Source organism: Aristolochia californica, unplaced genomic scaffold (genome assembly GCF_029961685.1).
Source record: "Aristolochia californica isolate CCGP_79_NKW_82.1479 unplaced genomic scaffold, dmAriCali1.0.hap1 SCAF_5, whole genome shotgun sequence".
Lineage (NCBI taxonomy): Eukaryota > Viridiplantae > Streptophyta > Magnoliopsida > Piperales > Aristolochiaceae > Aristolochia > Aristolochia californica.
The window spans coordinates 37073914-37146002 of NW_027182214.1; the positions used below are offsets into that span (position 1 = coordinate 37073914).

Consider the following 72089-nt stretch of genomic DNA (forward strand, 5'->3'; position numbering starts at 1 on the left):
AAGCAGCTACATAATCAGCAATTGTGCTCTTCATGCACTTCCAGTAAAAGTCCCGACTGATTCGGAAATATATTTTTTGTCGACCCTCATGTGTGCTATCGAGGACAGGATGGTGTGAAGAAGTGGGCACATATGATGCATAAAAATCATGTTTTTGTAGAGTATGAGACGATCCTGAATCGTCCAATGAGGAGCTGTTGTCCCTTGTTGAATATCCTGATATAATGACATGAGATCCGGATATTAATGTACTTCCTCACGAATATAATCTAGCACCAGTGAACGTGGGTGACTGATAGCATAAACTTGTGTGGCTGAAATATCCCGACGTGATAAAGCATCAGCCCCCAAATTCGAACTACCTGGCTTATAGTGAACCGTAAAATCGAAGCCCATGAGTTTAGTTAACCAATGCTGCAGTGGGGATGTGGTGAGGCACTGTTCAAGAAGATACTTGAGGCTGTAATGATCTGTACGAATGAGAAATGGTCGTCCCCAGAGATAAGGTCGCCAATGTTGGACAACCTTGGCTAACCCAATCAATTCCCTCTCATATGCAGCTAACTTATGGTGGTGTTGTCCCAACTGGCGGCTGAAATAAGCAATGGAGTGTCCCAATTGTTATAACACTGCCCCTATACCTCCCCCAGATGCATCACATTCCACCACAAAGTCTCCCTCAAAATTTGGTAATTGTAGGACTGGCGCTGAGGCTAAGGCCTCCTTTAACAGGTGAAACGCTTGTTCCGCTGAAGAAGACCAGTGGAAGGCATGTTTTTTGAGAAGAATGTTGAGTGGTGCTGCTATCTGGCCATAAGATTGGATAAATTTTCTGTAATATCCCGCTAGGCCCAAAAATCCCCTTAATGCTGTGATGGATGTGGGAATCGGCCAATTTGTTACTGCTTGTATCTTGCTCTGGTCAACTTTCACGCCCATAGCTAATATGACGTGGCCCAAATATGCCACCTCAGATGTACCCATAGAACATTTGGATTTATTCAAAACCAAATGATGAGAGCGTAGAATGGTAAATACCTGATGGAGGTGTTGGAGATGTTCTTCCCAATTTTTGTTGTAGACCAGAATGTCATCAAAAAATACTAACACATAGTTGCGGAGAAGCGATGAAAAGACCTCATTCATGAGGGCCTGAAAGGTGGAGGGTGCATTGGAGAGACCGAAGGGCATGACGAGGAACTAGAAATGATTGTGATGTGTGCGAAACGCAGTCTTCTCCACATCAGCTGGGTGAACTCTTATTTGATGATAGCCCTATTTCAAATCTAACTTGGTAAAAATTGTATCACCATGTAACTCATCCAGCAACTCATCCACGACTGGAATGGGGAACTTGTCTTTAATTGTCTGCAAGTTGAGTTGCCTATAGTCGACACAAAACCGCCATGATTTATCCTTTTTATGTACTAGTAACACTGGTGAGGAAAAAGGAGATCGACTGGGCTGGATCACTCCCTGAGCGAGCATATGCATGCACTGTCGTTCTATTTCATCTTTCTGTTTATGCGGGTAACGATAAGGCCGCACCACTACTGGACCAGTTCCCAACTTTAAATGAATGAGATGATCGCAGTGACGCACTGGTGGTAGACCCGTAGGGTCATGAAATAAATCCACAAATACTGTAAGTAAAGGAGCTAACTGACCATCACCATTGTGCTGAAGCTGTATAGTGTGAAGTGCGTTAGGGACCTGTGCCACAATACCTTGTAATGTAATCTAGCCCTGTGGTGTTGTAAATGTCATAGTCCAAGCCTAAAAGTCCCATAATATAGGTCTAATAACTGAAGCCATTTGACCCCGAGCACCAAATCAAATCCAGCCAAGGGAATGACTAGTAAGTCTGCCTGAAAGGAATGTCCCTCAATGGTGAAAGGGGTGTTTTCACATAACCCCACACTTGCAATTTTAGCCCCATTGGCCACTGAAACCGAGAGATCCCTTTGCTATTGAATTTCCAATCCCAATTGTTGCGCTGCTGGTTCACTGATAAAATTATGTGTGCTGCCCAAATCAACTAAAGCAAGTAGCATGAGATGGTGTAACCTGGCCTTTACCTGCATGGTATTAGAACTACGCAGGCCATGCATGGGATGGAGGGAGAGCTCTGGTTCTTGTTGTACCTCTTCAACAAATTCATTTTCAGGAAGCACTTCTGAATCTTCTTCCAACAGTTTAATACTGAATAAGCGTTTACAGGTATGTCCTGGAAGGAATTGTTCATCACAATTAAAACATAGGCCCTTGGCCTTTCTAGCTTCCATTTCCTGTTTAGTCAAAAATTTACGTGGCATAGTGTGTGGAGGCACACTGGTAGACTGATCTGCTCGGTTAGGGGCAGAGGACCCAAAACGTGGACCAGGTAATTCCCTGTATTCTGTTGTTCCAAAATGGTTTTCGGTATAAAGATTCTTTTAGAACTCTCTATTTGTGTTCCATAGCTCTGGCATAATTCATTGCTGAGTCCAAATCTGTCGGACCAAGTAATTCCACTTCCAATCTAACCGCCTCTGTCAATTCAACATTAAAAATCTGAACATGTAGGTGAGGAGGAACAAATTCATTGGCTCGGGCCAGCCTTTCTTGGAACATTTTTTGGTACACTTCTAAGGTGCCTGTCTGTTTATAGTTGATCAATTCCCCCACTGGGTTGCTGCTAGTTGGAGGTACAAACCTCAACTGGCAAGCATGTTTAAAGTGCAGCCAATCCTGAGTGGAATGGACATTTCATTAGTGATGGAACCACATGAGCGCTTCATCGAGCAAGTGGTAGGCGGCCAATGTAACCTTGTCCATTTCCACTGTTTGTTGATGATAGAAGAATTGTTCACATTTCGTGAACCATAGTAAAGGATCTTTAGAGCCATCATAAGTAGGAAAGTTAAGTTTAAAGTACCTTGGAACCGTGGTTGCTCCTTGTGCGTGAGTAGCCATGGGAATAGGTGGTTGGAGCAGTGGTGGATTTGGTGGTGGCGTGAATTGTGGGTAATGTACTGGTTGTGGTTGAAAATTGGTGGCTGGTGGTGGCGTTGGTGCTTGAATTGTAGCAAGTTGTCGGATGACTGTTTGGAGAGATGATTCCAACGTATGTAATGTATTATGGATGTGAGAAATTTTAGTACCTTGAAGAGTGGATCGTTGTTGAAGTTTTGAAAGTACTTGACGTATGTCCTCTAGAGAAGAGGAATCACCGAGCACGAGCCATGGATCTTGTCACCCTCCTCTCTTCTCTTCCTTCCATTACCTTGCTTGACGTTGAGATAGAATGATGGGATGATGAAGATTGAATTTCGGAAAAGAGAATTTCGGAAAGGAATTGGGGAAAAATGGGAGAGAGCTCGAAGGAGCTCTCGACCTGTTTATCTAATTTACTCTAGCTAAAGTAGATTCAATCGCTACCTTCTCATTACCCTAGCCGTCCCCTTAAATAGGGTTGAGGACGCCCAAAAGACTATAGACCCCTTGGGTCAATGGTTCAAACCAATAAATGCTAAACCAACCCAAACCAAAGACAAAACCAAATAAAAAACAATTACATGGAAATTGAAAAACACATTAATTAATTCCTACACCTGTTGGTAACTCGTGATACTATAGAGTCCATAAAAATGGAGGAACTGGTTTATAATCAAAAAGAGGTGGAAACTTACGCTTAGGTACATCACCATCAATAGGAAAGTTCCTATTTTCAACGACATTTTTCTCCTTTTCTTACTCCAACGATGCAGGGGCTGCCTTTACTAGAATCTCAACTTCTTTACCACTTCTTAAAATAATTGCACTTGCATTTTCACTTGGATTTACTACCATTTGAGAGGGTAATTTCCCCGAACTTTGCACCTCTAGCCTACTTATTACGGTTGCCATCTGGCCCATTTGATTGTCCAAACTTTGAATACTGGCTCTTGCCTCTTGTGGAAATTGTTTCGTCTCCTGTTGAAATCGTAAAGTATTAGTGGCAAGAGACTTAACAATATCTTCTAAAGACATACCAGTATTGGAAGTTTGGCCCGGTTGTTGTCTAGGAGGATATGGCTGCTTATATTGCTCGTAACCTGGGTGATTTTGAGTCGCAGACTGATTAACTTGTGAATTCCCATAGCTAAGGTTGGAATGATCCCTCCATCCCATGTTATACGTGATTGAATAGGGATCATACTTCCTTTGCGGTTGACCAGGAAAACCACCCGCTGCATTCACTTGCTCAGTGGACTCCTCTTGAAGAGTTGGGCACATATCGGTTGGATGCCCTACTATTGAACAAATCCCACAAGCCTTTGCCGTTTGCGTATTACCTAAAACCATTTGATGAACAAGAGAAGTTAAACTCGTAATTTTTTGTTCAAGGGAGGAAATATTTACCTCATTAACATTCTTAGATGGAAGGTCAAGCCAAGTGGCAAATTTTTGAGAATTGGCCGCAATATTTGCAATCAAGTTTCTCGCAGCCTCGGGAGTTTTATCCACCAAAGATCCTCCAGTAGCAGCATCAATCATGCTCCTATCAGTGGATAAAAGACCCTCATAGAAATATTGAATAAGAAGTTGCTCGCTAATCTGATGATGGGGGCAGCTTGCACATAATTTCTTGAAACGTTCCCAGTATTCGTATAGGGACTCTCTATTATGCTGCCTTACACCGCAAATTTCTTTTCGAATGTTGGTCGCCCTTGAAGTTGGGAAATATTTCTCTAAAAATAATCTCTTCATGTCGTCCCATGTGGAAATACTCTCGAAGGGTAGATAATAGAGCCAATCCTTAGCAGAATCCTTCAAAGAAAACGGAAAGGCTCATAATTTAATTTGCTCTTCAGTCACCCACGTGGGTTTCATATTCGCGCATACCACATGAAACTCCTTTAGATGTTGTTATGATCCTGGGTTGAGTGTTTGGTTTCCGCTACCTACCAGGCCGGTTTTTTGGGTATTATTGGCTAGGTGTTTAACATTTGGTATCAGATCCACTACTTACGTTGCGAGTTCGAATCCCGGAGGGGGCGACCTAGCGGTGTCGCTAGAGTGGGCTGCCATGGACATTGGCTCGTAATGGAGGAGCTTGTTGAGCGTCGGCTCATAAGAGCTTGAGGGCAAGCACTTTCTCCAAGGGGTATCTGATGTTATATTCCTGGGCTAAGTGCTTGGCTTTCCGTTACCTACCAGATCGGTCTTTTGGGTAGTATTGGCTAGGTGCTTAAGAAATGCTTATGACGATCTTCACCTAAAAGACCATGAAAAGTGGGCAAAAGATGTATTAGTCCAAATTTTAATTCAAATGTAGTAGTAGCATCTAAAGTAGGGAACACTATGCATAAGGGTTGTTGATTCAAATCATGGGCTGCAAGCTCTTTCAAAGTTTGATTTCCAGCCATGACTTCCTCCTCCTCTAAACCAGATTTGCTAACAAATGGGGAATCAAGAGCTGGATTGTTCACAACCAAAAATAAAACCTATGTTCCAAAAAATATATGTAGCAATGTGAGTAAGGATCTTTCCCACTAAGAATGATTAGCCTAATCTTATGCTTCATGAACAAGGATGTAGGGGGGGGGGGGGGGGGGGGGGGGAAGGTGTTGCGGGGAGTTGTGTTTAATGAAAACACTTTTAATAAAAACAACTAAGAAACAATTCAAATTAATGGATTGAAATCAATCAAAAGAACAAACCTTGGTCTAAGTCAACATCCACCATCAGAATTTCACAACTGATCATCAATGCAAGTATATATCAATTCGCACTTGAGTATTAACCGTTGGAATTATCTTCCTATCTCTCCTTAGTCATAGTTAATTAGAAAATAAATGATCCAGTTAACCCTAAGTACTAAATAACCCAAGACCAAGCGCTAAAGGTTTAATCTAGCAGCATCCTTAAGAATTAGAGAGATCGATGAAACTAAACAACACAAGCACAAGTAGCTGCATTTAATTTAGTCCAGAGTTCTTCTTAAGATCTAATAATTCCTTATGCAGAAAATCATCAAATCTCAATTGCTTCACAAGTTAGAGGGATCAAACAATTACGGATTTGACTCAGCAGCAGATTGCAATGAGTAATAAACTAGTAGACCCAACTGGCATTGCTCTATACTCCAGTCATAACCCATGCTGGATGTAGGGCACACTCCTATCTTATGTCAGTACTGGGTCTATACACAATGCTCAGAAGTATAATAAAACTCCTCCTTCACCGTGTCTAAACCCTAGACATTGATTCTCAACTGGTAGGAGTAATCAATGTCGGGTAACATAGATGTAGTAATAAGCTCCTCCATCACGGTGTCCCAACCCGAGACACCGACTCTCAAAGGTAGATGTTGAATTTATAAAAAAGAGAAATACTTCATTGACTTATTATAATTAGAGTACATGTACCTCTATTATATAGAGGAAGGTAGTAGAGTGCAATTTCAATTAAACTAGCATTGTCCCAATTACACCCAAACTCTAACAGTTAAAGATAAGTCTTACCATAATTAAATAATTCAATATAAATAGAAGACAAACGTAACTCAAACTAGAACTTTTCTATGATGACGTGACCATAAGATAAAGATGTCCGCTCATGGCTATCTTTGTGGGTCCTTATTGAAATTTTAACTAGCTTGTGGTTATCTTTGTGAGTTCCACTTGATCTTCCAACTTACGTGATAAGGATGCCAACTCGTGGCAATCATGGTGTGTCCTAATTCTTATGGAATTGGGACCATCTTACAATACTCTTAAATAAGTGGGCCTTCCTTGGTTGTGTGGGCTTGAGCCCATCTTCCAACACTCCTCCTCAAGCTGGAGGTGAGAGAACATCATGAACTCCCAGTTTGCTGCAAATGATGTATAGGATTTTTTTGTATAAAATGGCAAACCTCCGACCCATCGTACAATACTCTTAGATATGTGGGCCTCATAAGATCTTTTTGAATAAAATGTCAGTCCTCTGGTCTATCTTACAATACTCTTAGATATGAGGGCCTTCCTTCCAAAACTCCCCCTCATGCTAGTGGCTCTTCCATGAGGCCCATCTGGCATAAGAAAAGTGAGAGTAAAATCACTGCAAGTTGTATGACTTTGCTCCATACTGCAGTATGGCACACTCCTATCTTCTGTAGGTAGTGGGTCCATACACTCAGAACTGTAATAAAACTCCTCTATCACTGTGTCCCTCCACAGGACAACAAATCTCAAGTGGTAGGAGTAATAAATTCCAATCTAGGGGGGAATAATATAGATGTAGTAATAAGCTCTTCCATCACGGTGATGTAACATAGATGTAGTATTAAGCTCATTCATCACGGTGTCCCAACTTGGGCACCGACTCTCATAGGTAAAAATTAACAGGTAGTAGATGTAGTAATAAGCTCATCTATCACGGTGTCTCAACCGTTGCAACACTCATAAGGTTACAATAAGGGTTGGCCCAAAGATATTTGTGAAAGTCAAATAAAGGATGATATGATAAAGGATACTGAGGCCACCTCTTCTTCAATAATAATGTCTCATCCAAAGAGACACAATAGCAACAGGTGAAAATGGGCTTGGGCCCTTATAACACGAACCAAAATAATAAACTTTGCAAAAGGACCCATGAAATAATCCGATGCAAAAATTTCTTCTTAGATGCAAAAACTTTATCTTTTGTGCTCCCCCTTTCTTGAATATTTTGGTCACATACAACTTACCACGACACCCCATCGCTTATTTCAGCTGCCATTTGGGACAACACCACCACAAGTTAGCCGCATATGAGAGGGAACTGATTGGGTTAGCCAAGGTTGTCCAACATTGGCGGCCTTATCTCTGGGGACGACCATTTCTCATTCGTACAGATCATTGCAGCCTCAAGTATCATCTTGAACAACGCCTCACCACATCACCACAGCAGCATTGGTTGACTAAACTCATGGGCTTCAATTTTACAGTACAATATAAGCCAGGCAGTTTGAATTTGGGAGCTGATGCCTTGTCTCGTCGGGACATTCCAGAACCACACGTTTATGCTATCAGCAACCCACGTTCACTTTTTTTGGATTCTATTCTAGAGGAGACACATCAATATCCAGAACTTATTTCATTATATCAGGATATTCAGCAAGGGACAACAGCTCATCATTGGACGATTCAGGATCGTCTTATCCTGTACAAAAACAAGATTTTTATGCATCACACGTCCCCACTTCTTCACACCATTCTGTCTTCTATCCATGATAGCACACATGAGGGTCGACAAAAAACATATTTCCTAATCAGTCGGGAATTTTATTGGAGGGGTATGAAGAGCACGATTGTTGATTATGTAGCTGCTTGTCAGATTTGTCAATGAAACAAAGCCAAATCTTTAAGTCCTGCCGGCCTACTACAACCACTGCAGCTACCATCTCAAATCTGGTCCGACATTTCAACGGACTTCATTGATGGCCTTCCCACTTCATCAGGTAAATCAGTGATATTAGTTGTGGTTGACCGTTTTTCAAAATATGGTCACTTCATTGCTTTGGCGCATCCATATACTGCTGCTCAGGTAGCTCACTTATTTATGGACCACATTGTCTGATTACACGAGATTCCAGCATCCATTATCAATGACAGGGATGTCATTTTTACCAGTACCTTTTGGAAAGAATTATTCAAGTTACAGGGCACCCAATTGGCATTCTCTTCTGCATATCACCCACAGACTGACGAAAAATTGAGGTCGTCAATCGCATGATTGAAATGTACCTTCGCGGTTTTGTGGGGGACTCACCTAAATGGTGGGTTAAGTGGCTTTCCCGGGCAGAATTTTGCTATAACACCTCTTACCATAGCGCACTGGGAACTACTCCTTTCAGGGTAGTTTATGGTAGAGATCCACCTCGTTTGTTATCCTATGAACCAGGGGCATCCAAAGTTTTCACTTTGGACCAAGCGTTAGCTGAAAGAGACACTATGCTCACTGAGGTACGTACTTACCTCCAGGAGGCCCAACACTCTATGAAGTTCTATTATGATAAGAAGCACCGCGAGGTCTATTATTCCCCAGAAGATTGTGTGGTTAAAGCTCCAACACTACCGCCAGCTGTCACTGATTGCCTCCAAGTACCACAAGCTTTCTCCGAAATATTATGGTCCATTTCAGGTGTTGGACCACATTGGCACCGTGGCCTATCGCTTGCAGCTACCACCCGAGGCAAAGATACATAATGTATTTCACGTCTCCCAACTGAAGGCGTTCCAGGGCGACTCTCCCCTGCTGCACACCCCTCTGCCACCACTCTTTGAGGGTCATGTCCTTTCTACTCCAGCTCAGGTATTGCAGGCACGCCACATACAGGGCGATTGGGAAATTCTCGTCCAGTGGGCAGATGCAGACCCCAACGATACTACATGGGAGCCATTATCAACATTTCGGCTTCTCTACCCTTCCTTCGAGCTTGAGGACAAGCTCTTTCTCCAGGAGGGGGGTGATGTTATGGACTCAATAGCATCACGTGTTACCAGCAGGCATAGGAATTAATTAATGTGATTTTCAATTTTCATGTAATTGATTTGGTTTGATTTTTGGTTTGGTTTGGTTTACAATTTATTTGGCTTGAACCAGTGACACAGGGTCTAAAGTGTATTTGGCGTCCTCAACCCTATTTAAGGGGACGACTAGGTTAATAAAGGTAGCGATTGAGTTAGTAAATTAGTCTAGAGTAATTTAGATAGCAGGTCGAGAGCTCCTTCAAGCTCTCCCCCATTTTTCCCCAATTCCCCTTTCCAAAATTCTTTCTTCATCACTCCATCAATCTACCTTTATGTCAAGAAAGGCAATGGAAGGAAGAGAAGAGAGGAGGGTGACAAGATCCATGGCACATGAGGATCCTAACAGGAAGACAGAGACAGAAACACCAAAGGAGACAACTACGAAGATAAACTTCCAACCAGCTAAGTACTTCCAAAGATAAATGGATGGACGAGAATGGCGGATGACCAATAATAGCAGTAAGTTACCAAAGCTTGTAATCAGGATGGTTTCCGAATGAAGATGCCAATGAAACAATGGCTGTTGCAAACCAAATGGAATTCAGTAATCTTCATTGGCTTGGATGCAACTTTCCGAAAGTGTTAACCAGAGAGATCAGCAACATCTAAAATAGAGAAGCCATATTTCTGGATTGAAAGCATAACATGATATCCCATCAATATTCTTCGAGTACTTATGTAGCAACCTTGTTGATAATCAACAATAATAACGTAGAATCACTTCCTGGATTCTACAAAGAGCAGTGCGCCAACATTGAGTCCGAGCAACGGCAACAATAGCAACAAGCAGAAGGCAGAGTAATGCTGTGCAGCAGGAGAAGAGAAAAGTTGAAGAAGTTGATTATCATATTTGCAGTAGTTGTCTCTTTCACAAGATTCTTCTTTATATAAACCTCAGGGAAAAACCTCTTTCAAGAAAGTGTCCATGCCCATCACACCTCCTAAAATCCCAATATCATAATGAAAACATCAAACCTTTTGTCGATGAGATGAGACCACACATAAGGATCCGCCATGTAAGTTTGGCAGTGAACTCCTTTCTACCAGTGCCAATGGAAGAAATGATTACTGACGACATGTCGACTCTCTTCTTTTTTGGGAAAAGAAGAAGATCCAATAGTGAAGGAAAGAAGACAGAATCACTACTAAGAAAAGAGCAAGAAGAGTGAATCAGTGCAACTGCTCATCACCCAAGAGTTCTCAACAAATTTTTCCCGAGTCTCTATACAAAAACTCAGACGATCACACAATTCACAACATTCTGGACTGGATCATTATGCTCGAGTCAATCTCAAAGCATGGTCAACACTAGAAGGGAGTCAAATACCTGATCTTCAACACCATAGGACTCCATAAAATTATTCTTAGAGTCTACTTGATAGTAGGCAGCAACAATAATCTTTATAGCAACAAAATTTCAGAACTCATAGATTCAGAAGGACAACAGAAATAATCCGAGCATATAGCAAGATTGGAATTCTAAAAACTCATGGCTACGAGTCCTGCAAATTAATGACTACTCTGATACAATGTTGACTTTCAGGACTGTGTGGATTACATCATGGAGAAAGAAGAAGAACACATGTTGGGGAAAAAAGAGGAGGAAGAATGGGATTCTTGATATAGTCCAAACCCTCCCCTTAAGCTCTATTTATAATTGATAAAATTATAATATTATAATTATACCCTTCACCCTAGTAAGAGTGAAGAAGAAATAGAAAACATAAACTATTTACATCAATGACACCCTAATTACATCATATCTTCCAACAAGAAAAAAAACTTATATTGGTGACAAGGTCCTTGACCAAGGTAGTGGAAAGAAGAGAGGAAGAAAAATGAGGAGAAGAAAGGAGAAGCGAGAAAGAAAAGAAAACTCGGCTAGAAAGATGGAGAGGAAGCTTGGGAGAGGAGACAATTCTAAGGGTGAATTTGAGAGAGAAGAGGGGAGACTTAATGATCTACCCTTTGCCTTGAGCCTCTATTTATAGTTTATGAAAGAATGCTACAATGACTATAATGCCCTTAGGACTACAAGGTTTCAAAAGAAAAAAGACATAAGTGGACATACATCATCTTCTTTAATTACACCCTTGTGCCATCCTTATGAGAAGACCTTCAAATTACCTCTTTTACCTCCTCCTTGACGTGGGGGAGATATTTACTTTGATGCCACTTCGAGATGTCTTCCAACATCTAACATGTTTGAAATTTTGTATATGATAATTTAAAACATGTGTAAATGCAATATATGCCATAAAGCTTCAGTTTATCATTGTACCTTAAGAGAAGGAATTTAGAACGCTCTCTTACTTAGTGATTGAGTTTTGATATACATCAATGACTCCTAAACTCTAGTTTTCATATTGTTTTCTTCTTCAAGAGTGCTTCTTCAAGAGTTGTCTTTCAATGATGCTCGAGGTCTTGAGTAGGCTTGTTTGTTTTGAGGCTTTAAAACTTGAAATGCATGTCTCTTGAAGGTAAAGTATCTAAAATACTTAGTTTAAAAATTGCTAGCTCTATTAAATTTTTTTATCATGAAAATCATTAAGGGAGTCAACCTATGGTCAACAATATGATGCAACAACAATTTTTTTTGGAAGAGAACCATACCTAATGTGGTTGTGCAATTACAAGGCTTGAAGTTGGAATTTGAAAAGACTAGGAGGACATCAAAGGAAGCATACAACAAAACATTAACTGATCAATAGCCTTTATGAATTTTTTCCAACACCTTGCTTCTTTCAGTGGTTGAAAGTGACGCCTCCCTTGCAAGCTAACTTTTTTTTTTAGAACAGTTTGATAGAAACCCTAGAATCCCTTGACGTGGGGGGATTAGTCAACAAACTGGAAATTTGATCTTCATCTTCATCTTCATCTCATGCATCTACATGATCTTCATCTTCAAAATGGGTGTTAGTGTAGACAAGTTCCTGTTCGAAATCTTCGAAATAGGGTGTTAGTGTGGACAAGATCATCTTCATCTTCATCTTCATCTTTGAAATTTTATTAATTATAAAAATAAGTTAATTAAACCAATATTTTAATTACCACTATTAAATCACTAATATAATAGAGTAAATAAAAAATAAATATGATTAATGAATAAAAAAGTATTATATTAATAACATAAGATAGATTTTTTTCATGGTATTAATTAATAATATATTTTCACAAAATTAAAAGTAATTAATTAATAAAATACATACTTTAATTATATTTTATTTACCAGAGACTTAAATATGAAGTTTAATATAGTAATAAAATTGATATAGTGTTGGGTTTAGTCAGTCGCTGAACCGGCGCCACATTAATTTTTTCCTAACTTAGGAAAATCAAAATTTCCAACAGTGTCTTCTTCCCACGGCGCCGAAAAACCAGAGATCACGACGAACAAAGAAAATCAATCCAGGCAGCAAATCAAACTCCAATCGAATTTACGGAACAGATCAATACGGCTTGTCCTCAAGCTCGAAAGTAGGGTCTGTATGCCGACGTCCCCACTTGTGCCCAAGTAGCATCCGCGATAGCTATGTCCACCCTCTGGAAGCCCAAAATTGGAGCTTATTTTATTTATTTATTTATTTTTATTTTTAGTTGGCCCGGTCCAAGTTGGCCTGGGTTGACTCGGTTCAATAAGCCCGATCCGGCGCGTGACTCAGCGTACTGTGCTGATTAAATTCTCCTTACTTAGGAAAATTGTAATCGGAAGCCTCTTCCTCCTTCTGCAGAAATTTCGCCGATGAGTCGTTTGCCGCTGTGCTGCCGAGATGGAGGTTGAGCGAAAATGTCACCGACGGAGTCTCCTGCTTCTCCGATGGCGAATCGCAGTCGTTGGGGCTTCACTGTGTGGAGAGTTTTCGAGACGGAGGGCTCTCAAAAACCTGTTAAGCTCTGTTCTCAGCCCCCCGGAATAGAGAACCCTTGCGAAAATTTAGCTGACAGAGTCTCCTGCTTCTCCGGTGGTGAATCGCAGTCCGTTGGAGCTTCGCCATTTGGAGAGTTTCAGAGACAGAGGGCGGGAGAGAGGGAGGAAAAAAGAGAAATGAGGACGCGCAAGAGAGGGGGTGCGAGGAGAGAGAGGGAAAAAAAAAGGGAAGCCCGCGCGCGTCCTTCATCTCAAAGAAGATCAAATATGGCATTCTTTGAGATGAAGGATTTTAAACCGTGGAGTTGAATGACCGCTTCATCCCCTGCATCCAAATGAAATGTCATCTGCGCTCCACTAACGACTTCATCTGTTGAAGGGCGTCATGCGGTTGAAGATAATCTCGGACTTCAAGTTGACTAACACCACCCTTCCCCCCCTCATGTTAGATTCTAGAATTTCATACTTGAAAGGCTTAAGGTTGAAGAGGAGAAGAAAAAGAAATAAGTAGAAGAAAGAAGTGGTGGAGCAAAGAGAGGAGCTAAACAAAAGAGGAAAAGAGGAGATATAGGGCAAAGAGAAGAGAGGTCAAATATTAGTGTGCCTTCCTCTTTATATTTTATCTATAAGAAAGGGTTAGAAACCCTAATACATGATAATGAAAAGGAACTTAAAACCCTTCATAATTATAAGTTACGCCACTTAACTACTTAATTACAAGATATGCCATCAATACTTCTTCAACAATAATCAACATAGAGTTATTTTTGGTAGTTTTATTTAATAACATTGTATGGTTTGTATTTATATGATTGCATGATTTTCATAATATATTTAATTAATAACTTAAGAGTGAGAATTTAGATGTTAAAAAAGTAAGCATTTAATATTATAAAATTTAGAATTTGATTAAGTATTTTATTTATATGTATATATAATTAAAAATAACCTTAGTTTAAAATTTTAATTATTTCTTAAGTTACAAAAGTCGAAATTTATCTTAGCTAGAGTATTTTATTAATAATTCCTTCTGCAGTTTCTACTATAATTTTTAATAAGCACACTAACATAGAAGGTACTTTCCATTGTATTCTCTAATAAACACACTAATACAAAAAAATACATTCTCTAGGAAAAATAGATCACCCTAGAATTTGCTTTCACTTTCTCTTTCTCATGGTGATCAACTTTACAAGTGCATTAACCTCCTTAACAAAGAACAAATTTTTGAGTAAAAAAACGGCTAGTTATTTTGCCAATCCTCATTTAACATGCTCTCAAACTTCCTCAAGCCTTTAAATGATTCGTAACAGCCCTTGCAGTTTTTGCTTTTATCAGTACAGGTTGTGTTAGTTCCTGCAAAAAGTGGTTTTAGCGACAAATTTTTGCATACTACAAGGGACGGGATTCACAGAATCGGGTTCACTTTTCTATGATCAGTCTCGTGAGTCAGGATGGGATTATTTCATCAGTTAAGCGAGGATCTTCTCCAGAAGTTCTGTATAAATCTCGCAAAGCAAGGTAATTCTAATTGCTTCAAATCACTAAAAGGCTTACTGCTTCTAACATAAGTTCGAAGTTTCTCGGTTTGTTAATATTTTGTCAGCTGTCTTAAGAGTGTGTAGGTGATCCAACCCTTATAAGGTACGCAACCGGGATGGATCCGGACAAACAAACGGTCCTGCTACAAATCTGCATATGACAAACTGTAGTTTTCGATTGAAAGAACGACCTCATTTTCTCTTAATTATTCTCTCAAGTAAACAATGAAGGTTTTGGTAATAATTTTTACAGGTTTAATTCATTTAGGTGTCCTACAGTCAACTTTTCTCGACTGGAAGGGAATTTCAATTTGAATTCCTATTACGTAATAATCTCTCTTTTCGGATCACTACTACTGCGTCACTCTGTCGCCGACGAACAGTCATGCTCTTAAACATGTAATCTTGTTATTTCTACATTTCTGGGTTCCATCGTGAACCATTATTAACGAATCAATCTTCTCCTCGAATGAAATTTCATCTGCAGTCAGGTAGGAGTGAGTTAAGAGCATACCGAAAGTAAGTCCACACTGCCTGGGTACAAATGAACACTCTTGTGTTTAGGCATCTTCAGTTCTGCTTAGTCAAGCTCTGTAATGGCTGTATCTGAAATTTGTCTCTTTTAAAAACTTCTCCATCAAACTTGTCTTAAGCTATGTGGTCACCCTTCATTAAACAACCATATCCATCATCTTCGCCCTCCAATCAATGCCAACCAATTAATTAAACCATTCTGGATACCATAACAATAAATGGATCATTCTTTAATTTTTCTGTCATTATCCTTGATAACATAAAATCAACGCCTTACCCTTCATCATCATCTTCAGCACCACCAACGTCCAATTCGCTCTCCCCCCCATGGAAGATGCTTTCAGCCCTCCATTGCAGTCGCCGGCGCCGGTCGTCCCCGCTTACAGAAGCACGATTTCGCCGTTTTACTACAGCCTGCTGGGGATTGCATCCATTGCACTCATACTTCTTGCTTACAACATCGTCGTTGTCGGATGGTGCTGGCAGCACCACCGTGCCCGCCGGAGACTCAACCAATCTAACCAAAATGAATTGAATGTGTCCAAATCCGTGGAGGGGATTCCCATGTACAAGTATCGGAAAGAGGAGATACTGGTTCAAGCTTCTCAGCAGGAGTGCTCGGTGTGCTTATCGGTTTTTGTCGAAGGGGAGGATATCCGGCAGATGCCCAAGTGCAAGCACCTCTTCCACGCGGACTGCATAGATATGTGGCTGTACTCGCATTCCAACTGCCCCATTTGCCGCGCGGACGTGTTGGTTCCACCGGCATTCCGCGGCCGGAACGCGTCAAGGGAAGCTTTGACTAACTTCGGTAACATGGTTTAAATTCTCTGCTGCTTTAGAGAATCCAGCTTTTGCCCACCGACATGCCATAAAGAGAGAAGAAGCGCCAGTAACCAGCTTTGAGTGTACTCAGTAATTGATCAGCTGATTAATTGTCATCAGGACAATACCAAAACACAGTAGTATCATTTTGTAGAGCCACAACACGAAAGTACAGCTAGTTCCATGTGTATATCTTATGAACACAGCAACAAAATTTCAACTTTCAAAGGAGCACCAGCTGCCATTCCATTTGTGTTTTAAATGAGTTCGGATTTGTTATTCCAATAGGACTAACAGAAGATGATCTATAAAATCATAGGCATCGCTTGTCATAGGTTTCACTATCCCGGTTTAAAGAAAGCCAAGGTCCTTATATAGATCATAGGTGTGGAACAGTAAATCCGATCTCGTTTTTATTGAACAAGGAAAAATATCACCAACGGTGTATTTTGTGTAGAGCATTGCATATAAGGTAAAATTCATCTCATTTTTACAGTTATGAGGAGTAAAATGTTGTCTCAATTACAAGAGTTAAAAACCAATTTTTCAAACAGCCACTCTTAGTGGAGCAGAAAGTGGCCTTTAGCAGTTCAGGGCTGGCAAAATCAAGATTCTATGTGATCCTAAATTCTGCAGCTAAGCTTTTCCTTTTGCTTATTTGGAGATGGTCAGCAGCTGATATAAAATCTGAGCAATTAAAAGCTCTGCCCTAAAATGTTCTGCTTGTCCAAATAAATTTATAAGTTCTAGTCAAATCTCTAGTCACCCCTTTTTTATCTTCGCCAGTAATCAAATTTGTAACTTCCATATAAATGAAGCTAGCAATGCCCAAAATAGAATTCAACATTAAAAGATCTATTCTCACAAATGGTCGATAAATATTGGAAATTGGTAAAGATTATCGATCAGATGAGTCAAGTGTTTCTCCACAAAGGAACATGCAATTCAAAGATGAATCTTCCTGGCTCTAGTGAAGCAGGTACAGGATGAGATTTCGGAACAACAACTTCAATCATGACACCAAGAGAAAACAACCACTAAAGGCCCACAGCAAAATTTCAACAGCATTATTTTGTGCAAAGATCTAAATCCCTAGGGCTTAAGCTACTCTTATACTCACATGAATGACAATTTCTCAATCATATATATAACGAAACAGAGAAATTTACACAAGCAGAACAGAAGTGTGTTAAAACACAATCAACAACAGAAATGTGGATGACTGATATCAAAACATTGAATCCTTTTTTTTTAACCAGTACTCTAGAATCTTTGAATAAACACAGGAGTAATTACAAGACAAAGTTTTACATTTTCCTAAGATTATCTAACCTTGCTTGTAAGTCAGTATCTATCCCACTATCGTCACTGCCTGTTGTTTCAGCTTGAGCAACCTTACCTGTTGCAGATGGTGCAGCCACTGCAGATGAGGGTGCCTTAAGAAGCTGCATAAAAGAGCTAGAAACTCAGGAAAAAAGCCTCATAGAGAGATTCGTTAAAAACAAAATTGTCATATGAACAGTTATGGCACATCAACAGAATGAATTTGTTCACCTGAGAATCAATATCAATCCCAATCTCGTCAAGAACCTGGTTCACAAGTTCTTCCGTTTCAGCTTCTTCCTCATCTCCTTCCAAAGCATCATCAATGGCATCTCCCATAACCTCGGTTACCATTTCCATCTTCTCATTTTGTCTCTCAAATTCCATCATTATTTTCTGTAAGGCAGGTAAATTCATCTGCCTATTCATCTGTCCCATGGCTTTTGTAACACCTTTCATTGCATCGCCCATTGCTTGTGTTGATTTCAGAGTCTGCATATGACAAGACCATCTCAATACAAACAAGTACAAAAGAGATTAACCCAGAGCATTATCTTACATGTGATATCAAAGCACATGTAAATGTCAAATTCTTATGCTGAGCAATGCACTTAATGTCACTTATTGCCATGCAAGTTTCCTTTACATAAGCCATGAAAGTTAGCAGAATTATGTCCCTTGGCAATTTTATATGATTGATAAGCAAACAATAGCATACTACAGAAATAAGTAAGTTAAACTCATGGGTAAGACATAATGCAGAACCGACAGTTTACCTGCATACGAAGGGATACCCCCTGGAGTTGTGATTTCAAAGCATAAAACTTTGTTATCTGATGCCTGGTTCTGATAAGGTCTTTTGCCATCACTTTCACAGCTCCCTGAACCAGAATGCAAGCACAAAAATCAAATAAAGATCAATATGATACTGCTCCCGTTCCTAAACCACTCACAACCAGAGTCCATAATAAAATATAAAATTCAGAGCATCTATAACTTTTCATCAAGTTTCACCATGGTGAACATACTCAAGTCAATTAAGTGTTAGCCTTCTTAGCAGCAGCATGTTTATCTTCCAAGACACGTGTCATTAAATAATTGGACACCAACAGTGGAGAACCAAGCTTCATATATTACATGCTGACATCCGAACTTCATATAATTTATTTATTTCACACTGCTTGAGCTGGAACCACACAATGCATGAGACACTTTCAAGAATCACAAAATCAAGCTATATTAGACAGGAAAGAAATGCAATCTAATGCATAGTTAATAACTGGTAAGATAAAGCACTTTTGAAAGCAACTGAAGGCAACAAAATGATAACAAACCACTTGTAAACAGTTGAAGCCCCTAGTGCTGCACCTTGGCAGATCCACAAGTAAAACTGGCCAAGGCAAAAACATTATTATTCCATAAAAGAAAATCACCACAAATAGGCTATGAAATTACCACTTAACTGACAGAGTGCAAAAGTCACGCGAAAATATTATTATTCCATAAAAGCAAATCACCACAAAAAGGCTATGAAATTACCACTTAACTGAGATAGTGCAAAAGTCACCAAATCTGCAGATATGAATTGAGGAAAATAAAGATGAGGACAGGGAAAGAAAACTAGAAGTGTGGTATAACTGGGAATGCTAAAGAGCCCTGTTTTAAGGAGGTCGGATAAAGCCAGATGAATGTGTAATTGGTATCGTGTAGGAGGCCCAGCCTGAAGTAATTAACGAGGTAGATAAGTGAGCCGAGTGTTTACAAGAGTGTCCTAGCAAAAAGTGGACGTAGAAATGAGAGAAAGAGAGAGAGAGAGAGAGAGAGAGCAGAACACCCCCATCCCCAGTAAGACTTGGACACAACGGCACTCCTAAGACCTCTTACATCGGCCAAACCTAATTGTACTGAAAGTCATGGATTATGCCTTTGGTTCAGTCACATGGTGGGTAACCCTCCGGTTTTTTGCCAGGGTTAGTATGAAAAAAGGTGCTTCAGGGAGAACATCTCTATATCTACACGTTCTGGCCAGGTGATGAGGGCAATAAGGTTGTGCCTTAGGTCACATTTTGTGCGGATGATTCTCTAAATCTCGAACTCAATGAGACTTCTCCTCCCCAAGTCATGCCTGAAAAAAATTGTCCCCCAACCAGTTGTTGAAAACAAGGCAGCTTATACCGATAATGGTTGCCCCGACAGCTCACGAACCAGCTATAGCCCGACAGCTCAATGCTGCTCACCAGCTTTTGGCTGGGCTCTATAGGAGTTTATGCCATGTCTACTTCTCAGTTTGGCTGATCATCCTCTTAGAGTAGTTACTTATAACCGCTTTGGAAAGCTATTGCTTCACTAGTGTGAAAGAGCAGATATGGAAGAGTCTTACATGACACAATAAGAAGTCTCACAGAGCCAGAAGTAATATGATGAAGTCTTACAAGAGTCTCATAGGAGGAGTTCTCGCAGAAGAGTCTTAGTTAAAGGCGTTTTAGTTATGTTACTCTTCTATTTATATTAAGTTGTTTAATTGTTCTAGGACTTATTTTTTAGTATTTAACTATGGGTGTAACTGGGATAAAAGAAGTTTAATTATAATTGGATTGTACTTGTTTCTTCTATTATAAATAGAGGCTCATTGTACTCAAATTACAACAAGTCAATGAATTATTTCTCTTTTCCAGAAATTCATCATGGTATCAAAACGGGTTCTGTGAATTGATTTGGTCAACCCACAGAGATAATGTGATCTTTTTTCTGATCTATCATCTCTAGTAGTTTAGGTTTTTATTCTATCTTTTTTATTTCTTTTTTGTCCCAGTACCCGTTGTTTTCTTGGCATTTTTACCTCCATAATGAACTTTTCGTATTACAAATTATATATTGACAGAAAGATCTTCGAGTCTACTTTCCAAAGAAAAAAAGAATTTTGACAATCAGAATTTTCTACGAAAAGAAATCGATATTCAAAGTAGCAAAGGTCAGACTGCAAGAGAGGTTCGAGCTGTAGTAGAAAGTTTCAACTTTCGAGCCGTTTTATACCATCAACAACAAGACTCTATATGAGAATTATATATCAAAAGAAAGATCTATAAATCTAATTTCTTACTTATCTAACTAACTCTCAATTTGAGGTTTCTAGAGGGAGATATCGATGTCGGAAGAGTCAATTGTGATGCTGGCCAAAGAAAGAGTACTCAGTTCAGCCAATTTAAAGAGTCTAAAATCTATCAGGTTAGTTCTCTCAAAAGAAGTATATATTATAAAGACAAGTTATACTGGGATGAAAGGTATCGAAGTCGAGTTTCAAAAGGAGAAAATTTTATGTCAATTTGATCTATATTTAAGGAGATATTCGCATTGGAGTTGGCAAAGGTCAAGCTACAAAACGAATAAAATCAAGAGGTCATAAAAGATTCAAGAACGAAGTTTTTTATGTCAAATTAGGTATCGATTTAAAGATTTTTAGGTCTAATTTCTTGAGAAACAAACTTTTTGTGATTCTGAGCTATATTTTTTGAGATATCGACATTAGATGTGCCAAAGGTCAGTTCTGTAGAAAATCTCTCCTTTTTTCTTCTCTCCTATTATCTCTCCATGCATTGACGTGAATTGAGTTTCCTTTTTTCCTAAAATCTGAGTTTTTTGGCCAAATTTCTCTTCTAAAAAGAGATTTTTGTTCAAACTTAATCACTCCATGATGTGCTCATTCAAAGTATGCAATATCTTGCTTCAATGTTGCTTTCAAGTTTTGCGTTTTTTTTACTTGGTTGTGTATCTTCCGTATAGTTCTCCGAAAAATTATGGTCACCCCAAAAAAGTTATACTTGGTCAAATTTATTAAGTTCTACCATTATAGTCTCTCCTAGTTTTGAAAAAAGAAAAAAGAAAAAGGTCACTTTGCAAATATGAGTGTTATATAGTCGCCTCATTTCGGTTAAAGTTGTTTTTCCTCTAGTATTTCTTTAGTTTATCATCTTATGTTTTAATCACTTCAGAGCAATGCCCAAACCCACTACCTAAAAAGTGTAAGAGTGTGCCCAACATCCAACTTGAGTCAAGTCTTTCGTTCTTCACCGAAGAGGTGATTTGTGTTTGAGCTACCCTTAAAAAGTGAGTAGTCTCTTTGTTGTGCCCTAAAGTTGGGCCATTTTTTTGACATTAAAATTGAAACGAGTGTGTTAAAATACAAGTTCAGGGGTATTTTGGTCATTTCCTATATTTTATATATTACATTTTTCTCTTATAGTATGGCTATTAGATAGAGAATGTCTTATTTTATCTCTAGTTAAATTTCATTCAATTTAGACATGTATTTTAGGAGATATGTAATTTTGAGTATTGAGGGCATTTTTGTCATTTTGTAAATTTTCACTTAAACCCTGATTATAAAGAAGCAGGAAGGGCCTTTCTGGCTCGGATTCCAAGGCAGCAAAGTTGCCCCTCTTCCAGAAATATTTTTCCTCTTCTATTTTCTCCCCAAATCACCTATTTTTCATGGTATCAGAGCAGTAACGCAAGTCTTGGACAAGTTTCTTTCGATTTTGTTGATCTTCTCTCCATTTTCAACAATCTTCTTGAAGATTTTTCCCAGATATCTGGACTGGTAGGGTAAAAATTCCATTTTTTCCCTTTTTCTGCTTATCTTAGCCTGTTGGTTAATGATTATTGTTGCTATATGATTGAATGTTGGGATTTAGAAGTGTTTGATGATCCCAATTTGAGGAAATTTCTCAAATCTGCCTACGTTATCAACCTAATGTTTGCATCATCATCCATATAGCCTATGTCATCTTGATTTCTTGCAATTAGGTCATTCTTTCATCGATTTATGGTCTCAATTGCTGGAATTGATCACTATTGGTTCTAAATTGAATGAATTGGGTGTAATATTGCCCTAATTGAATTCGATGTGGGGCCCAATTGACTACGCAAAGATAGAAATTTTTGGAAAATGCTTCCCTTGGTTAATTGACGCTCTAGTGTACTGAATTGTGGTGTTTGGTGATATTTAATGACTGATTCTGTTATGGACCAATAGCAGATCGAGTCGGGCAAGGGCGTCATGGATGAGTCATGGACTCATTGAGTTATTTGCATCATGGTTGAGTCAATTAATTAGTCATTAAGCTACTTAGTCATTAAGTTAATTTACTTTTCAAGTTGCATGCCGTAGAGGGGCATATATATAATTTTTGGTACTCTTGAACCTTGCTAACATGAACCCTACGTAAGGGGTGTAAGGAATGGAAAAGACAAGTCTTGATTTTAGGTTAAACAAGGGATTTGGAGTTCTTCGCAACGAGCTCTAGGGCGTACGTTCTCCTCAATGAACCTAAGGATGTGTGTTCTCCTCAATGAACCTAGGGTTTCAAGTTCCCCTTCGAGCTTGGTTATCTCCTCCTCTTCATCCTTCTCCCATGCGAATCGTTGTGTGAGATCCGGGACCGTAACAACTTGGTATCAGAGCGGGAACACAATGATCAATTCTTCATCCCGAGAAAAATGGCTTGCCATACTCCATCTATTGGAAGAAATACGCAGAGTTTTCAGCATTGCGTGATGCAATGCGTCAGTCTTCCATTGAAATGTCCGAGAGATTGCTGGAAATCGCGACGTGTCATGATAAGAATTCAGTGAGGAAGATCGCCGTTCTGGAAGAAGACGGAGCAACCTTTGCCTTGGCAAAAATTTCGGCAGTCCCAAAGTGGGTTGCCCTAATTTTTTCGAGCCTGGAAACCCAGAGCCGACGTCCAGAGCCTGGAAATCCGAAATCGAGAAGCATCACGTTAAGGCCTCAGAGGGGAAGGTCGCCGACCCAGAAGATGAACAGTTGTTGCCCGTCGTTCAACCTCAAATCGCGTCGGAACCACCCGATTTGGGTTCGACCTCAAATCTCCCCTTTTCATGGCAACCTAAACGTCTCCTAGAACTGGAGACAGAAAAATTTCGAGCGGAGAAGCCCCATATTGCTATTGCTCACTGTCGGAAACAGGCCAGGCTCTCCCTCGTCATGAGGAATAAAAATCTTTTACCCAACAACTTCATTTTTCCACCGTTGGCGGTTCATGCGAACCGAAAGGCAAAAAAGTCTAGAGATTTCGATTTCGAAGTGGCAATTGTGGCCTGGGCAGAAGAAGGGACTTCAAGAACAGTGAGTTCCGATCTGAAATTGCGACCATCGTGCTGCAGCCTCTCACTCTCGCTCTCAGCTGGAAACCAACTTGAACGAATTTTGTGGTAAGTTTTTGAGCTGATTTTCTCCAAATTTGGTCTTGTCCATTCTCAAGTCCCTCGATTTTCTAAGAAAAAACTCTACAATGGTGTTGAGGGTATTCAGTTGGGCTGAGAACCAGAAGGGTTACTCACATAAGCTGGAACGTTATGTGTTGCTTGTTGATATATTGGCTTCCGCTGGTGATTTGGAAGGAGTTCAGGATTTAGTGTCAGAAATTCGAGATGGGGATTTTTTGGGTCACATGTATTCAAGTCCCTCAGACATTGTTCATTCAAATTCTTCGACCAGGTGTGGGTTATGGGAATTCTATTGTGGACGATTATGAAACGTGTGGTGATATTGATGTGGGCAATGCATTGGTTCACAGGTACTCTGTTTGTGGTGATATCTCGGCAATGGAATCTATATTTCAATTTATTGAAGATAAACTGACGGGTGAAACAAATCAATGCCAACACAAAATTAATGAACACATTCATGAGTTTGGTGGTGAAAAGGCATATTTTGTGATAGGCAAAAAAGAGGATTGGATAAAGGTTCGTGATGTCGAAACAAGACCAGAATCTGAAGTAAATGAACAATCACCGGAAACCTCTACAACAAAGTCTATGTCAAAGGATTTGGAAAATGTAGAGAATAAAGTGGAATCGGAGGGTGCATCTATAGATCATGAGAATCCTATAAATGCCGAAGTGAATACTGTTGATAAGATCTTGGAACACAATTTGGAAGGAGAAAGATGCATTCCATTTGCTCCTGGGACGCAAGGCATTGCAGTCAGATTGAAGATACTTCAGAGGATCATCTCTTGAAGCACAACTCACTTCAAAAGGTTGAGAACAATACAGAGACCTTTCTAAAAGTAGAAAGTATGATGAACACTATGACATGGCTCATATGCAAAGGTCACCAAGAGAACTTAAAAGTTGAAATAGTGGACACTATTCCAGGTGAAAACAAAAAGGAATCGAAGGGTGTGGACACTATTTCTGGTGAGCTTCAATGCAAGGATGCTGAAAAAAGTACACAGCTGGCAGATTGTGATATTAAGGAGTCTTCCGTGGTCACCCCACAAACTGTATTTGCAGAAGTTAAAGCCAATGAATCGATTGTTGTAACTTCTCACACTAATGAAGTGCCCGGTGATTCCTGTAATGTGCTTCCAAGCAATAACCAAGAGCCTTCAATAAATGGCATTGACAGAATTGAGGTGTCACAGGAAAATGAATCATCAATCCAAGTAGAAGGACCTTCAAATGTCAAGCCTGCTGCATTGGACACACAACTGGAATTATCTTCTGTACCATCTGCTGTCAAAATACATCATCTGGGTGCTGCCAATGGAATATTAGATGCTGTCAACCAGGATAAAGAGGCAATGTTGATGGAGGTATCAGCCAATTATGTGAGTGTTATACCACAGGTCGAGCCTTTGGAAGCTTCAGATGACATTCTTCCAATTAATGTTGGTTGTTTAGGTGCTTGCACTTATTGCAAGACACAGCATGCTCGTGGCCATCTAGGGAGCTACACAGTGGATGGTTTTGTGGAACGTGGGAAAACTGTCATACAGGAAGGTGTTAAGGAGATATGGATATGCAGTGAGGACATTGGTGGCTATGGCAGTGACATTGGAGTTCATCTTCCCATTTTGTTAAATGCACATGTTGCAGAGCTTCCTCAAGATCAAAGTACCATGCTTCGCACTGGAATGACTAATCCTCCTTTTCTTCTTGTGCACTGGAAAGAGATTACTAGTGTTTTCCTACATCCATGTGTCTATTCATTGCTGCATGTGCCTGGGCAGTCAGGGAGTGATTCGGTTCTGAGTGCAATGAACAAGGAGTACACTGTAAACTTGTACCTGGGATGCAGATTGCAACTGATATAATTTGTGGTTTTCCTGGTGAAGCAGTTGTGGCAGATCATGCACAGGATGTTATTGTCGTGCATGCTCCTAAAAGCTGTGTTGAATGGGCTCCACAAATATATTTTGTTAAGGAGACAGTCATGAATTTAGAAGGAGAAGTTCAAAGGTTCCATATGCGAGAAGTATCCCCTGAATGGGTGAACGAACTAAGGTTCTTATAACTGGAGACTCTCTATGCAGTCCTTCAGAGTGTTCATGGACTTGTATGTTTGGGGATGTTGAAGTTTCTGTGGAAGTAATTTACAAAGGGGTGCTGCAATGCCTTTCTCCTCGCCATTCTTCTGGCAGCGTAAGTTTCTGTGTAACATCTGGAAATAGGGAAGCCTGTAGTAGAGTACGAGAGTTTGAGTTTCGACCTGAGCCTCAATCCTCATCTTTGGGGTCCACCTTCCAACAAAGAGAAGAAAATAAGACTAAAGAAGAATTAGCTCTCCTACTTAGATTGGTGGCAGTCCTATATCAAGAATTTGATAGTGTAACTGTTCAGAAGGAAGACTCTGTTGAATCGGGAACTGAACTTTTTACAAAGTGGAGAGTTCCTGATGATCCATGGGGCCATATCATAGAGACACTTACTGTTGGCAATGCAACCTCAATCCAGACATTGGAATGGATGGTGGAAGTACTAAGAGATAAGTCGCAGAGCTGGGCTTTATCAAAAGTCCAAGACTGTGATGGGGTAACAGATAGTTCCTTATCCAAGCAAGAGCAAGGCATGATACACATGATAGCTGCATTGGGTTATGAGTGGGCCTTAAGTCCAATTTAAGTTCTGGAGTTGGTACAAACTTCTGTGACATCAATGGCTGGACTGCCCTGCCTTGCCTTGGGCTGAGAGATTTGGAAGGGAGAAGGTGGTAGCTGCACTTGTAGCTACTGGTGCCTTTGCTGGGGCAGTGACAGATCCCATTTCACAACAACTGTCAGCGAGGGATGTTGACCGTGTTAAAAAAAAAAAAAAAAAAATGTTTTTCAGGTGGAACATACTGCCAGCAGGGAGACCCAGAGGAGGGTTTCAGATCACACAAACTCTCCGTCCGTGGTGCTACATTGGCGCGCTTACACCGATCGTGTCGTCCAGTGGGCCGACATGGGAAGAAGTGGAGACATTCCGCCAAGCCTACCCTGCCTTCGAGCTTGAGGACAAGCTCTTTCTCTAGGGGGGGAGTGATGTTATGGACCAATAGCAGATTGAGTCGGGCAGGGGTGTTGTGGCTGAGTCATGGACTCATTGAGTTATTTGCGCCATCGTTGAGTCAATTAATTAGTCATTAAGTTAATTTACTTTTCAAGTTGCATGCCGTAGAGGGGCATATCTATAATTTTTGGTACTCTTGAACCTTGTTGACATGAACCCTACTTAAGGGGTGTAAGGAATGGAAAAGACAAGTCTTGATTTTAGGTTAAACAAGGGATTCGGAGTTCTCCACAACAAGCTCTAGGGTTCAAGTTCCCCTTCGAGTTTGGTTATCTCCTCCTCTTCCTCCTTCTCCCCTGTGAATCGTTGTGTGAGATCCGTGACCGTAACAGATTCCAGCACACGGGTTGCTGTCCAGAGGACTGCTGAGAGCTCAGATATGAAATTCTCTCAGTTTATTCAGATAACTACGATCCGATTGAATGGATCGAATTATGTAAACTGGTCTAGATCAGTTTTGATGTATTTGAGGGCCAGAAGAATGACAAAATATATAAATGATGATCCCCCGGTACCTGTTACTGAAGATTGGGCGGCAAAAGATAATTTAGTAATGACCTGGTTGGTCAACAATATGGAATCCAGATTTAGTTATCAGATTTTGAGTTGCAATACTGCTAAGGCAATGTGGACTATGTTGGCTTCCATTTTGTCTCAAAAAAGTAATTTGTCAAGAATCTATGAGTTATATGTGAAGTTCTTTAATATGAAGCGTGGAGGTAGATCAGTGACAGATTATTTCAATGAGATAAGGGGAGTACTACAGGAGATTAATATACTACGAATATTGAAGACAATCGTAAGAAAGAAAATCAGATACAAATAGCCCGGTTTTTTTATGGTTTGGGGCATGAGTATGATGCTATTAGAGCCCAGTTGTTGGTCAATGAGGATGTGACCACTCTTGAGCAAGCATTTAACAAAGTTCTTCGAGTTGAAGGTGTAGTTGTAAATAAGAATGAGTCAGGTGGAGCCCTCTCAGAAGCAGCTGCTCTTAACCTTCAATCTTCTACTGGTAAGCTTGATGGTCAGTTTCATGGTGATAATAATAGAGGTAGAGGTCTCTCTTACACAACCCGTGGCTGTGGCCGTGGCCGTGGCCGAAATGATCTGGGGGATTGAAAATGTGTTTATTGTGAGAGGGCTAATCATATTTCTGAGAAATGTTGGGACAAATTTGGTAAACCTACCTGGGCCAACTCTATAGTCATAGATAAGGACGCCTTCTCACACACAAGATCCTATGAGGAAATTCAGCAGTTATTACAGCGAGTGGGTCAACTGACTGCTTCATCTACTGCTTCTCAGACTACCGAAACTCCTTCCTCAACGAGTGCCATGATGGCTAGTACAGGTATGAATGCATTGAACATGTCTCATTCTCCCTCTTGGATCATTGATTCAGGAACCTCTACACACATGTCAGGTACGCCCTCTCTATTTCAGTCCATTAGTCTATCTCATTCATATCATCAAGTTACTTTAGCTGATGGATCCACCTCTCCCATTTAGGGGGAGGGTATAGTTCACACTTCTCCACAAATATCCTTAGATTCTGTTTTATTTGTACCAAAGTTTTCAGTTAATCTCTTGTCTGAGTCATATAACTAAATCCTTAAACTATTCAATAACCTTTTATCCTACTTCTTGTGTTTTCTAGGACTTGCAGACAAAGAGGACGATTGGTTCAGGACATGAAAAGGGAGGACTCTACATGTTGGATGATGTGTCCGTTTCTCGTGCTGTAGCTCTCACTACTACAGATTCTTCATACTTGTGGCATATGCGCTTGGAACATCCCTCACCAGCTAAGTTGCATCAATCTTTTCCTTCTCTGCTAGCCGATATTTTATTTGATTGTGAATCCTGTCAGTTGGGAAAGCATCATCGCTCCAGTTTTCCAGTTAGTTCTAGTCAAAGCACCAAGTTGTTTGAATTAGTCCAATCTGATGTATGGGGTCCATTTCGGGTTCCTAACCCATTTGGTTTTAAGTATTTTGTGTTGTTCATTAATGATTTCAGTAGAGTCACTTGGGTGTATCTCCTACGGGAGAAGTCCGAAGTATTTGATGTATTCCTCAATTTTTTCAATGAAATAAAAAATCAATTTGGTGCCCGTGTTCATGTACTTCGTACTGACAATGGTTTGGAATACCTTAACCATAAATTTTCAATATTTTGTATTTCTCATGGTATTAGCCATCAAACATCCTGCCCTTATACACCACAACAAAATGGGGTGGCTAAACGTAAAAATAAACATCTCCTTGAGGTTACAACGACACTATTACTGCATATGGATGTTCCTAAATCTTTTTGGGGAGACGCGGTTTTAGCTTCGTGCTACTAGGTTAATCGTATGCCCTCATCTGTTTTGAATGGTCAAGTTCCTCTTCAAGTTTTAAAACCCAATTGTAAATTGTTTGGTGTGGTTCCTCGTATTTTTGGATATACATGTTTTGTTCATATGTTTGAAACTTCGGTCGATAAGTTGTCACCTCAGTCTGTCAAATGTATTTTTTTGGGATATTCTCGTCGACAGAAAGGGTAGAAATGTTATGATCCTATTTGACAAAACGAATCTGTCAGCCGATGTGACCTTCTTTGAACATACTCCATATTTTTCATCATCTACTGAGCTTTCTGTATCACCTGAATCTCCTTCAGACAGTTATGTTCCTGTTGTAGGTTTGAATGTACCAGCGTCATCGAGTTCTTCATTGCCTCTTCGTGTTTACAGTCATCGCTCTCGTACTCCTACAGTGCCTCTAGCAGTTACCTCTAGAAAGCTCTCTTCTCATGATCCACCAGCTTCCTCATTGCCTGCAGATCCTGTTGTCTCTTATTTGGATCTACCTATTAGTCTATGAAAAGGTAAGCGATCTTGCACTTCTCATCCGATATCCAAATATGTCTCTTGATTTTAAGTCCCCATCCTTCAAGTCCTTTGCTATGTCATTGTCTACTTCCCATATACCTTGTTCAGTGCAGAATGCCTTGTGCTTTTTAGAATGGAAACAAGCTATAGATGATGAGATGAGTGCTTTGGTGTCTCGGGGAACATGGCGTCTATGTGATCCACCTGCATGAGCAACTATTGTGGGGTGTCGTTGGATACTATTAAATATAATGTTGATGACTCTATTGAACGGTACAAAGCTCAGCTGGTATTTTCTCTGAGAAAGAATAATTCCTCACTTGCTACGAGCGACTTCAATGCCAAGGAAGTACTTGAGAGAGCCCAAATCCTTTGTCTGAAAAATGTGTAGCCAGATATTGTTTTACTTTTGTAATACCACCAAGATCATGACCAGATAACACAATGTCATCTACATAGACAACCAAAACCACCATACCAGTCTTCCTTTTAAGTGGGAACATAGAATGTTTACAATGACTCCTATAGAACCCAAACTGTAGTACCACATCACTAAACTTTTCAAACCAGGCCCGTGAACTCTGTTTAAGTCCATAAATAACCTTCTGCAGCTTACACACCTTTTCTGTCTCCCTCTGAGCAACATGTCCAAGAGGTTGCTCCATATACACTTCCTCATGTAGAAAGGCATTCTTTATATCGAGTTGAAAGAGAGGCCAACCCTTCTTAACAGCCACAGATATTAAGATATGTACCAAATTAAGTCGGGCCACAAGAGAGAATGTCTCAAAGACATCAACTCCAAAAATTTGTGTATACCCTTTCGCTACCAGCCGAGCTTTGTACTGTTCAATAGAGCCACAAAAAGAGGGCCTACACCTAAACTATCCACTTATAGAGCCACAAAAGACGGCCTACACCTAACTATCTAATTGTAATGCCACAAAAGAGGGTCTAGACCTAAAACTATCCACTTGTAGAGCCACAAAAGACGGCCTACACGTGAGGGGGAGTGTTAAGGAATGGTCCCACATGGATTAATCAGTACAAAGATCTTGAGTTTATTAGTTAGGAAAGAGGTTTCCTAAGTTGGCTAGTCATTTTGAGATAGGCCTTGACCCATTTTAACATAGTGCATTTTAGACTATGACTGTTTTGATAGGTATTTGAAGTTTTGTCATACAGCTAGGAGTGATTTTCTTCTCCCACATTGTGTTTTGTCCAAGTTGGGTCTCAATGGCTTTTTTATCCCTAGCTTGAGGGGGAGAAGTAGAAGAAGAAGAAGTACAAGAAAGAGGTACTTTATTACACATGTTGTAGCAATTTTTATGGGATCAAAATATTCCAGAAAGGGGGAGCACAAAAGATGAAGTATGTGCATCTATGAAGAATTATTTTCAACAAAAGAAAATTGAAGACTAATCTTTTTCATTGCAGGCTGAAGTTATAAACTCCAGCTTGAGGGGGAGTGTTGATGGACTCTTACAAGAGTCTCACAGGAGGAGTTCTTACAAAAGATTCTCAATTAAGGGATTTTTAGTTATGTTACTCTTCTATTTATATTCAGTTGTTTAATCGTTCTAGGACTTATCTTTTAGTGTTTAACTTTGGGTATAAATGGGATAAGGGCAGTTTAATTGTAATTAGATTCTACTTGTTTCCTCGATTATAAATAGAGGCTCACTATACTCAAATTATAACAAGTTAGTAAAGTATTTCTCTTTTCCAGAAATTCAACAACTAGTTAGGTAATCAAATGCAAATACTCAAATGGGGACTCGTGCTTACACTCAGCCTACAAGGTACTAGCAATCACTTCCAAGGGTTGTTCCCCTCACGAGGTCAGGTTCTGGCTTAGAAGGGCAATCCACCCTTATTTAAGCTGAGAGGGAGTAAATATTTTGTCCCACAAGGTGTTTTCAAAGTCACCAAGCAAAAATTGTTTGGTTACAGCATGGAAACAAGGTGGGGATGGTTTTGATGACCCTCCGTGCAAAGTATTATCACATTAATACCCACAATGTTACTATCGCAATATACAGTTTATTAAGAAGTTGTAAAGTATATGGTAACGATTAATTTTCAATAAACAACCACGTCTTTTGCTTGAAACATTGTCTTTTTTTAGAGAAAAGAGATGGTCTCTTCAATTCTTGAGAGCATTTGATGCTTTTTAAAAGATTTTTCATCTTAAATAGTGTTAATGCAGCTCTCATTTATTACTTCCATCATGGTATTTTCTGTAATTATAGTGTTAAGTTAGTGTTAGAAATTACAACGCTTAATGAGGAGTATTTCAGGAAGATAACTTATGTTTTGGAAGCAAAAAGGGTACCACCAGGGGTATTTCTGTAATTTGATTCATCCATGTGAGTTATGAAGAAAAAAGTCTTAGTTGAAAGTTGTTAGAGTTTTTTATTGTATACTATATTATCAGAAAGAGGGATTATGTTGTAATACCCTAATCTCATGAATTAGAAAAAAATGACAGAAAGCTTTCCTTCTCTCTAGTCTGCATGAACCTACTTCTCCAAATCTGAAATTTTGCATGGAATGAGAGCTTCAGGAGATCCAATCAGGTGTCTGAGCTTCTCTTCTTTTATTTCTCTTCTTTCTTCCCAGTTTACCCACAACAGAAAAATTCCTCTGTAAGCTTCTGTCACAGACTTACAAATCCTTTCTTTCCTGTCCAACACACTCGGCTGGACTAAGTGCCTCAAACCCATGTAATTTCTTTCTACTGCCTGCCATCTCTATGGACATTATACAGGCTTCAAAAGGGTTTCTACTATTATTGTGGTCTGTAAAAGCATCTATTGGTGTATTTTTGCTGTTCTATTGGGAGATAATAAGCAATTATTGCTGGACTTGGGTATTTGTTCCTACTGCCTAAGGCCTCGGGTGGACTAAGTGCCTCAAACATATAGTTGGGTGATTTCTTTCTACTGCACACCATCTCTATGGACAATACACAGGCTTGAGAGGGCAGATACTCTCTATTGTGGGCTGTGCAAGCACCTGTTGGTCTATTTTTGTTGTTCTATTGGGAAATAATAAGCAATTATTGCTGGACCTGGGTATTGTTTCTACTGCCTACTGCCTACTGTCTGAATTGAAGTAGTTATTGTCAAATATAGTGCTAGTATATATCTGTGCAGACCATCCCTACTTGGATTGTTCTTTTCTGGGTTATTTCACCATAGAACAGCCTAATATTCTGTGGATAGTCACTGCATAGGAATATTTTTTTAAGGCACGTTTCCTTGTTGTGGTAGCGAGTAAAGGCTGACTAATGTGATGTTACGCCAGCCAAGGGCGGTGAGGACAAGGAAGGAAATATCGTTCAGATTACATCCATGAAGTTGAATTCAAGTAACTATGTAGTTTAGGCTCAAGCAGTTTAGGTTTTCATGGGATCGAAAGAGAAGCTTCAATCGATGATCCACCTACCTAAAACAGAAGAATGGGAGACTGATAATTGCACAGTTATATCTTGGCTGTTCAATAGTGTGAAATCTCAGACTCTAAACCAAATCGTGTTTAACAAGATGGCTAAAGGAATTTGGATAACATTGCAGAAACGGTTCTCCAGAGAGAGAAATGTGTCTGAAGTCTATGATTTGTACCAGAAGGAATTTACCATGCAGCAAGGAGATAAGCCCCTGACTGAGTATATTGGTGATTTAGACAGCATATGGCAGGAACTCTTATAGTGCCATCAATTGGTCCAAGATATCTTATCAGAAAATACTCTGATCGAACAATCTACTTGGACCAATCTACAAGAATAAAGTCCACTCCTACCAACCTCTGCCAGGGCTACCCTTGCTCAAAAAAGTATGTCTGCTAGTGCTTACAGTGTGTCATCTCCTCAATCGTGAGTCATTGATTCCAGTGTGTCAGTGCACATGATAGGTAATTCCAAACCATTTTCCTCATTCCCTAATAGTAAATCTTTTAGGTCAGTTTCACTTGTTGATAGATCAGAGTTCAAAGTTTGTGGTCAAGTAGTAGTTGATGTAAATTCGTGTTTATCTTTAAAGTTCCATTCTATATTTTCCAAGATTTTTATGACTCTTTTGTATGTTCGTTAGTTGAGGGTTTGACAAAATTGCTTAATTGTTCCATAATCTTTTTTCAATCCACGCCTGTGTTCCTGGACCTTCAAATGGGGACGATGATCGGTGGAGCTCATGAACATGATGGTTTATATAACTTGGATGGACTAGAAGATTGGCATAGCAAAGCTCTAAAGTTTGGGGTTGATTCTTCCTTTCAACAGTGGCATTTGCATCTCAGTCATCCGTCTCTATTCTAGATGCATCATATTTTCCCTTCCTTATGTCCTGAAATTATGTTTGAGTGTTAGGCTTGCCAACTTGGCGAGTATCATACAAATTCTTTTCCTTCTAGAGAGAATAAAAAAGAGTTTGTTTCCATTTGCTTTAGTTCATTAAGATATTTGGGATCCCGTTAGTGTGAAAGGTTATATGTTGGCATCAGTATTTTTTTTACGTTTATAAATGATTTTAGTCAAGTCACTTGGTTATTCTACATAAAGAAAAGGTCAGAAATCTTTGATGTATTCCCACAATTTTATAATGAAATAAAATTTTAGTTTTCTTCTCATATTCGTACATTGTGTTCAAAGAATGCCAAAGAATTATTGAGTGCTCAATTTCAATCTTGTGCTTCTAATGGTACTATTCACCAAACCTTTTGTGCGTATACTCACTAGAACGGAGGGGTTCAAAAGAAGAACCGTCATTTACTTGATGTGGCACTTTCGTTATTATTTCAAATGAAGGTTCCTAAATTATATTGGGAAGAAGCTGTCCTTACAACTTGTAATTTAATCAATAAGGTTTCTTCCAGTGTCCTTAGAGGAGATGTTCGCATGAAAATTTTATGTCCAGATAAGCCTTCTTTTTTTACTTGCCTATAGTATTCAGGTGTTTTTGCTTTGTTTGTGTTCTTAAGCTTGGACTAGATAAGTTGTCACCTAGTGATAAATGCATTTTTGTTGGATAGTCTCAAGAACAGGAAGGTTAGAAATGTGTTGATCTAGTGAGTAACAGCTATACATTTCAGCAAATGTTGCAGTTTTTCTAGACTACTACCAACTTTTTTATTGTCTTCTCTTCTATTTCTATTTCTATTCCTATTCCAATCAAGCCATTGTCCTTGTCAGCACAAAAGCCTTTCCAATTATACAAAAGGAGAGAGAAGAATGTCATTCAATAGGATGTAAAGATGGTGCAAATGATCAACAATTATATGACCCTCCTCTTTTATTTGATCTGCCTAAAGATCCTCCACAACCTAAGTCCTCTGGTGTGGATGTGCCTATTGCTCTTTAGAATAGGGTAAGGTCTTCGTGTTTTCAAAGAAAGATGCAGTGGGCCCCTCCAAGTTGAAGGGGATTCAAAAGTGGTGATTAGATGGTGTGAGAGAGTGTCTTCTCCTCCGTGGAGACATTGGGATACTTTTAAGGAAATTTTAGATATTACCTCAATTGTTTCTTGTTGTTGGACCCACATTCTGAGATCCGCAAATTCGGCGGCAGATGTACTAGCTAGGCAGGGAGCTACCCTACAATCACTGGTTGTAAGGGAAATGCTCCCTCAAACTTTGTAATTTTCTTCTGTTTTATTAATACATCTTTTTCAAAAAAAAAAAAAAAAATAGGGAAAGGTGTTGTACTTGTCATTCAATTTCAAAATTTGTCTTTTGATCATCTTCCTCCCTCTTACATGCAATTTGCTTCTTTGCTAAAAGGCAGGTTAAGAAGGCATGATTGATCAATCCCTTGACATGATTGAACACATAGAATATTGGAGGCAAAAATTATAAAACATAATCGATCACCTACGTAGGCATGATAAATCAACCAGAATCCTACCAACAATGTATAAAGCCTGATCGATCAATCCCATAGCAGTATGATCCGATCATTCTACTACAGAATTTTTAGAAAACAATTTGATCAATCATAAAGCAATAGGAAATCCAAAACATAGTCGTTGGAGGTCGATTAATCAATCAATGAAAATGTATGATCGATCAACCCTTCAATGTAACTCACTAATTTCACCAAAAAACTTATAAATAGGGACCCAAACTCGTCCCTTAACATTTATTAAGCATTTATTGGCAAAATTAAGCATTCAAAAAGTATTTCAAGTGGAAGATTCCAATTTTAACCTTTTGCAAAAGAAAACTCAGATTTTAGCTACATCTTTCATTCCTTTGGCATTTCTAGGCATTCTTAGTTTTTTCAAGGTTCCAAATGCATTCTCATTCATGCCAAAAGTGTTGGGAGTTTGGAGAGATTCTGGGAGTGACTATCTCTCCAAAGAAAGAGTAAGTTTTTCATTTCTATTTTGTATTTTTCACTTTGTTAAAGAGGTCTAAAACCTTTAAGTCTAGAAGGGCATTGCACACTAGAGCTAGCAGCTAAATGTATGTGAATTCTTTGGGAGAGAAGGGGAAGTGAATTGGGTATGAAACTTGGTTTAAATAGAGCAGGAATCTCTTTTGTAATTTTTGGCTAATAGAGCATATTAGTGAATCTTTCCCTAGCAAGGGTTCTCGAGTGGTGATTATCACTAAGGAAACATTGAAAACAAAAAATCTCAACGTCCTTGTGGTGTGTGCCTTTTTACTTAATTTCTAAATTATTTTCGAAAAACTTTAATTTTGCATCCTCCATTCACTCTCTTCTTGAGACACTACCTAGGGCATAGTAATAGAAACTTCCAATTTAAATCTGGACAATCAGCACTTTGAAGAATTACCGAAAGGACTTCTTATGTGTTGAAAATTGTAATTCTAGGATGCTATCGCGTGTCATACAATAATTACATAGTATGTTGCCCAAAAGATTTTACCTGCATCTAAAACTTTTAGTCAATTATGGGTTTCACTACCATAGACCAGCTTGTCTGCTACCTTTATGACTTCTTGAAACCTTAATGTTACCGCCTTTCGGATATGTAATGTAATCTCCCTTCAGATTCTCCCACTTTTCTGCTTTCCATTTTTCAGAGTTCAAGAATTTTAACACATTTATTCAACAATCTAATGCACATTTAACCACCTAAACATTCAAACATCAAGACAACAAATACCAATACATCTCCTATATGATAGAACATGGAATAGAACATTTCAAAAAAGAAAACATGCTACACTAGAGAAAGACCCAAATATGTAGATAAAGAAAAATTAATGTACCATCTGTCCTTGCTTTGCAGTTTTCTTAATCTCTACAATGAGTTTCTTCTCTTGTGTCTGTAGTCCTTGCCTCTCCCTCTCTATTTCTCTAATTGATTTGTCTAGCATCCGCTTATTCTCCCGCAGAAGCTCTGCAATGAAACAACAAAAAGACAATAAAACAGTAACATTTGGAGGTAAAAATGAAGCATCTAAATTTTTAGGGCGAAAAATTGGATAAATAGACAAAAAAACAACTTGGACACTATGTATATAGAATAGAATCAATATTTAAATCAAATCAGAAAATAGAAATGCCAATTCCTTTATCAAAAACAACCCTGATCAAGAACCATAGCGATAGGAGTTCGGTGCAATATCCAGTTCGGCGCTTAATTTCTGCATAATCAACTCCCAAAAAAATTTCTGACATAACGCAAATATCCAATTCGGACAAAACATAAATTACTAAGATTATATCAAACAAGAGCAAATAATAACCTTTTCCAGCTTAATTGGTCAAAGACAGCAGCTAAAAGATAAATGACCAACAGGGATATTCGGCCTAGATCAATACAGAAAATTTATACTAGAAATTAACAATATAAAATTAATTGTTCCGATTTCCTTGAATTAGATTAATTTTCAGGATTTGCATCATAGACTCAGAAAAGAAAGAAAAATACCTGCAGGGCTTTTTCGCTTTCCGAAAAGAAAACTCATGCTTGTTGATGACTTCTCTGTAAGAATAGAATTCGCGAATGAGTGATATGATCGTCTCGGAAAATTTCTCCTATGTAATCAGTGTTCAACTTTTCTTCTGGAAGACCCTCCGATGATCGTCGACTTGTCATTTACGCGGTATCGTGAACAAAGAATTACCGAGTATGCCCTCATCTTCGAGTAAGTGACGACGTTGGGCTTCGACCTTTTTTAACCGTCAACGACAGGAAAAGTCGCTCCCTCTTGGCCCAGAACCGGATGATGAGGCCCCCCTAAAAATAGACCTGAACCGAAGAGTGAGTGAAGGACCCTTGGTCCAACCTATGACTTAATTTTAAATTTATAGGGTCAGTGTATCTGGAATTATTGTGAAACTGGAATCCAATTCCAAATCAGCAGCAAATTCTAGAGTTAGCGTGTTTAGAATTGATTCTAGAAATATTTTCTAAAATTTTATTTTCAGTAAAAATAGAATTCTAATTTAATTCTTCAAAACTTAAAATAAAATTTCAGGGAAAAAAAGTAAACGAAAAATTAATAAAATAAAAATAAAAAGATGGTTGCCTCCTCTTTGGTTTGTCCAAAGGAGAGAGGTAGTAAAAGGAGGAGCACAACCCTCTTCTTTGATGAGGAGGAAAGGCCGACTACCCTCCTTTTGGGTGAAATCAAAAGGCTCCCTTCCCTTTCCCCCCTTTCATTTTTGCCCCAAGGAGGGTCTAACTCTCCTCCTGGTTGATGAAGGAGGAAAGCCATCCTCTACCAACAACTAGAGGAGACCAGTGACCCTCCTCTAAATGAACGACGGAGGGCTTGTTGTCCTCTAAACATGCTAAAGATGGTTTGCCCTTCTCTTAACAAAGCAAAGGGCTTGATTAAGCAGGGAGGAGGGTGTTACGTTCTACAAAGATAAATCTAAAGGGGGGTCAATAAGTTTATCAAGTTTTATAACTAATATTAGTTTTGTTACAATATGGAGTATCATGGGTCCGGACTAAAGGGATATAGGAGGTGTCTCTTCCTTCACTTCTTCGATGAGAGGTCTCCTTTTCAACTCGATACTCCCTTCCCCTTGTTGGGCAGCAAAGGTTCCGGTGGACAGTCAGCAAATTGGATCGACTTGAATGCTGACATGAGGCTTCACTAATCGCAATTCACAGGTGAGGCAAGTGAGGTCTCCGGATGCTTCCCAATTGCGATTTGAAGACTTGTCCCGGTCCGGAATTTGAAGACTACTTTCAGTTTCCAAATTCCAATTTTGACTAGCCACAGTTGTAGCTCTGTGAAATTCTTAATTGGAATGTCGGCTCCGACAGGCCACAGGCATACACAACTATGACTCATTTGTGAAGTCCTAGTATAAGGGTGGTTGTCAAAGTCACTGTCTGTAGAGACAGTAGGAGAAGGCAACGGGCCATAGCAACGATAGGCTTTAGCAGCAACGAACTGTTCTTGAGCAGCGATCTGTGGTTCTTCGCGTGAATCCCAGAATGAAAAGAGAAATTTGTTTTCACCAAGGAATCGATGTTTGTTCATTACTTTGGGGGAGAGCATTGTCGGAAGGGAGAAAACCCGTGCTTCACCCAGACGGTGGAGGAGTTTTTGGGTAAGGAGCTGTTGCAACACCTCTGTTTGGATTCCGAAGAGAAAGTGAGAAGGGTTCGAGAAGAGGATGAAGACCTCAAGAGTGGGATTATCTTGTACCGAGGGAGGTTGTTCATGCAACGGATCAATGACAGTATGGGAAAGAGGCCGGAGTGATGATCAAGAAGATAATAAAGGAAGAAGAGACAATGGCTTCTTTTCATGGCTTCATATGCGATGAGTCTTCCCTTTAGTACTTCTTCTCTTTCCGAGAAAGGGAGAAGAAAGATGCCAATCAAACCGATTAGATTAGTCACAATTATTCGTTGTTCGATTAGATGAGTCTTTCATTGCAAGTTTTGTCTGCTCTCGTTTTTTCTTTCATGGAATTTCCATTGAACGTTAGAAAACGTCGATTGATCGATTAGATTAATAGCAATTCTTTGTTGATTGCTTTCAACGGTATTGTCTACTTTTGTTTTTTTATCAGTATGCAACTGTAACCAATCCATTACCCTTAATTGGACTGTTTTTTTCTTTATTATTCTTTACCTGGATTTATTGAAAGAGTACATTTTGAGGATTTGTTTTTGCTGCTATCATACTCATTCTTGATCTCGAAATGGTATCGAATTGTTAAAATCAAGGGAATAGTCTGTTTTTTTACTTTCTTTAGTTCTTGTTTTCTGGGTTCTCCGTTTTCTGCCACAAGATATCTCTTCGAAAACTCTTAACTCCATTAATCCCTCACTTGTCTTTTCTTCCTATCTTTTATTATGAAATTTATATGTCGAATGTTCTTAAGCAAAAGATGGAGCACAAATGATGCCATTGATCAAGTAAAAATTGCGCCTATGATGTCAAAGAGGATGAAGATGAAATGCTTATGAGATAGGGGCAATGCTATACTGAAACTGATTCTGGACCTTATATAGATACTGATTGTTGGGGATTTGGGGATTTCAGAGAGACGACGATGGCCAGAGGGAAAACAGAGCGGGAGCAAATTTTTTGATTATTCCACAGTAAACCTAAGTTACAGGAAGTTAAATACTCCAAACATAAAATTACAAAAAAGGTCTCAACAAGACCAGTATTTACAATCATGTCCCGAATGAAATCGGGACCCAATAAAAATCCTCCTCTCGATTCATGAGGTAGAACCTTCAACCAAACCTGCTTTGTCACGACAAGCTTCAAGTTTTAAAGGAGGTAAGGACTTTGTCAACATGTCGGAGCCATTCTCACTCGTGTGAACTTTCTCCAACATCAATTCTTTCTTTTCAAGCACATCACATATCCAATGATGACGTAGATCAATGTACTTTGATCTCGAATGAAATGTGGGATTCTTGCTCAAATGGATTGCACTTTGACTATCACAAAGTAACACATACCTCTCTAATTTTTGAAAGAACTTCTTCATCCACAATAGTTCTTTGCATGCTTCGGTGATTGCAATTCGGTTGTGGAGAGTGCAACACATTTCTGTAGTCTTGATTGCCATGAGATAGCACCATTTTGCAAAACAAACCAAATAACCGGATGTTGACTTCCTCGAGTCAACATCTCCGGCCCAATCGGCATCCGTATATGCCTCCAGAACTGGTTTACTAGCCCCGTAACAGAGACAATAACCAGTAGTACAGCGAATGTACCAAAAAATCCATTTCATAGCATCCCAATGAGCTTTTCCAGGGTTGGAGCGATAACGACTTACCACTCCAACAGCATGAGCAGTATCCGGCCTTGTATACACCATTGCATACATCAATGAATCGACCACAGATGCATATGGCACCTTCTTTATTTCTTATTTCTCCTTTTCATCCTTTGGACAATCATCAAGTGTCAACTTGAGATGACTGCCAAGTGGAGAAGAACCCGGTTTGCATTTGCTCATATTAAACCGTTCAAGCACCTTTCCCAAATACCTTTCTTGTGACAACCAAAACTTGCACCTTTCCCGATCTCTAGTGATTCTCATACCAAGAATTTGCTTTGCGGGACCTAAATCCTTCATTGCAAACTCATTCCCAAGCTTTTTTTTCAAAGCTCATATCTCCTTTGTATCATTACCGACAACCAATATGTCATCGACATAGAGTAAAAGAATAATGAAATTTCCACTAGAGTACCTTTTCATGAAGACACAATTGTCGAAAGTGGTCTTGCTGAAATTGTTGTCACACATAAAGGATTCAAATCTTTTGTACCAGTTTCGCGGTGCTTGTTTCAAACCATAAAGGCTCCTCCTCAATCTGCACACCAAGTCCTCTTTGCCTTTTTCAGCAAATCCCTCGGGTTGTTCCATATAGAGCTCCTCCTCCAAATCACCATGGAGAAAAGCGGTTTTCACCTCAAGCTGCTCAATCTCCAGATTCAAACTAGCGGCCAAACCAAGTATAACCCGAATAGAGGACATCTTGACCACGGGCGAGAATATCTCCTCAAAATCAATCCCCTTCTTTTGATCAAATCCCTTTACAACTAATCGAGCCTTCTACCTCAGCTTTAATTTTGTGCCATCTGATTTCAAACGAAACCCCACTTGTTCCTAAGTACCTTCTTACCCTTAGGCAATTTAACTAACTCAAAGGTGCGATTTTTATGCAAGGAATTCATCTCATCTTGCATAGCTTCAAACCGCTCACCCTTTTGCTCGTGACACATAGCTTCTTCAAAGCTTTCAAGTTCACCACCGTCAGTGAGCAAAACATACTCATGTGGAGAGTAACTTGAAGTAGGCCTTCGTTCACGATTTGATCTTCTCAACTCTTGTAAAGGTGGACTTTGATTTTCTGATTGCTCGCCTTGATCTTCAATTTCAGTATTCTGGTTGCTTTCCGTTGAGATATTTATATCGACCGGGCCAGTCCTTGTAGATTTACCTGTTGTGCTTTCCTAATAGGTTCGAGCCTTTTAGCGCACTGGTTTCATCATGGTATCGAAGTAAGGAGTTTAGGATCTCTTTATGGAGCTATTATGAAATCTGTTCAAGAAGTTGTAAAAGGAGTTCAGTCATAAAGAGATAAGTTCATCATCTTCTTATTTACGTTTTTTTTTGTTTCCTTTTCTTATTTACATACTCCTTTTTACTGTTTTTCTTTACTTCTTGAATTTTGAGTTACATCAAGTCAAGATAAATCTTTATATGTTGTAAAGATTTATTTCTATGACTAAATTGATGTTATAATCTTGACTCCTTGTAAATCAATTACAAGAGTGATCAAGATCATTTGTTGTTTGCATCTTATTAAGATTGATGGGTGAAATTCAATTACCTTTATGTAATTTGGATCCATCTCATTTGAGGTAGAATTCTAGCACATGTTGTTGTATCTTCTCCTACTTTAGGTTGCTCATGGGTTTGTGTTGTGTTGTTGGATGCCCATTACATGTTTGATGAAATGCCAACAGCCATTTACCCTTTGTAGTTCCATTTTTTTTTTAACTTCAACAATTGAATTTTTTCTTACGTTGAAGTCTCCCATGAGCTGAAGATAAATCTCTTCTAAGTGTCTTGGTTTGTCGTTAAATCTTCTCTAAATTTTTGTCTATTGCTCGTTTGTGTTGGAGTTTGGATTAAGGCCTAATCGGTTGCATCTACTTTCTTCTCTTTGTTCTTATGAATACAAGAGAAGTTGAGTGATAGCTGGATGTTATTATCACTTTCTAAAGGCACAAATTCGTTGATAATTTGGTGTTTGCCCTTGTGAAAGAAATTGGTTCTTGTTCTCTTTTGTTGGTGATTGATTTGGTCTACGGGTTCTTCAAATTACATAGAGTAATTGTTCTTTGAAGAAGGCATTTTCCCTTGACCTCCATATTTTACTTGCCTCATCATGGAGATTGGATACAATAGTAATAAGAGTGATATACTCCGTATTACTACAATTCCACTTAGAGGTCTCTCCAATTACATGAACTGGTCACAATCAGTTCGGAGGGTTCTTATTACTCGTGACCTCTTGAGCCACGTTGTTAACTTTCCTCCTCCGATTGATGATGAAGATGCGTCCTACCACAAGTGGGTTAAAGATGATAACATGGTGATAAGTTGGCTCATTAATAGCATGGAAGAGCAGGTGGCCAACAATGTGGTCCACTTGGAAACCGCCAATAACATATGGGACACTTGTGCCAAGCTTTACTCAAGCACTGCTTCATTACAAAAAATATATGATGTCTTACAAAACATGCTGCATACGAAACATGGAGATAATATTCATGATTTTTTGGCACGGTTTTGCGGTCTTCTTCAAAAATGGAAACTAGCTCGGCCATATTCCATTGATATTGCCGTTCAAGAACGACAAAGAGAAGCTTTGGCAGCAGCCATTTGCTTATCGAATATTAAACCATACCTTGAGGTGGCCAAAACTCAACTTCTAAGTTCTTCTGCTTTTCCATCCTTCGATGATATTAGTGCTACATTACTTAGGATACCGGATCCATCCCCTCTTTCTCCTATTGATGCTGCATCGGTGATGTTCTCTGGCAATCGGGGAACATCTTCCTCATCCCGAGGACGAGGCAGAAATATGAGAGGGGGTCGAACTATGAGAGGGGCTGAAAATAGATGTGGTAGAATGGGTCAGAATTCTTTTCATACTGAGCCTCAACTTTGCACTTATTGTGGCCTTCAGAACCACCTTGTGGCATCATGCTGGAAACTTCATGGCAAGCCTGATTGGGCCACAGCTAACCCAGTCTCAGTTAACGTTGAGAAAAATGAAGATAAGGCTAAATCATCATCCGAAAATGTGACTCTTACGGCTGAGGACTATGCTGCATTTCAGAAAATGAAGTCCTTCATGGAATCATCTATTCCCTTATCATCTACTGCTGCCACAACTATTGCCTTAGGTATGCTTTCTTCCTCTTCTTCCTCTTCCTCTTCCTCTTGGATCATCGACTCCGGGGCCTCCGAACATCTATCAGGTAACAAACACTTGTTGCAGTCCTTATCTCCTTATTATCCTCATAAATTCGTTACTATTGCTGATGGTACCCAAACCAAGGTCCTTGGCAAAGGTTCCTCCTCTCTTACTTCATCTATTCCCTTTCAAGATGTTTTGTTTGTTCCTCAATTTCCTTTAAATTTGCTCTCAGTTAGCCAATTGACCAAACAATTAAATTGCTCTATCACCTTCTCACCGTCTTCTTGTGTCTTTCAGGATCTCACTACGAAGCGGGTGATTGGTGGCGGCCATGAAAAGGGGGGTTTGTACTACTTCACTCTTCCACCATTAGCTGCATTATCGTCCACTACATCTAAGGCCCAACTTTGGCACAACCGACTTGGTCATCCATCTACCCCTTCGCTTCGTTCTTTGGTTCCATCTTTAAAAGGACTTTCTAATATCAGTTGTGAGGTTTGTCAATTAAGTAAACATGTCAGGAGTACATATTCTCCTCGTCTTACAACTACAAGTACTGCTCCATTTGAGCTAATACATTCTGATGTATGGGGCCCTTTATGTGTCTCAAATATTTCCCAAGTTAAATATTTTGTCATTTTTGTTGATGATTTTACTCGAGTGACTTGGTTATTTCTATTTAAAGAGCGTTCCGAAATTCTTCCTTTGTTTAAAAATTTTCATGCTATGGTCTTGACACAATTTGGGAAGAAAATTTAAACCCTTAGATCTGATAATGCTAAGGAATACATGTCTCATGACTTCAAATCATTTTGTGAGAGTAATGGGCTTATTCATCAAACATCATGTGCCTATACTCCTCAACAAAATGGTGTTGCTGAAAGGAAGAATCGTCATCTTTTTGAAGTTGCTCGGGGCCTCCTCTACTCCATGAAGGTACCCTATATCTATTGGCCTCATGCTATACTTACAACATGCTTTCTCATTAATAGGTTACCTTCATCAGTCCTTCATCATAAAACTCCTTACTCTGTGTTATTTAATGGTGAAGATCCTTTTTCTCTTCCTTTGAAAGTGTTTGGATGTACGTGTTTTGTTCATGTTACATCTCCACATAAAAATAAACTTGATCCTCGGTCTATGAAGTGCATTTTTTTGGGATACTCTCACACCCAGAAAGGTTATGTCTGTTATAATCCTACCCTTCGGAGGATGTTTATCTCTAGGGATGTGACTTTCTTTAAGGACACTCCCTTCTACTCCTCCCATGATGCTCCTCCAAGAAGGACTTGTCCTTCTACTACTCCTTGTCCTCTTGTGCCGTTCAATCTTGAAGTGGATCCATCCCCTGATGCACCGGCCGTACCTTCACCTGTGGAGTTGTCAGATCCACCTGAGGTAAGTCCTTCTCCTCCTATGTATGGGCCTGAATTTGATACTCGGCCTATTGCTTTAAGAAAAGAACGTCGCTCCTGTACTACTTCGCATCCTATCTCAAATTTTATGTCTCACCATCGCTTGTCTTCCGAGTGTTTTCAGTTTCTTGTGTCCCTTTCTTCTACTTCCGTTCCACAGTCGTATCAGGAGGCTCTGAGACATCCAGGATGGAAGGCGGCTATGGATGAAGAAATGCACGCCTTATATGAAAACCAAACCTGGTACTTAACATCACTCCCGAAAGGTAAAAGACCTGTTGGTTGTCGATGGGTTTTTTTGGTGAAACATAATCCGGATGGATCGGTTGCTCGTCTTAAAGCTAGACTGTTTGCTAAGGGCTATACGCAGTGCTATGGGATAGATTATGAGGAGACCTTCTCTCCTGTTGCAAAATTGAATTCGGTACGCATCATCTTATCTATTGCTGCTAACTCCTCATGGCCTGTCTATCAGTTGGATGTTAAAAATGTTTTTTTAAATGGTGATATCAGTGAGGAAATTTATATGGTTCAACCACTTGGTTATGTGGTTGAGGAGGAGTCAGTATGCCGATTAAAAAAGTCTTTATATGGGCTCAAGCAGTCCCCTCGGGCTTGGTTTGATAAATTTAGTCAAACACTCTTACGGTTTGGTTTTCATCGGTGCTCAGTTGATCATTCCGTATATTATAAAGATACGGTCAAAGGGAAAATATCATTGGCCGTATACGTGGATGATATTATCTTCACCGGTGATGATGCTTTGAGCATACAAGAGGTGAAACAGATGATATGTCAGGAATTCAAGACTAAAGACCTTGGTATGCTTAAATATTTTTTGGGTATAGAAGTTCTTCAATCCAAACATGGGATAATATTGTCTCAAAGGAAATATGTCTTGGATCTCCTTGAAGAAACAGGAATGAAGGGTTGTAGACCAGTTGACACACCTATGGATACAAATGTAAAATTATGTGCCACAAATGAAGAAGATATTGATATTGGCAAATATCAAAGACTCGTGGGAAAACTGATTTATCTCATGGTAATTAGGCCAGACATATCATATGTTGTAAGTGTTGTGAGTCAATTCATGCACAAACCACAAATTACCCACTGGCAGGCTTTAGAGAGAATATTACGTATCTAAAAGGATCTCCAGGAAGAGGATTGCTATATAAAAAACATGGGCACTTCAATATAGAAGGCTTCTCAGATGCAGATTGGGCTGGATCTCCTGATGATAGAAAATCTACATCAGGATATTGTACTCTGGTTGGGGGAAACTTGGTTACATGGAAAAGTAAGAAGCAAAATGTGGTTGCAAGATCTAGCGCCGAAGCAGAATACAGAGCTATGGCCCATACCGTTAGTGAACTTTTATGGATTAGGACCCTTCTTACCGAACTAGGTTTTTATAAAAAGGGGTCCATGAATCTGCATTGTGATAATCAAGCAGCTATTCATATCACTTCAAATCCAGTTTTTCATGAAAGAACTAAACATATTGAGGTGGATTGTCATTTTATACGGGAGAAGTTTCAAGCAGGAATAATCTCTCTCAAACATGTGTCATCTCAAGAGCAAGTAGCTGATATTCTCACTAAACCCGTTACATCTAAAATCCTATCATTTATATGTGGCAAGCTGGGTATTTATGATGTCTTTTCTCCTCCAGCTTGAGGGGGAGTGTTGGAAGATGGGCTCAAGCCCACGAGCTCAAGACAAGAAGCCCACACGTCGAAGGAGTGGCATATGTGTAAAATATGGTACTTTCCATAAAGATGACATAGAAGTGTAAATATGTGTTCCTTTTATGTCTTTTGTTTTATCAAGTTGTAGCCCTAAGGGTATTGTAAAACTATAAATAAAGGCATTGGTTAAGAGGTAGGGCATTGAAGCACTCTCCTCTCTTTCCACAAATTCATCCAGCCCTCATTTTTCTTTTTGACGCAATCCTCTTCTCCCTTAATCCAAACTCTCTTCTTCCACGTTCTTCTTCTTCTCTTCTTTTCTTTCAAAGCTCCTATCTCCTTTGTATCATTACCGACAACCAACATGTCATCGACATAGAGTAAAAGAATAATGAAATTTCCACTAGAGTACCTTTTCATGAAGACACAATTGTCGAAAGTGGTCTTGCTGAAATTGTTGTCACACAAAAAGGATTCAAATCTTTTGTACCAGTTTCGCGGTGCTTGTTTCAAACCATAAAGGCTCCTCCTCAATCTGCACACCAAGTTCTCTTTGCCATTTTCAGCAAATCCCTCGGGTTGCTCCATATAGAGCTCCTCCTCCAAATCACCATGGAGAAAAGCGGTTTTCACATCAAGCTGCTCAATCTCCAGATTCAAACTAGCGGCCAAACCAAGTATAACCCGAATAGAGGACATCTTGACCACGGGCGAGAATATCTCCTCAAAATCAATCCCCTTCTTTTGATCAAATCCCTTTACAACTAACCGAGCCTTGTACCTCGACTTTAATTCTGTGCCATCTAATTTCAAACGAAACCCCACTTGTTCCTGAGTACCTTCTTACCTTAGGCAATTCAACTAACTCAAAGGTGCGATTTTTATGCAAGGAATTCATCTCATCTTGCATAGCTTCAAACCACTCACCCTTTTGCTCATGACACATAGCTTCTTCAAAGCTTTCAGGTTCACCACCGTCAGTGAGCAAAACATACTCATGTGGAGAGTAACTTGAAGTAGGCCTTCATTCACGATTTGATCTTCTCAACTCTTGTAAAGGTGGACTTTGATTTTCTGATTGCTCGCCTTGATCTTCAATTTCGGTATTCTGGTTGCTTTCAACTTCTTGCTTACTCGAGATGGGTGTAAGATCAACAAAGTGACTAGAAGAGGTTTTCACATTTTCAGGATTTTCCAAATTCTCAATAGTTTCTTCTTCAAAGAAAACTACATCCCGAATCCTTAACACCTTCTTCTCAATCGGATCCCACAATCTATAACCAAATTCACCGGTTTTTTAACCCAAGAAAATACACTTCTTTGTCTTGCTATCAAGCTTGGCTCTTTCATCTCTAGGAATGTGCACAAATACTCGACAACCAAATACCCGCAAGTGTCCATAAGACATCTTTTCCGGTCCAAACCCGCTCGGGAACATCACCATCTAATGCATGAGAAGGTGAGAGAATAATCAATGAACAATGGTGTTCATCGCTTCACCCCAAAAAGATTTTGAAAGCTTCGAATGAGAGAGCATACACCGTATTCTCTCACAAATTGTGCGATTCATTCTCTCGGTTACTCCATTCTGTTGCGGGGTTTTTGGCACCGTTCTTTCAAGCTTGATTCCATTAACCTTGCAGAAGTTTCAAATGGCCCGCGGTACTCACCACCATTGTCTGATCGAATGCATTTCAATTTCCGACCTGTTTCTCTTTCAACTGCAGCAAGGAACTGTTTGAACACTTCCAAAACTTGATTCTTTGTCTTCAAGGCATAAGCCCATAGCTTTCTAGAATGATCATCCATGAAAGTGACAAAGTAAAGAGCTCCTCCAAGTGTGCTATCACCCATGGAACAAAGATCGGAATGAACCAAATCCAAGACATTCGACTTCTTAGTGGCAAGACTTCTCTTGAAAGCAATTCGATGTTGCTTACCCGCCAAACAATGCATACATGATGTCAGAGATGTACCATCACTCGGCACACAATCCTTTCTAGCCAGAATTTGAAGCCCTTTCTCACTCATGTGACCTAGCCGCAAATGCCACAAATTGGTTGAGTTACCTTCAATTGCATTCACCTCGCCAAATAATTTAACCCGCGTTGTATAAAGCGAGTTTGATTTCTCACCCCGGGCAACAACAAGAGAACCTTTGGACAACTTCCACTTCCCATCACCAAAATGACTACGGTACCCTTCATCATCAAGAGCACCAACAGAAATCAAATGAAGCCTCATATCCGGCACATGCCGAACATTCTTGAGAAGTAACATGCACCCCCACACTGGTCTCCACACACACATCTCCAATGTCGGAGATGTAGCATACCCCATCATTCCCCTTTCTTACCTTGCCAAAATCACCTTGCATGTAGGAAGTGAACAAGTCACTTCTAGAAGTGACATGAAATGAAGCTGCTGAGTCTATCACCCAAGTGGAGTCTTGACTTGTGAAATTGACAAAACCGGCATCACAAGCAATGATTGCTTCACCGTCATATGCAGCGGCAGCGGTAGCGGTGCTTTCCTTCTCATTCTCATCAGATCTGGGCCTAGACTGATCCCTCTTAGTCTTTGCCTTCAGCTTTTTGCACTCAAACTTCATGTGTCCCAGTTTTTGGCAATAGTAGCAAACAATGCCCTTGCGAGATTTTGATCTCCCTTTCGACTTATCATTGTTGTCATGTCTGTGAAAGTTTCTATGTCTACTCCTTCCACGATTCTCAGTAACAAGAGCAACTGACTCGTTTGTAATGCCCAACTCTTTACGCCTCAACTCCTCATTGAGCTTGCTATCTTTCACCATGGCAAGAGTCACAGTACCATTGGGTGCCGAATTGCTCCATGACACTACAAGAGTCTCCCAACTATCCGGTAAGGAGCTCAAAAGAATTAAGGCTTGTAGTTCTTCATCCAAAGCCAATTTCATAGTAGCTAGCCGATTCACGCAGTCCTGGAACCAACTCAAATGCTCACTTACTGATGAGCCCTCGTGATACTTCATGTTCACAAGTTTTCGAATGAAAAAGGCTTTGTTTTGGGCTGTTTTGCACTCATACAAACTCTCAAGTTTCTCCCACAACTTCTTGGCATCGGTTTCTGTTGAGACATGATGAAATACTGAATCATCAACCCACTGTCTGATCAAGGCTACAGTTTTACAGTTGGATAAATTCCAAGCAGCATCTGTTTTATCCACTGGTTTCACACCCATTACCGGTTCATAAGCATCCCTACAGAATAGGAAATCTTCCATTCTGGACTTCCAAATGGAAAAATTGGACGAAGACAGCTTAATCATCGTACCCTGATTTTGATTTCCCTCCATTCCAGCAATTTATTGATAAATTCAGAACACACAAAAAAATTACTAGAACAAAATTACTTGAACAGTGTCGTCGGACTGAGCACACGACCAACTCCTCTCCTCCTTCTGCCGTCAACAGTGACGGCGCAGCAACAAGAGTCTCAAAAAACTTGAGCGCACGGCAAAACAAAAATTCTGGTATTTGGCGACAGGGCTTCAATGTCTTCGGCTCCACGAATCAAAAATTTTTTTTTGGTCTGCAAAGGTCTTGATGCTTGTCGAGAGTCCCACGGACTCTCCTCGCTCTCTCTCTCTGTGGGAACAGCTCCGGACAGGAGAGAGAGGGTTTCCGTCGGGAGGGCGTGTATGGAACGGCGTTCCGTATATCGGCTGGCCGGCGGGGCTAGCTTGCGGCGACGGCGCTGGGGCCGATACATAGAGGAGAACAGAGCCCCGACGCAGAAAAAGAGGCAGCCACTGTTTACGACGATGCCGCCGTCTAGCTCCGGGGCGAAGATACTCCACCCGACACCGAAAATCGATTTGGGAGTCTCCCTGCGTCGTTGCCTAATGGGAACCTTTCTCCCGCAGTCGTCGCTGAACTGGTTTTACCAGCTCTGATACCAGATGTTGGGGATTTGGGGATTTCAGAGAGACGACGACAGCCAGAGGGAAAACAGAGCGGAAGCAAATTTTTGGATTATTCCGCAGTAAACCTAAGTTACAGGAAGTTAAATACTCCAAACATAAAATTACATAAAAGGTCTCAACAAGACTAGTATTTACAATCATGTCCCAAATGAAATCGGGACCCACCACTGATCACAAGTGTCAATATTGTTAGCAACCTCAGAAACTTTGTCGTTGGGATCAAATACCCATCTCAGAAAACATTTCCACGGTGGGAGCTTGAATTTGCGTTTAGTTTTAGACGGCTTCGAGAAAAGTAAACCCATAAGAATCTTGTATCATTGAAAGCAATAATCTTGAATCATTGAAGCGCCATGGATTTGGCCTTTGAGGCAGAGGTCATTCAGGATCATTCTTACCCGCTCCAGGCAGATCGACTTCACCACCACGACCTCCAAACCCATCGGGAGAGCTACCGCCATGGAGAAAAGTGGTCGTGATCATAAACTAAGCACGTGAACTTCTTGTTAGGTCAGAAATTGATTTATAGAAATAGTCACTGTATCTTTGACCGTTATTGCAATTTCTTTCCCGCCTTATACCCGTGTAAACCAAAAGTTTTGAAAACCAAACCGGCCTTCAAACCGGGACAATGACTAGTTTTGGTCCTTCTATAGATTCAAACAAAAGTTTGATAGATGGGTTTGATTAATATTGGAATATTAATATTCTAACCCAACACGGTTTTCTTAAAGATTGGGTTATATCCTAGTCTAGGTTGGAAAACCATCATAATATACCATTAAAACTTGACAGTGTGAAACACGAGAAAATAAAGGAAGGAGTTTAGATTACATTTTCACACCTGCTGATACTATGCTGGACCACTGATTTTCAGTCGCCAATGTTGGACCTGCGTTATCCGATTGGAGCGAACCATGGGACATGAGTGTTAAGTTGTGGAGCCTAATCAACGCCCTACATTGAGTCAGTACGCGGATCGACCTTAGTGGTAAGGTCACCATGGGGGTTGGAAGGGGGCAAGGAGCCCCCTCTCGGGGGTGTGGGGGCGAAGACCCCGCCAAATCCAAGGTATATTGAATATTGTTTCATTAAGGGCATTGTGGATATTTCACTCTTTTATCACGGTTGCCCTAATTTTCTTTTTATATTGGGGGTGTCGCTATTAGGTTTTATCATCATTCGAGGAGCATCTTGAGTTGCGGCCCCCGAGTGAGGTTAGAGAAAAACACCTGTAAGTGAGTGCGATTTCTCTTGTAAACTATTTCATCTTTATAGTGTATTACTGCAGCGGCAGAAGACAAGACATAGTCACACCTTGAGGTGAACCTGTATAAATCTTGTTTGTTCTTGTGCTTGCTTTTCCTTTCTTCTGCGATCATTAATATTGTTCTCGTTAGTTTAGAATCAGGGCATCTAATTCCTAACAATGAGTTACCACGTTGACTGGGTTAGGGACGCTCCAGCAAAAGCCTTTAACGCGTCCTCATCGGCTATATATATATGCAGTCTGCACTACATTGCAATTTTACAGAAGACTGATTGAGAGAAAGGAAAAGTGTGAAGGGAAGATAGAGCGATCAAAAAGTGAAGGGCAGGTGAATCAGAAGAGTTTGGAGTAGGATTTTGGATTTGGGATTTGTGAAGAAGAGAGAGTGATGGCGAAGAGAAGAGCCAATGAGGATTAAGAAACAAACATGGCGCTTGTGCGGAGTTTCATCAATTGCCCCAAGAAGAGACCCGATACCTTCAAGAGGCGATCCAAGGGCCTCAAGTCTCTCTACAACCAGCTCTCTACCTTATGTGGTATTGAAGTTCTCTTTCTCTGCTCCGGTGCTCCAAATGGCGACCTTGAATCTTGGCACAACGACAAATTCAAGATTAACAGTCTCGTTCATCATTATAGCGGGATGAGTTCCGAAGTGCGATAGTGCCATAGGGTCCATGCCTCTACTCTGTTGGGCCGCCTTCAAACCTCTACTTCCCTACCTGCCTCCACCTTTCCACCTACGAGAGCAGACTTATTACCAACCAGATCTTTTTCAGTTGCACATGACCTCCCTCCCAAAGACTTCACCGACAACCCCTCACCAGCCGGGACTTCGATTGTGCATAATGCCTCTCCTAAATAATTTGCCTTAGACAAACCTTCACCGGCAGAGTCGACCACTTTGTTAGAGGCTTCATCTGCATCTCCCTCTTCTCTGGAGAGCTTTCAACAGATACAAGACGGGTTCTATCCTTCTTGGGAGAGCTTTCTGACACCAGACACTAGAATGACCTCTAACCAAGACATTGATTAGTGCTCTTTTCCTATCAATAAAGTTGTGCTTGGTTTTTCTTTGTTGAAGGCTTCATATGCCTCTTCCTCTTCTCCGGAGAGCTTTCAACAGATACAGGATGGGTTCTGTCCTTCTTCGGAGAGCTTTCTGCCACTAGACACTGACGTCTAATCAGGACTTTGATCAGTGCTTTTTTCTATCAATAAATTTGTGTCTGATTTATCTTTGTTGGAGGCTTCATATGCATTTTCCTCTTCTCTGGAGAGCTTTCATCAAATACAAGATGGGTTCTCTCCTTCTTTGGAGAGATTTCTGCCACCAAACACTGGAATGACCTCTAACCATGAGTTTTTTCAATACTCTTTTCTTATCAATAAAGTTGTACCTGGTTTTTCTTTGTTGGAGGCTTCATATTCATATTCCTCTTCTCCGGAGACCTTTCAACAGATACAGGATGGGTTCTCTCTTTCTTTGGAGAATTTTCTTCCAACGGAGTTGATCACAAACCCTTGAATGACCTCTAACTAGGACTTTGATTTTTTTTATTTTTTCTTTGTTAGAGGCTTCATTTGCATCTCCCTCTTCTTCGGAGAGCTTTCAACAGATACAGTATAGGTTCTCTCCTTTTTCAGAGAGCTTTAACTTTGATTTTTCTAATTTAGTGGAGGACCAAACTGTTGAAGATAAGATGCGATCAGATCTTAAGATAGATCCTAAGATAAGAGGATTTTGTGATTAAGATTTAATGATTTGTAATTTGAATTTAAACGGGATAAAATCCTTTATAAATATGTAAATCTGATTTGTATCTTATTATTGGAATATACAAAATTTTATTATGGTATCACAGTGGTGTGCTATCATAGGCAACCAAAAATAAAACTTATACTCTTAAAAATATATGTAGTAGTGCGAGTAAGGATCGATCCCACGAAGAGTGATTAGTCTACTTTTATGCTCCATGAACAAGGATGGGAGGGGTTTGAGTATAACGAAAACACTTTTAAGAAAAACAACTAAAACAACTTAGAAACAATTCAAATTTAAAGAATTGAAATCAATCAAAAGAACAAACCTTGGTCTAAGTCAACATCCACCATCGGAATTTCACAATTGATCATCGATGCAAGCATATATCAATTCGCACTTGAGTATTCACCGTTGGAACTATCTTCCTATCTCTCATTTCGTAGTTAATTAAAAAACAAGAGATCCAGTTAATCCTAACTACTAAACAACCCAAGACAAGCGCTAAAGGTTTAATCTAGCAGTAGCCTTAAGAATTAGAAAGATCGATGAAGCTAAACAACACAAGCACAAGCGGCTGCATTTAATTTAGTTCAGCAATCTTCTCAAGATCTAATAATTCCTGACGTGAAAAATCATCAAATCTAGATTGCTTCACAGGTTAGATTCTTTTAATGGAACGTTCCAACGGATGATTCTTTTTACTGCTGCTATGTACATTCCATACTGCTGTCCTTCTACAAGTCTTTGCTTCTCTCTAACTTTACTCTTGTGCCTGATTTTTCTTTGTTGGAGGCTACGTCTCCCTCTTCTCTGGAGAGCTTTCAGCAGATATAAGATGGTTCTCTCCTTCTTCGGAGAGCTTTAACTTTGATTTTTCTGATTTAAACAACAACAACATGTTGCGACTATATGTATTACGACATTGACAATGCTATCGTGTTTATTTTCTGAATTTTGTAAAGAGTTTGTAAAACGTTTATTTTTTAATTCAAAGTGATCATCCTTTCGCTCCACTCTTTGAATGAACCCAAGAACCACATCGATGATGGCCTTGGTTACGAAAGCATCAAAAGTCTCAGTTTCCTAAATGATAGAGGGACATGCAAGGTATCTCTTCTCTTTTTCTCTTTCTTTCGGGTCTCTACTTATTTCTTTTTTTCAAATTTTTGGTTAATTTTTATTTTTCAAGGAACATGCAGGTGGGCAGTAATCTTGTTTGTTTTGATTGGGGATTAGCATTTGGGATTATCCGTTGGCGTAGTCTCAATTGAGTTAGCATTAAATTATCTCCTTCAACACAAAGGAGCTACCTTCTTCATCCTTGGTTTTTTGTTTTCCTAATGTATTCAGAGATTAGTAGTTTTATGTCTTCTCTTTTTCTAATTTTCTTGTGCTTGCGAGGTTTATGGTTTTGATGCATGGTGAATGCGTCCTTCTTCATCGTCTTCCCTTGATGCCAGAGAATGCGTCCAAAATTATGGATGTGATGCGGGGGATTGTATTTGGTGGGGGGAGGGCAAAAATTATTGTGTTTCGGTTGCTTTTCCTTCTTATGGGTCATTAAGATGATGAGTGTTGGAATGGGCCTATCTTTAATATGCAACTTGCGCATTCGCTAATAGGTCACTCTTTTGGCGCAATGGTTAGTAACATGGTATCAGAGCAGGTTGGTCTCGAGTTCAAGTCCCGCTCCCTCGTTGTTCCGTCCCCGCATAGGTGGGACTTTGTCTTTGGCCGTCCCCGTATAGGTGGGATTGTGCATTTGCATTTGTACACGGGTGTTCCCCGTGCGGGGGAGTGTTGGAATGGGCATGTCTTTAATATGCAAGTTGCGCATTCACTAATAGGTCGATCTTTTGGCGCAGTGGTTAGTAACAAGGAGATTGGAGATTTTTTGTGGTGATTTCCCTCTTTGGGGAAAGCAGAGTATGTTGCTTGTGTTGATTGCAATTTATTGAAAAGATTGAAGCTACAAATACTTACTGCTAACCTACTGTTAAGAAGTGTGAATCTCCAATTAGCCTTTGAAAGCAATGATGCTGATTCAACTGATTTTGTTGCTCATACTTGAAGTGAAAGGGGTGTAGTACTATACCATGCAATTTTCTACGGGAACTACAATTTTGAAATTCCTTTAGTTTTTTTGCTAACTATTTTACTGCTTCTCTAGCATTTCCTTTTCTTTGAAAAACTGATAGAGAGCACCTAAAGAATGACAACTGGGAAGTTATTAAAAACTCTTGACGCATATCAAATTCAAGTAAGTTTAATCTACAGACATTGCATAAAAGTTACCATTAGAAGAAGATGGACATGCATTGACTCTATTAAATTTATTTTCATATATAAAAAGGTAGTCTGCAATTTAACATTTAGCACTCGTTTTCTTCTTTCATGTCACCTATTTCATTTCTTATTATTTAACATTTATAATGTATAGCCATTTTGACTGTGATGAGGATTGTTCAGAAAAAAGTGTCAAAGAATCATACAAATCATTTGACAAATTTCATCTCAAGGCTTGTAATTTTACCTATTTATCTTGTTTGGATATAGAACAAAAATCCTTACTTGCCTACCTATATTGGTTATCAAATGAATACAGGTGGTTGTTTTGTGTTTTCTAATGCCAAGTCAATAAAAATTTGAATATGGTGATAACCATATTCTTACAGATAAACCATCAAACAATTTTTTTACTTCAATTAGGCCATAATGATCATCCCAATAAAAAAAGGTATGAAGACAATTTCAATTTGCTTGACATTTTTTTATTTTTAAAAAGATTTTAAAATTTCTAAGTATTTCAATTTAAATTCTAAATATCATTTTATGTAGAGTTATTGGGAATGAAGTTGTCCATTCTACATAAAAATAAGCAAAAAAAAAAAAAAGTAAAATCAGTTTTCTTTTTTTATAGAAATTCAAAATTATATCCTCTCTTTTGTATACAAAAGAGATCATGTAAGAATGGTTAATTGTGTAAGTTTATAAGTTATTTAATATGAGTTTATACGATCAAAGTAGAACCACTATTTACAAAAAAAAATGATGTGGAGTTTTGGATGCAACTACTTAGGTAGCTCTCTATCAAGTATGAATCATTTGAAAGCAAACAAACAAAAGTCAGAATTTTATTTTCATAGGCATATTGTATAAAAAAAATAAAGTTGATTGAATGAATTCAACAACAAGGCAATTTAGGTAGTTATATATGTGTGTCAATGTACAAAGAATTTGGTTTGAGAAACGACGCGACTGTAAGTATGGCGACAACAAAGAAATGCAAAATTTTAGGTGATCTAAGGTTCGATCTCCAATTTAATCTTCTAATTCAATCCACACACAAATTTTATTCCAACCATGTTTAATTCAACAAACAAATAGGAACTTCTTTAGTCAACTAACCTCAATTTATAGCTAGCCTCCACTAAATGTTTGAGGGGAAATTTTTACCTCATATTACATGTAGCAGCTTCAAGGATAGCCACAAAATAACGACAAAGAAGATTGCTTATTGCAACGAATCCAATAGAGCTTTAGACAAATTGGATGTTTAGGGCATCAAGAGCATGACTCAGCTTTTTCTTTCACACAAGTAGAATTTCAATGTGCTTGAAATATGGAGAAATCCCCAACAATTTCTCGAGTTCTTCCAAAGGTTCTCCCTCCAAAGGTCTCTCTAAGTTCTCCCCTAAAGCCTAGGGGTGCCTATCTTCTCCTTCCTCCTTGTACACATATAAGGAGAGAAAACTACATGGCAAACCTCGTTCTTCATTTTATGAGGATGTGACTCCTCACCTTATCCCTTTGCTTTAAGGTGGAGACTTCCTACGATAACACATGTCGCCCATGTGACATTTCTCTTACTTGGGTGACATTTTCTTGCAATGCCATGTGTCACTCGTATGCCAAATCTATTGCTTATGTGGCACTTAGGTGGCACTTAGATAGTATTCTCCCCTTTGATTTTATATTAATTGTGGTCCATGCTAATAAATTCGACTTTATCATCGATTGTCTAATCTCGGTTTGACTTCTACCGTCAATCAACTTATAATCAGGTTCTTTCAAACTTGACCGTTGATCAACGTCCATATCTAGACAATTGATCGAGCTTCTAACTTTAATAAATAAATTTTCATGTCTACAATATGCAACTAAACTTTTCACAAAAATCCATGTAAATAAAATGTGAAATGTTATAATCATGGCATTATGACTTAGCCCGTGTATCTACCTACTGCTTCCCTATATTGAGTTGAGTAGGCTAAGTCGTGGGTCGATTTTAGGTCTAAGGTGTAAACCTGTTTATTATGCGAACTTGACCTGAACCCGATCCATTGATACCCAACCTCTAATATGTTTAACGCCGAGGCCATTCTCCATTTGTGCCGACGCAGAGGCAGAAGCCAAAGAAGATTGGGAAGATAGAAAACATTCTATCTCCGAGATTAATGGTTTGGCAACAATAAGGAGAAGATATTTGATATAAACATTTCCATTGAGAGTACCGTTGAGGAACTCATTCTTGACTTCTAAGTTGGTAAAAATGCCATTTGTTGGTCATAGTAATAAAAAGCACAATTCGGATAGTGATAATCTTTACAATAGGACTAAAGGTGTCAGTGTAGTCAAGACCAAGTATTTGAGTGTAGCCCTTAGCAACAAGGCGTGCTTTGACTCTCAACGAATCCATTAAGTAGATATTTGGTCAGAAACACCCATTTGGAGCCCACAATATTGGTGTTGGCAGGTCGAGTGACTAAAATCCAGGTGCGATTATGCTAGATCAAGCTTTTTCCTCAAACAGGATAGGCCCTCTACCTCTACCAATAGAGCCTCAACCAGTTCCCATTTCAAAGGAATAGGAAACCCAAGGCCCAATGCCTATGTTCCATTTCACATCAATGATGGCAAATAGCCCATATAAAGCCTTAGGCCCATCAATAGGAAACAGTGACATAGTCACCTGCACCAACCAAACCTTAGAGTCTTATGGAAAGACCCTTACTAGGTTAGAAAACGTTGTCGATAGTCTACAACAAAAGGTAAATTTTCTCGATGATAAACATAAACATAGAGAAATAATAAAATATCAAACTATCCTAGAAAACATTCTAGAAAAGATTGACCATGGAAATAGTTTAGTTTTCTTTAAAGAATTAACAGAACTAAAACAAAGTTTAGACAATCTAAACAAAGACAAAATGCAAGAACTTCTAACCGAAGTCTTAGCATTAAAAGAACATTTAGGTTCTTCAAGTCCATCAAGATATAAAACCCCTTTTACATCCTAGACTCCAGAATGATCTATAAGTGGAAACTTTTAAATCGTTTAGAATTATGAAGAGAAAGCTTTGCCTTCACTTTACTACAAAGAGACTCTTCAACCTGAAGATGACACAATCCCATCAATGGTAATGTACCATTATTTATGGGAAAGATAGAATGATCGCATTGATAAAATAAGACACAAGATCAAACAAATTAAACGAAAGCTAGAAATCTTAGCTTTATAAAATGATCTATTGAGAACACCTTTTAGATCGTTTAAGACTAGCACGAACAGCAAGAGTTCGCGCTCTGCACTACAGAGATAATCTTAGACCAGCAAATGAAACTATAATAGCTTATATCGAATTTCAAACTAAATAGATAAGAATAAACATTAGAGCACACACACTACAGTGTATAATTAGGAGACTTCAAAGAAAGCTTCAAGAAATAGCTCTATAAATATGAATGAGTTTTTCTATTTAACAGAAATGGAAACTCTACTACCCTAAGGCCTTCCCCACATCACAGGATGGCTTAAAAAACTAGTGTATATTGCACCTTGCATAGCACAAGAAAGAAAGAACCAGAACCATCAGCTTTTAGGATCGCTTCAAAAACATCATCCTCTACTAATGATGAAGTTTACGCAGGATATAGTACTTTCGGTCGCCAACCGATATATTATGTTCAAGAGGAAAAACCTTCCTCTAGTAAACAAAAGGAGCAACAAGACAGTAAACCAAAGGCATGGGACTTTAACGAAGTTGCAATAGAAAATACCAAGAAAAAAAACTACTCTACTAAAGACAAAAAGGCAGATGATATTGAAAAAGATTTAGAATGCTTCAAGGTAGCAATACTAGCCAACATGAAGCAGAAACTTCAAGGGTACGAGATACCCACATGGAAGACAACTTCCGAGACCGCACAACAGATAACTCTCGAGAAAGAGAAAGTTTCTCCCACTCCAAAATATATTTGGGAGGACAAAGGTATTCAACAAAATACACAAATATCGATCCATCACATGCTATCAAGGGACACCAATCCATAGATAGCATCAAACCTTTTGGATTTTATCTCACTTTGGATTGCCCCAAGGATGGAGAAAAAGTCCTCAAAGAATGAGAAAGAAGCATGAGTAATACTGCCAATATGCACAAATCTTGGGATAAAGACTCGGCATTTAATTTCTTTACCCATGATTTATAGGATAACGTAGCTCATTGGTGGGATAACCTTTCGAAAAACCAAAAAACAGCTACATCCTCATCTATAGCTTCTATCTTAAAAGGATTAGTGGCTAAGATATCAAAAGAATTTCTAGGAATACATCCAACCCTAGAAGCTCACAATGAGAGTACTAAACAACGAAAATGTTTAGAAACTCTTCAAAAATTAAACAAGTTACAAATTTGTAACATTTGTTTTTATGAGAAGTATTATTACGAATTTGCAAGCTACTTCTATAAAATACAAAAAGATGATCAGGAACCTTATCTGCCCATTTTTATTCAAAATTGTCAGAACCTTTTGTGACTGTTGTCGAAAAAGACTACATTACAAAATATTGGCAAAATAACCCAGAGTTTCTAGCTTTAACCATGGACTCTTTCCTAAGTTTTGATACTCTTGGAAGAAGACACAGGTTTGTACAAGACATGTTGGCAAACCTCTGTGAAACCCAATGACTACAAAAGAAAAGTAGTAAAGCATATAAGCAAACATTATGTTGTTCTAACGAGAACAAAAATGTAGGGGCTTATGGTTGTAAAATCAACTCCCATAAGCAAAGATAATATCCTAAGAAATTTCATAAGAAAAAATTTAGGATACAAGTTCAAAATCTAGGTATACTCTCCGAAAGAGATACTTTAGAAAACGAACGAACTCTGGCCCCACCACATCCAGTAAATGGTCAAATGCATATTGCCCAAAGGGGAAATCCCCGAGCAAATGTAAATGGTGGATATGCGAGAAAGAAGGATACTTCGCTCGTGATTGTCCTAATGACAAGAAAAAATGACAATACAATACATACATGGTACTAGCCGAAGAAAAAAGATTGGAAATCATCCATCATGATGAAATCCAGTCGAACGATGAAGTATCTGAACTTCATCTCGAAACTGAGTCTTCCCCTTACTGCATTCAGTTGTCCTTCAGGACATTATGAGTGGCTTGTTATGTCCTTCGGGTTAAAACAAGCACCCAATATATTTCAAAGAAGAATGGACGATATCCCCAAACCATATTTTAAATTTTGCTTAGTTTACGTTGATGATATCCTAGTTTTCTCTGAAAACAAAGATCAACATAAAGAGAAATTACTAAAGGTATTAAATGCCTTAAAAATGTTGGGATAACACTCAACAAAAAGAAATCAGAATTGTTTAAAACTAAGATACATTTCTTAGGACTAAACATCTCTAAAGGAGAAATCATTCTCCAAAATCATATTCTGGAAAAACTAGCAACTGTCCCGAATGAAATAGAAGATATAAAACAACTTCAACGTTTCTTAGGATGTCTAACGTATGCTAAACAATTCATAAAGAATTTAGCAGAAATTAGAAAACATTTTCAACAAAAGTTAAAGAAAGATGTCAAATGGTAATGGACTCCCACTGACAGTTCAGAAGTAATCAGGATCAAACAAATGATGAAACACCTCCCGATGTTAACTCTACCAGATCCATATGCAAAACTAATTTTAGAAAATGACGCCTCATATCATACTTGGGCAGCAATACTAAAATGTAAAACCAATGATTCTGAGAGAATATGTAAATATACCTCAGGAACATTTACATCTGCTACGATAAACTATCATTCTTATGAAAAAGAAATTTTAGCAGTAAAAAACGGGATAAATTTTTTTTATATATATGTTGCCCCCAAAGAATTTCTAGTTAGAACTGACTGTTAAAATTTTGTCGATTTTATGACAAGAAATTTAAAAGATTCACTTTGTCGTGGTAGATTACTCCGTTGGCAGTAATGGTTCTTTCAATTCTCTTTTATTGTAGAACACGTTAAAGGAGACAAAAATTATTTACTTCATACTCTTACTCGAGAATTTTCTTGTGTTATAGACAGGTAAACATAAATAGATCATCTCAGTAGCACATTGATGGATCTGGCAGTAGAAATAGCCACCCTCACTGTATTACTCTCAACATTACAGTCTCTTTGTGACAACCTCTTAGTTCTTTCTGAACGAGGAGAATTATTAGAGAATTGTGCCTGTTTTGGGTTAAGCGGAGAAAACTTACAACTCAAGGTTAAGGAATTAACCGAAGAGTTAAAAAAACTTACAACAAGGCATGAAACGCCAAACTCCTTCGGGACTTTTAACGGATCTCCATCGCGAGAAAAGGAAGCTATAATGTCAGCCAACAAGCAGATGGATGACTTTACTGTTTTGATAAACACAGGTCGACCTGGGATTTCTACCGGTCATGCTAAACATAAAAAGGAAATCACAACTCGGTCTTCTATGAAGAAAAGGGAATCATGGACTTCTACCAACCAGTCTCAAGTTGGAAAGAAAGCCAAAACGACTCTAGAACCCATGGAGACGGACTTGCCAAAAAAATATACTTCTTTCAAGGCACGGTTAGTTATCCCATCTGAGTTCACTAGTTTGACAAGCCTGGGTAAACCAGATAAAAAAGAGTTTAACAAGTTTGATTTTCTTATGAAAGTCAAACCTCTAAAACTCCAAGACATTATATCCACAGAACCTTCGCTACGCCCTCAAAAGGTGGCCAGTGATAGTTCAAAAGAGTCTATTTGCCATAAGACTCAGTTCCAAAATTGGAATGAAAAACTTAGCATAGGGATTCATACTCCTTTTATGACCACGGACTACAGCGAACACTAGAATTGATTGGTGATACATCCAGAAATGGATAGTAAATATGTCAGTATGCTATACACATATGGACTAATTGAACAAATATTTATACAAGCAACAGATTTAATTGTACTTGAAAGATTACCAAAAGAAATAATTGAGGCTTGCTAGAGTTTCTATTTTGCTATCAAGGCTAAAACTATAAGGTTGAAATTCGTTTCTTCCATAGTATAAATCATTGAAAATAACAAAGTTATACCAAGTCTTTCGGCGATAACTATTGAAATCCTTGATAAAGAAGGAAAGCTACCGGATTTCGATCCCAAACAGAAAAAAAATCACGACCATGTCCCGAGGAGGTTTGGAAGAACAGAAGGACCATGGGGATTAAAAATATTATCCAGTACTTTCAACTATTGGTTCAAAAGAGGAAGAGTTACGTATACAAAACGTCAATCCCACTGACCATTGTATCCAAAAGCTTTAAGGAGTCTCCAGCCATTGTATAAAAATCATTGGCAGAAGCACTCGAAAAAATACTTAATGGGAAAATCCCATCAAGTAAAAATACAAAAGAAAGTTTTTGAGGCATGACCTAGCTTACTTTTAACAAATTGCATAAATGCCAACTATGCACCAAGAAACCATCCGAAGACAGCATGTCAAAATGAAGCAACGGCAGCAGCCACGAAGGCAGAAGACAAAAATTTGAGTCAGCAAATTGACAGAGATAAAAATATTCCTTTACGTCAGCACGATTATGTCAGAAGAAGAAAAGCCACTCCTACCTCTGCTTTCGGTGCCGAAAGGTAAATAATGCAAGGGCAGATATGAAAAAACAAAAAGACAAAAAATACCCTTCGTCTTTCAACATAGACTATTCGATTAAGGGTAAAGGGGAAGAAAAGAAGAAACCCTGAGTTATAAATTCGAAGCTCCGACAGAGTTCATGGCATTCAAAAATCACCCCAAGTTTTTCAGAGGAAGAAGGCGGTCTGAGCAAAGAAGGCGATTTCTGGCGAGCAACCTCCAACAAAGTTCCTAAAGCATGGTATGTGCAAAACAACTGTAATGGCTTAGTAAAGAGGGAGCGGTCGGTAGCACGGTCGGTAACTTTGGGAGTCATGTAGTTATGTATTTATATTTTTTTTGAAACAATATTTTAATTTTCTGTATGAGTGTAATATTTAAATTCATACAATGTTTGTTTTTATTGTTCATTTTCCGCATATATAAATATGAATCTCCACAGTAAGTATTTTTACTGTTCAAAAATTACTATTCATTTTTTATTCTTTATGTTTACTGTTCACTCGTAATAGTAATAGTATCGAAATAGTGCCTAATAGGATCCAAACTAGGCACTTAGTAATATTTGGCTACGCTCCGAGGTAGTAAACGAAACGGAGTTGTGCTCTACCCTACTGAAGCACCTATGGAACCGCATCAGTTGACATATATGGCTTGGGGACCTCTAAAACCACGAGGTCGCATGACGATTTAGCCCACGTGGTGGTAAGCCGGCAGGAATAGGGTCAAATCCTGAATAGTACTAAGTAACAGCAGAAGTCATGTTGGGCCTATCAGATATTGTTATGTGTCTAGGAGAGTATCTAGTGTTTTATCACTAATAAATTGAGACTTGTGTTATATCGGCTGGAATACCCGAGGTTGCAGGGTTACTGGTCCGAAGAGACTCATTTGCCAAAAGGGTCGTTGCCACTGGTTTAACAACGCCACGTAACAGTTTTTCAATAAATCAACAAGTTATAGGATAGTTTGCCAGTTCACTTCTGAGTTGTTTCCAAGGCCATTTTCTTCAGTTACTTGTCGCTCTCACCTCTGCTGTTGCTGCTACTTCTACTTCTCCAGGCTTGCTCTGCTTTCGCCCCATACTGTGCGAGACAGGTTGGTGATCGAGGAAGAGTTACTCTGGGCCTCGTTTGGTAGGTCGGGGGGGGGGGGGGGGGGGGGGGGGTGGTTCGCCATTCTATCTACTGTCTCTGAACTTGCTGAATCTATTGTGGGTTAGGTCTCACGTGGCGGAAGTTTCCACATAATATTTGATTGATACGAATTAATTGAAGAGTTGAAATAACTCCACAAAGGTTGTAACATGCCAAACTCCTCCGGGACTTCTACTGGATCTCCTATGCAAGAAAAGGAAGCTATAACGTCAACTAAAAAGCAGATGGATGACTGTAGTATTCTTTCAAATACAGGTCGACCCGGGACTGCTACTGGTCATTCAAAGCATGAAGCTATAACTCAGTCTTCTACGAAGATAGAGGAATGAGGGACTTCTACCTACCAGTTTCAAGCTGGAAAAGAAGCCTTAACGGACCCCATTCTAAGGGAGACAGACTTGTCTTAAAACAAAAAAATTGGTTACCCCGTCTAAGCTCACTAAGTTGAAAAGTCTGGGTAAACTGGATAAAATCAAGTTTTGTGAGTTTGATTTCCTTTGAAAAATCCAACAACTCAAGCTCTCGGAATGGGGGGGGGTTCGCCATTCTATCCACTGTCTCTGAACTTGCTGAATCTATTGTGGGTTAGGTCTCACGTGGCGGAAGTTTCCACATAATATTTGATTGATACGAATTAATTGAAGAGTTGAAATAACTCCACAAAGGTTGTAACATGCCAAACTCCTCCGGGACTTCTACTGGATCTCCTATGCAAGAAAAGGAAGTTATAACGTCAACTAAAAAGCAGATGGATGACTGTAGTATTCTTTCAAATACAGGTCGACCCAGGACTGCTACTGGTCATTCAAAGCATGAAGCTATAACTCAGTCTTCTACGAAGATAGAGGAATGAGGGACTTCTACCTACCAGTTTCAAGCTGGAAAAGAAGCCTTAACGGACCCCATTCTAAGGGAGACAGACTTGTCTTAAAACAAAAAAATTGGTTACCCCGTCTAAGCTCACTAAGTTGAAAAGTCTGGGTAAACTGGATAAAATCAAGTTTTGTGAGTTTGATTTCCTTCGAAAAATCCAACAACTCAAGCTCTCGGAATGGGGGGGAGGGGGGGGGGGGGGGTCGCCATGCTATCCACTGTCTCTGAACTTGCTGAATCTATTGTGGGTTAGGTCTCACGTGGCGGAAGTTTCCACATAATATTTGATTGATACAAATTAATTGAAGAGTTGAAATAACTCCACAAAGGTTGTAACATGCCAAACTCCTCCGGGACTTCTACCGGATCTCCTATGCAAGAAAAGGAAGCTATAACGTCAACTAAAAAGCAGATGGATGACTGTAGTATTCTTTCAAATACAGGTCGACCAGGGACTGCTACTGGTCATGCAAAGCATGAAGCTATAACTCAGTCTTCTACGAAGATAGAGGAATGAGGGACTTCTACCTACCAGTTTCAAGCTGGAAAAGAAGCCTTAACGGACCCATTCTAAGGGAGACAGACTTGTCTTAAAACAAAAAAATTGGTTACCCCGTCTGAGTTCACTAAGTTGGAAAGTCTGGGTAAACTGGATAAAATCAAGTTTTGTGAGTTTGATTTCCTTCGAAAAATCCAACAACTCAAGCTCTCGGATATTATGTCTGATGAACTCTCACTACACCCACAAAAGGTGGACAGTGACTGTTCAAAAGAATCTGCCAATCATATGACTCAGTTCCAAAGGTGGAACGAAAAATTTGGCATTGGGATTCACACTATCTTTATGACCACAAATTCTAGTGAACGCTGGAACCGATTAGTTGTCTATCCCGAAATGGATAGTAAATACATCAGTATGTTATTTACATACGGATTTATCTGCAATTGTAAGACTGCCAAAAGGGATTACAGAGGCGTGCAAAAGATTTTTCTCTGCAAACAAGGCTAAAGCTATTAGGTTGAAATTTGTTTCTTCCATAGCCGAAGTCATTGATGACAACAAGTTAATACCGAGCATGTCAGTCATAACACTTGAAGTCCTCGACAAAAATGACAAAAGCTTCCAAATTTCGATCCAAAGTAAAAAGCCAAAAGCATGACCGTGTCATGAAAATGCTTGGAGAAGCACACGAGTTACAGGACATAATTCAGTATCTATTGATACTGGTCCAAAAAAAGAAAAACTATATCTACAAGATGTCAGTCCTTGACCATTGTATCCAAAAGCTTTAAAGAGACACTGACAACAGTGCAGAAAGCTCTGAAGTAAGTATTGCGGGAAATCCAAAACGGTAATTTTCCCTCCAGTAAAAATACAAAGGAAAACTTCTTCTGCATGGCCCAACTCACTTTCGAAAACAAGCACCCTGACCCTGTATACTATGCAAGAAAAAACAATCATCAGATGACAACCTATCAGAGTGACAACTGCACCGACGAAAAGATTCCAATACATCAGCATTTTGACATCATAGGAAGAAAAGTCTTGTATACCCTTATTTTCAGCGCCAAAAGGTAATAATGCAAGGGCAAAGTTAAACAAAAGAAAAAGACGAAAGTTACCCTTCGTCTATTAACTAGTCTTTCCTTTAAGGGCAAAAGGGGAAAGATTTTTTGGACCACATCTATAAATTTGAAGCTACGAATCAGATAAAGGCATCAAATTCAAAATCCGACGAAGAAAAATCAAGGACAATTCTAAGCGAAGAAGGCGATTCTTGATGAGGCGACTTTCGACGAAGAAAAGCAAGGTATGTGCAAAAGCCGTAATGGTTGAGTAGTAAAGAGGGAGCCGATCAGTAACACGGTCGATAACCTTGGGAGTAGGTTATTATGTAATAGTTTTAATTTTTAAACAGTGTGTTATTTTTAAGTACATGTTTGTTATATTTCCGCATTATAAATCTCTACAATAGTTGTTTCTATAAAAAAAATTGCAGTTCTTATTTCGTGATCTCTATAGTGTTTGTTCGTGCTATATTTTAAATATTCGATTCCAACAGTATTCGTTTATGAATAGTGTCATTTGCTAATAGTGCCAAATAGGATCACTGTTAAATACTTAGTATTATTCAGCTACGCTTCGATGTAGAAAACAAAACGGAGCTATGCTCTACCCTGCTGAAGCAGCTAAGGAGCCGCATCGATTGACATGTACAACTTGAGGACCTTTGAAAACCGCATGGTTGCAATGCAATTTAGCCCACTTGGTGGTAAGCCAGCAGGAATAGGGTCAAACCCTGAATAGCATTAAGTAGCAACATAAGTCATATTGGGCCCACTAGTGAACTCAAACCAAAAAATTTTCAAAGGAAATCAAAATCACAAAACTTGGTTTTATCTGGTTTACCCAGGCTTTTCAACCTAGTGAACTTGGACGGGTAACCAATTTTGTCTTAAACGATTTTTTTGTTTTTAGACAAGTCTGTCTCCCTTAGAAAGGGGTTTGTTAAGGCTTCTTTTCTAGCTCGAAACTGGCATGTAGAAGTCCCCGATTCCTTTGTCTGCATAGAAGACTGAGTTATGGCTTCCTTTCCTTGTTTTGCATGACCGATAGAAGTCCCGACCGACCTGCATTCGAAAGAATACTACAATTATCTGTCTGCATTTTAGCTGACGTTATAGCTTCATTTTCTCACGTAGGAGATCCGGTAGAAGTCCCGGAGGAGCTTGACGTGTTACACCGTTTGTGGAGTTCCTTTAACTCTTCAATTAATTCTTAAACTTTTGAGTTGTAGATCTATTCCACTAATCCCGTATTGGGCACGGTTCCGTTAATTTCTCCTCTTTCATATAGTAGAAGGAAATTGTCAAAGAGAGACTAAAGTTGTGAAAGTAATACAGTTATGATGGTTATTGTTGCTGTTAGATCCTTCAGGGTGCTGCTGAGGGGATCCATATATTTCACTTGTCTAAAACACAAAAAAAATCTCGAATAAGAGTATCGGGCAAATAATTATTTTTTCCTTAAATGTGTTCAACAGTAAAACAAAATTGAAAGAACCACTATTGCCAACAGAGTAATCTTCTGCGACACAGAGAGTCTTCTAAATTTTGTTTCATGAAACCAACAAAATTTTTACAATCAGTTTTGACAAGAAACTCTTTTGAAGCATGATAAATATAAAATTTCGTGTTTCCGTTTTTTATTGCTAAAATTTCTTTCTCATAAGAATGGTAATTGGTTTCAACCTGTTTAAATGTTCCTGAAGCATATTTGCATATTTTTTTAGAATCAATGATTTTACATTTTAGTACTATTGCCCATATGTGATCTGAGCCGTCGATTTCAAAAATTAGATTTGCATCTGGATTGGGTAGAGTTAACGTTGGAAGGTGAGTTAAGATTTGTTTGATCTTAATGACCCTTGAGCTGTCATCAGGAGTCCATTCGCATTTGACATCTTTTTTCAACTTCTGTTGGAAAGGTTTTCTAGTATTTGCTAAGTTTTCTATGAACTGCTCAATGTATGTTAGACAACTTAGAAATTGTTGAAGTTATTTTATATTCTCAATTTCATATGGAAATGAAGATGTCTTTTCGAGAATATGGTTATGTAGAATAATTTCTCCTTTAGACATGTGCAGTGCTAAGAAATCTATCATAGCATAGAACATTTCAGATTTCTTTTTACTGAGAGCAATCCCAACAGATTTTAAGGCTTTTAATACCTTAAGTAATTGTTATTTATGTTATTCTTTGTTTTCAGATAAAACTAAGATGTCGTCAACATAAACTAAACAAAATATAAAGAATAGTTTGAGTATATCATCCATTCTTTTTTATATAAGCCAAAAGGCAGAACAAGCCACTCATAATGCCCCGTAGGACAATTAAATGCAATTAAGGGAATAACTCAGTCTGTTAATCGAATTTGCAAAAACCCTGACCATTGTTTTCCTCGTATTGATGTGATCAACCTTTCCTTGTTAGGAAGGTAATACTCATCCATTTTGGTGGTTTCATTAACGTTCTTATAGTTAATAACCATCCTTGTTTTTTCAACGTTTAATCTCTGCATGATTTCTAACTAGAAATGTAGGAGAGGTACGCGGAGAGTGACTTGCTCGAATTAATCCTAATAAGATCAAATCGTTGATTTGGGTTGAGAATTCCTCAACATCCAAGGGAGTATAAACCATTGGTTTTACTCGAAACTCCTTTCCGGGATCAAGGAGTTCGAGGTCTGCAAAAATGTTTTTGTTTATTCCACCATTCTAAAGGCTTTTTTGAATAGGTGGATTCTAGAAGTCTTTGAACTTCTAGATCGCAGAATTCTACGAGGAGGAGAGATTCCAAGGGGGAAACCACATCATCACGTTTGCGGTGTTTTTTTAAGGCTTCATGGAGTAAGTTTCCATTGCTGGAAATAGCATAAGCCTCCACTGGTTTGATGGCATACGCAAAAACTGTATTGTTGTTTACTTCATGGCTGGTTAGACATCAAATTTTATAATATAATGGTGTCTGTTTGACAGTTATCAAATCGGACATGGCAGTTAACCGAGTCACCAAAAGAGAAGGTCTTACAGAATAAATGGGTGTATCGAATAAAAGACGAACATGATGGCAACAAGCGATACAAGACAAGATTGGTGGTAAAGGGTTTTCAAGAAAAAGAAGGCATTGACTACACTGAGATTTTTTCTTCAGTAGTGAAATTGACTACTATTAGAACAATGCTTAGACTAGTGGCAAATAAAGACTTGCACTTAGAGCAGTTGGATGTAAAGATAACTTTTCTTCATGGTGATTTGGAGGAAGAAATTTACATGATGCAAACACAGGTTTCAAAACACAAAAAAAGAGAAAATGGTGTGCAAACTTCAAAAGAACTTGTATGGTCTTAAACAAGTTCTAAGACAATGGTATAAGAAGTTTGACACTTTTAAGAGTAATAATAGTTTCTTGAGGTGCCAGGCGAATCATTGTTGTTATGTGAAGAAGTTTTATGATTCCTACATCATTCTACTGTATATTGATATGTTGATAATAGGTGCTTGCAAAGAAGGATTTGAGTACTGCAAAACAAATCTTTGGGATGAGGATTACTAGAGATACTGATGTTTTTAAACTGTCATAAGAAGAATATGTGAAAAAAGTACTGAGCATATTCAACACGAATGATGCAAAACCAATGAGTACTCATTTGGCTAGTCACTTTAGGCTATCTAAGGAACAATCACCTTCTATAAAGCAGTAGCGAGCCTACATGGCCAATGTACCTTATGCTTCTACTATTGGCAGTCTCATGTATTCCATAGTGTGCACTAGACCAGACATAGCTTATGCAGTAGGAGTTGTGAGCAGATATATGAGTAATCTAGGTAAACAATATTAGGCAGCAATGAAGTGGATTCTCAGGTATTTGAGAGGCACTGCAGACTCAATCTTATGTTTCAGAAAGTTAGACTTGGGATTACAGGGTTACATAGATGTTGACATAGTTGGAGACATTGATGGCTGGAAGAGTATCACTGGATATGTATACATATTGGGTGGTACAACAATTAGCTAGGTCTCTAAGTTGCAGAAGATAATTGTTTTTTCTACCACTGAGGCAAAATATGTCGTCGTGACCGAAGCCAACAAAAAAATGGTATGGTTAGAGTCTTTTTGGGAAGAATTAGGTTTCAAACATGGGAAGAATGTGTGGTATTGTGACAATCAATCTTATTTATTTAGCAAAGAATTTTGT

The 72089-nt window shown here is 39.0% G+C and overlaps 3 protein-coding genes and 1 non-coding gene across 4 annotated transcripts; 2 read left to right on the forward strand and 2 right to left on the reverse strand.

Moving 5' to 3' along the window:
• Positions 1-3732: 3732 nt before the first annotated feature.
• On the reverse strand, positions 3733-4731 carry LOC137965296 (uncharacterized). Its single transcript, XM_068811619.1, has one exon. It carries the CDS (start codon positions 4729-4731, stop codon positions 3733-3735), a length of 999 nt encoding a protein of 332 aa, XP_068667720.1.
• Positions 4577-4683, forward strand: LOC137966758 (small nucleolar RNA R71). The gene has a single exon (XR_011116250.1). It is a non-coding gene; the product is annotated as a small nucleolar RNA R71 (small nucleolar RNA).
• Positions 4732-15788: 11057 nt separating the features above from the next.
• LOC137965297 (RING-H2 finger protein ATL52-like) lies at positions 15789-16286 on the forward strand. The gene has a single exon (XM_068811620.1). It carries the CDS (start codon positions 15789-15791, stop codon positions 16284-16286), a length of 498 nt encoding a protein of 165 aa, XP_068667721.1.
• Positions 16287-17381: 1095 nt separating this feature from the next.
• On the reverse strand, positions 17382-37963 carry LOC137966362 (vacuolar protein sorting-associated protein 2 homolog 1-like). Its single transcript, XM_068812951.1, has 5 exons — positions 37746-37963; positions 37081-37211; positions 18386-18490; positions 17841-18101; positions 17382-17731 (listed from the first exon to the last, which is right to left on the reverse strand). Exons 1-5 carry the CDS (start codon positions 37780-37782, stop codon positions 17594-17596), a joined length of 672 nt encoding a protein of 223 aa, XP_068669052.1. The 5' UTR covers positions 37783-37963; the 3' UTR covers positions 17382-17593.
• Positions 37964-72089: the final 34126 nt, after the last annotated feature.

What these genes read in the sequence shown, in the direction of transcription:
- LOC137965296 (XM_068811619.1), bottom strand. Translation starts at nt 4,731, where the DNA reads ATGAAGAGATTATTTTTAGAGAAATATTTCCCAACTTCAAGGGCGACC.
- LOC137966362 (XM_068812951.1), bottom strand. Translation starts at nt 37,782, where the DNA reads ATGAGTTTTCTTTTCGGAAAGCGAAAAAGCCCTGCAG. An exon ending in CTGCAAAGCAAGGACAGATG is followed by an intron (nt 18,491 to 37,080) that starts GTACATTAATTT and finishes ATTCTGGTTCAG; the next exon opens with GGAGCTGTGAAAGTGATGGC. An exon ending in GGATTGATATTGATTCTCAG is followed by an intron (nt 17,732 to 17,840) that starts GTGAACAAATTC and finishes TCTTTTATGCAG; the next exon opens with CTTCTTAAGGCACCCTCATC.
- LOC137965297 (XM_068811620.1), top strand. Translation starts at nt 15,789, where the DNA reads ATGGAAGATGCTTTCAGCCCTCCATTGCAGTCGCCGGCGCCGGTCGTC.